Raw genomic sequence first — 72,089 nt, forward strand, 5'->3', positions numbered from 1 at the left:
TCCTCTCTCTTTGCTTCTTGGTGAACCTGGCTAGAGGTTCATCAATCTTGTTTTTTCTTTTCAAAGAACCAGCTCTTGGTTTTGTTGATCTTTTGTATTGTTTCTTTGGTCTCTATGTCGCTTATCTCCACTCTGATATTTATTATTTCCTTCCTTCTGCTTACACTGGGCTTTTCTTATTGCTCTTTTTCTAACGCTTTGAGTTGTAGGGTTACGTAATTTATTACCTTTGTTTCTTATTTTTTGCAGTAGGCTTGTAGAGCTATGAACTTCCCTCTCAAGCCTGCTTTCACTGTGTCCCATAGGTTTTGGATTGTTGTGTTTTCATTGTCATTTGTTGCCATGATGTTTTTTATTTCTTCCTTGATCTCTCTGGTGACCCAGTCATTGTTTAATAGCATGCTGTTTAGTCTCCATGTGTTTGATTTCTTTGGATTGTTTTTATTGTAGTTGATTTCCAGTTTTATGCCACTGTGATCTGAGAAGATGCTTGATATGATTTCTATCTTCTTGAATTTGAAGAGACTTTGCCTATGTCCCAGCATATGGTCTATCTTTGAAAATGGCCCATATGCACTTGAGAAGAATGTATATTCTGTGGCTTTGGGGTGAAATGTTCTGAAGATGTCAATTAATTTCATCTGGTCTAGTGAGTCATTTAGGATTGATGTTTCTTTGCTGATTTTTTGTTTAGATTTGTCCAATGGTGATAGTGGGGTATTAAAGTCCCCTACTATGATTGTATTGCTGTCAATCTCTCCCTTGATATCCTCCAGGAGGTTTTTTTTACGTATTTGGGTGCTCCTGTATTGGTTTCGTATATGTTTACCAGAGTTATTCCTTCTTGTTGGATTGCTCCCTTTAGTATTATGAAGTGGCCTTCCTTATCTCTTGTTATGCCTTCACTTTGAGATCTAATTTGTCAGATATAAGTATTGCTACCCCAGCTTTTTTTTTTTTTTTTTCATTTCCATTTGCCTGGAAAACCTTTTTTCCATCCCTTCACCCTCAGTCTGTGTGCATCTTTTTTTCTGAGGTGGATTTCTTGTAGACAGCAGATATATGGGTCTTGTTTTCTTATCCAATCTGTTACCCTATGTCTTTTGATTGGGGCATTTAATCCATTTACATTTAAAGTTATTGTTGATAGGTACTTATTTTTCACCATTTTAATCTATACCCCTGCGTTCCTTCTTCGCTTCCTATTTCTTTTTTTTACAGCAGACCCTTTAGCATTTCTTGCATTGCTGGTTTGGTGGTGATAAATTTCCTTAGTCCTTTTTTGTCTGTGAAGCTCCTGATTTCACCTTCAATTTTGATTGATAGCCTTGCTGGGTACACTATTCTTGGATTCAGACCCTTCCTTTGCATGACTTTATATATTTCATTCCATTCCCTTCTGGCCTGATGAGTTTCTGTTGAGAAATCAGTCGCTAGTCTGATGGGGGTTCTTTTGTATGTAACTTTCTGTCTCTCTCTGGCCGCTTTTAAGATTCTTACTTTGTCGTTGGTGTTTGCCAATCCTATCTAATAATAGAGTAATATGCAAGTTAGGCATCACTCTGCGACAAAATGGCGGCCCCCATACCCACAAGATGGCAGCGCCCAGTCCTCTCAGCCCCGCTGCTGGAGTGTCTGGCCTGTCCCACCAGTAAACAGAGCACTGAGAGCAGGGCATGGTTGCTTCCTTAGTGCTGCTGCAGTGGGAAGCCACCAGGCCCTGCACATACGAAGCCGGCAGAGGAGCAGGGCCTGGAGTCTTCCCGTTGGTCACCATGGCAATCGGGAAGACGCCAGGCCCTGCGCACAGGGAGCCGGCAGAGGAGCAGGGCCTGTCGCCGTGGTGATGGGGAAGATGCCAGGCCCTGCACACAAGGAGCCCGTGGAGGAGCAGGGCCTGGAGTCTTCCCGATGGTCGTCGCCATGGCGATCGGGCCTGTCGCTGCGGCGCGCACACGGAGCCGGCAGAGGAGCGGGGCCTGGCGTCTTCCCGTTGGTCGCCACGGCGATCGGGAAGATGCCAGGCCCTGCGCACACGGAGCTGGTGAAGGGCAGGGCCTGGCGTCTTCCCGTTGGTCGCCACGGCGATCGGGAAGACGCCAGGCCCTGCGCACACGGAGCTGGCGGAGAAGCAGGTCATGGCGTCTTCCTGATGGTCGCTGAGGCAGGAAGACTCCAGTGCCAGCAGAGCAGGGCATGGCGGCTTCCTGATCTGGGCAGCCGGGAAGCCGCCAGGCCCTGCAAAGCCAGGCATGGCGGCTTCCTTAGTGGGGCAGTGGCAGAGAAGTCCCCAGACATGGCAGACAGAGCCGAGACAGCAGGGCTTGGGGGCTTCCTTAGTGGGCAGTGGCGGTGGGAACACCCCCAGGCCCTGCAGACAGAGCCTGGACAACAGGGCATGGGGGCTTCTTTAGTGTGTCCGTGTCTGGGAAGCCCCAGGCTGGGCAGACAGAGCACACTGCAGGGCATTGGGGCTTCCTTCACATGGCACATGGCAGCAGCAGGCAGAGAGCCACAGCAGGGCATGGGGGCTTCATCTCCATGGCTGCAGGGAAAACTCCAGGCCCCACAGAGAGCAGAGAACCATGGGGAGTGGGTCTAAGCCATCAGTAGGATATCCTCTGAGAGCTCCTGGATTGTAGAGGGTGCAGGTTGGGCTGAGGGACCCCCGTGCACGAATTTCGTGCACCGGGCCTCTAGTTTAATTATAATGTGCCTGGTGTCGGTCTTTTGGGGTTCATTTTGCTTGGGACTCTGTGATCTTCTTGGATTTGTGTGGGTTTTTTCTTCCCTATATCAGGAAAGTTTTCTGTCATTATTTCTTCAAACAGGTTTTCTATTCCTTGCTCAGTTTCCTTTCCTTCTGTAACCCCTATTATGCGGATGTTGTTTTGTTTCGTGTTGTCCCAAAGTTTCCTTAGGCTCTCCTCCTGCTTTTTAATATTTTTTTCTAGAAGCTGCTCTACTTGGGTATGTTTCCCCATCTTGTCTTCTAGCTCACTTATGCGGTCCTCTGTTTCTTCTAGTCTACTCTTGATGCTTTCTATTGAGTTCTTTACAGCAGCGATATCATTTTTCATTTCTTCTTGGTTCTTCTTCATTTCCTCTTGGTTCTTACTCATATTATCAATTTTGTCTTCCATTCTTTTCAGCCACCTTATGACCATTTTTCTGAATTCTTTCTCTGATAGGTTGCTTGCCTCTAATTTGTTTACTTCCTTTTCTGGTGATGCCTGCTTTTCTTTCATATGCGGGTTGTTTCTTTGTCTTCCCATGGTCTCTCTTCTCTGGATGACTGGTTATCTAGTTCTCTCTCTCCTGCATTGATTTAAAGGCACAAAATACAACACAACCAGGTACAACACACAAAGCACTGAACAGAAATGTATTCACGATATTAATAACCCCCAATAAAGGTGACCACCAGAGAAAGGCAAATTAGGGGATAGGAGAGAAAGAAGAAGAGGAAAAAGAAAGAATGAAAAAAAAAAAGGAGTGTCAAAATGAAATTGGGAAAAGGAAAAAAAAGTAAGAGAGACAAGAAGGAGACTAAGAGAGAAAAGGGGAACAAACTATATATATGGGGAGAAAACTCCAATAGAACAACCACTAATCCCAGCAAATGCCAGCAACAAGTACCTGGAGATTAATACAAACTACAACACCAACTAATATCAAATGAGGCAAGAGAAAACAGAAGTAAAAAACAAACAAAAACAAAGCAAACAAAACAAACAAACAAACAAACAAAAGAATAAGCAAAACAATCTCACAAGAAAGCATAAAAATTCGATATAATCAACATTCAAGCAAACAACAACAAAAGGACATAGAGAAAAACAATTTTTTTGATAGTTAAGACAGCAAAGAGAGAGGAGTGTATGGACTTGGAGTAGGGGATTGGAAATTAGATATATAAGTAGGGTGAAACTTTAGCAGGGGGTAAACAGAAAGAATAGGGAAAATCTAAAGCAGGAAAGGGTTAAGATAAACAGGACACCAAAAGGGGAAAGATTAGGAAGAGAGTGATGGCATAAAGGTAGAGTTGAGATAGGGTAAAATGATGCTAAAGGAAAGATGAAAGTAGAATGTAGAACACTAATCCCAAAGTAAAATAAAGAGAAAATAAAATGACACTTAAAAAAAAAAGAAAAGGTAAAATAGTAGTAGTAATAATCTGATTGAAAATAAAAATGTAATAATTAAAAAGGTAAAATCAAGAGAGGAAAAAAGAAAAAAATTAGTTTCTTAAGTAAGAGATGCAAAAAAATGAAAATAAAAAAATTAAAATTAAAAATAAAATGTGCAGTAGTGAAGGTCATTCACTTCCTCTATTGTTCTGTTTGGCACGCCTGTTTCCCAGTCCAGACAGTATTGCAGTTCCCTGCATTCCACTGCTCCTCAGTGTTGTAAGCCAATCCTGATTTTTAAGCAGGCAGTGTCTTAATTTCTCATATTCCTTTATTTTTTATTACACAAGAGTCAATTTGTGATTCAGCCCCTGGGTGGCAGCATTTCTGGATTGACTTCCAGTTCTCTATGGCCTCTCTAGCCTTCTTTCCCTGTGGCACTCAATACCGGTTTGTGGAGGTGGGCTGCCCCAGAGCTGGCTCTCCAATGGTCACTCCCCGCTCCGATCCCCAGGTTCCAGAAAAACAACTTCCCCCTACAGTCTCCCAGGGCGTCCCCAACTGGGTGATCCTTGCTTAGTAATCAGAAGCAAGGAAATGAAGAGGAAAAAGCCCAAGTGCGCGAGCAATGGGTCCACATGTAAGTCTAAGCAGCCTGCACACCTTTGAAACTCCTAGGCTATCCCTTCGCGCCAGATCAAAATGGGTTGCTTTTTAGAGATCCCTTCTGTTAGCAGCTCTGAGGACCCCCTTCCACATTCACAGATCACGCCAGCCCCAACAGCCACGGACTTTTCTAGGCACAGACTTCCCAGGTCCTCCAGCTCCCGCAGTGTGCGTGTTTCTCTCTCCTGCCGGGACCAGAGACCTCACCTTATCCTTAGCAAAATCTGATCTTTCCACGGTGGAGTGAAGAGCTCCTTTGAATCCGTGTGTTTGCGCCAATTGGGGGCCGGCGTTCTGGGGATCCCAGCTGTTCAGTGGTTGCTGCAGTTGTGGATTTTCAGGCTTCCGATAAGATCCACTTTCCCTTTCAAGATGGCAAGGTTTCCCCGTCCGAGCCCATAGCTCCGGGAGGGGACCCAGCCACAGCCTCAGTGGGGGCTGCCCAGTCAGGGGAACCCCGTCCAGGAGTCCCCCACCTTCTCCTGGGGTTTAGCTGTCCCTTAGCTTGCCAACAAACACTCCCCATGCGACCCTCAGCTGCTGCTTCTTTCTGCTCCGGGACAAGGCTCGGAACACATCTGTCTATTCTGCCGCCATTTTCTCCTCTAACCCAAAGGTTTAATACAAGTCATGACCCCCCACTCTCAACCTCCAGCTCTGCTGGCACCACAGGGTGGATGGGACTTGATTTCATGAAGGACGTAGCTTAGTCATTTCTTGCTATGGAGCAATATTCCCATGGGCCTAGTGACAGTACACATTCATGACTATCAGCTCTGCAGTAAGGAGCAGGGCATGGTGTAAGTGGTCCCTCTGATTCGGGACTCACGAGACCAGGGTTTTGGCTGAGACTGTGGTCTCCCCTGAGAGTCTAGGAGGAAAGGAGATGCTTCCAATCTCACCCGGTTGTGGGTAGAATTCAGTTTCCTGCAGGTGTGGGACTGAGGGGTGGGTTTCTTATGGCTGTGGCTGCAGGCGTCCTCAGCTCTGAGAGGCCACAGGGAGTTCCATGGTTGTCCCCAGCCCAGCCACTTGCTGCTGCACAGCCCACAGAGCAGAGGGCCAGGAACTCCAGCAGAACGGGCACTGCAGTCTGTGTGAGGGACCCGACAATGTGTCGGTGCCACCACAGTGGACATGCGCTCTCCTGCTGTCTTCAGATGTGTTCCTGGATGGGGCTGCATGGGAACAGGATAAGCAGAGTGGGTGCCAGGGTGTCTTACCAGGAACCACCATTTGGGATTGAGTGACAGTGTGTGTGTGAGGAGGGTGTGGGCACCAGGTGTCCGTGGACTTAGAAACTTGAGAGACATGCCGGCTGAATTATCATTTGAATGATCTGACTGGGTGTCTCTGTCCCACAGCATGATCATTCCCTGACCCAAGTCCCTGAAGGTCACTAAGTGGAGCAGGGTCCCAAGAGAGGAAGCACTTACTGGGCTTTTCCCCAAAGGCCTCGGCTGGGAGCCCAGCGTCACCGTACATGGAACCACCAGGGAGGAGGCACATTCTCCTGAGAGCTGGGGCTGCATCTGTGATTCTTGGGGCAGGAGTCCTGCAGCTGTAGATGTGGTATTTGCATTTCCTCCAGCTCCCACTCTAGCACCCAAACTAGCCGTCCCTGACCAGGCCCTTCATGGACATCCACCCTCTGCCCTGTGCACAGGTGCAGACCCAGGCTCATGCAGCCCAGCCCTGGGCCCTGGGGCAACTGCAGGGAAGTTCCATGCCCTTGGCTGCAATGGGTGAGAACCTGCTGCCCGAGCTCCAGCCCCAGGATGTCCAGGAAATATCCTTCCAGATGGTGTCAGTGTGACTCAGCTTCTGGGCAGCCCCAGGCCATCAGTTTCAATAAAAGTAATTGAGGTGAAATACACATCACACAAAACTGACCATCTGAGTCGTTCTTACATCTACAGTTCACTGGTATGACGTATATTCTAACTGCTGGGCAACATCCCCACCCCCACCTCCACAACTTTTTCATCTTGAAAAATGGTAGCACTAAGTCCCCCTCCCTCCCATCCTCTGGCAGCCACCCTTCCACTTCCCTTGTCTGTGAATGTGAGGAAACAGGAATGTCAGGAAAGTGAGATCGTCCATATTTGGCCTCCTGTGATGGGATCATTTCCTAAGCACAGTGCCCTCAAAATGCCTGCACTGGTCCCAGCAGGTGTCAGAATCCCCCCTTCTGAGGCTAACACTGTGGGAGCAGGTGGTGTTAGGTGGGGGGAGAGGGCTGGCAGCTCCCTGCCCACTGGCCCTGAAGGCTCCTTTCTTGGAGGCTGAGGTTGCCCTGCAGGACTGCAGGTTCCCAGCACCACATACCCATCCAGGTCTGGGAGGGAGGAACACACCTCCAACTGCTCCTGGGGGTGAGGTCCTCGTCCTGGCCCCACAGACAGCCCTGCAGCTTTCACCCAGCTGGTTTCAATACTGGGCACAAGTCTAATCTTATACAAAAGTTGAATTTCTAGCATCAAAAAGAGCCATTTATACACTGAGTGACCAGATTATTATGATGTCTGAATGCATAATAATCTGTCCACTCAGTGTATATCCTATATAGTAAAATGCTAATATGCAAATTGTCCCCTCGACCAGGAGTTCGACCAACAGGCAGGCTAGCCAACCGCCCATGTCCCCTCCACCTGGACAGGCTGGCCGAACCCCACCCATGCACGAATTCATGCACCAGGCCTCTAATATATTTATATATATATATAAAATGAGTGGCCAGATTATTATGCGTTCAGAGATCATAATAATCTGACCACTCTTTGTATATCTCAGCCCAGGGCCTTCTATGCGTCAGGAGCAGCCAGTGACATGGACCCTGAGAGTGTCCTCCTGGCCTCTGCCTGTTCCACCTGAGCCTCCTGGGCAGTATCTGCTCCCCTTCTTGGCTTCCAGGCCCAGGGCAGGAGCAGGTTCTGTCCTCAGCTCAGTGCTCCTGCCTTTCCCTGGAGAAGGCTTGGCTGAGCCTGACGGCCACTCCCACCCCCCCCCACCCAGGAGGTTCCATCTTTCTCCAGAAGTCCCCAGGACCCTGAGAAGTTCTGGCCTTGAACCATGAACAGACGCCCACCGATCTATGGTCCAAGCCACGTCTTCACAAGGTCAATGTGAGGCCAGGGCAGGAGGGCACATAGGCAAGGCCTTCTATAGTGGCACTCATTCTGCTATTCATCCTGTTATGGAGTGCTTCCTACTGTTGACCAGGCACTAGTCCTCACCCTCAGGCACTTACAGACACTGGAAGGAGGTGTTTAAGTGGATTTAGAACATGTAGACCCCTCCCTTGTGTTCCCTCTATTTTTAAATTAGTGTTAAAAAACATTAATTTTTTAATACTCTCCATAACCTCTGAGAGGATAGATTTTTTTATTATTGCTGTCTAATGGGGAAACTGAGGCACAAACAACACTGCTCTCAATCTGTGCACCTATTAAAGTAGAAATATTAACACCACACAAGTTCTGTGGAGCAGGCATCTGGATATGGTTTGTCTGGGTGCCTCTGCCTCCAGGTGTGGGTGAAGCAGGAGATGTGTTTCAACTGAGGCTCAACTGGGGACAGATTTCCTCCCAAGATCACTTGCCTGGTGTTTGTCAGGATGCAGTTTGGACTGAGAGCCTGACTTCCTACCTATTGGCCTGGGCACTCCGTCAGTTCTCTCTTATGGGGCCTCTACATTGGGCAGCTCAAAACATGAATGCTTGTTCCCCCCCGTTCCAGAGATATGACAGACAGACAGACAGACAGACAGAAAGTGAAATTGAGCAGGAAGGGACCCCAAGAATGAGACTAGGAGAGAATGACGGGGCCTGACATACCATCACCTGGGCTGTACTCTATGTTGTTCAGAAGCCAGTTACTGAGCACTCAGCGATACACAAGGATGTTCCTTCCAGGAGACTGGACTCACTGGAAGCCACTGTGAAAGCGCCCACCCCACAGACCCACATGAGGCACTTGCCCGAGGCTAAGTTTAACAAGAGACACTGGAAGGTTTTAGGCCAGTGAATGAGCACATCTGAATTTCCTGTCATTTCAAACCCTTAAAGGTGCAGACTTGAAAATGAGGCCAAATGAGCAGTGACTTCCCCTACTTCACATGCTGTATCCCACGCCCGTTTTCATTGGTGTTCCGTGCTGTGTCCCACCCATTCTTTTCACTCTTCCACCTCTATGTTTCTGTACTGGATTCATGGGACGCCAGCCCACTGTGTTAGGGGCCTTATCTCACCCACACCTGATCATTTCCTATGGAAATGGTGTCTAGCATCATCCTCATTGGGCAGGTTGGGAGGCTGGGGAGGTCCTGAGAGGCACAGGGGCTCCCCCAGGACACAGAACAGGTAAGAAAAAGGAGGTGTGAACACAGCTTTCTCCCCCAAGCTGGGAGCCTGGTACATGCCCAGAGAGCTGGGAGAGGTTGTGTTAGGTATTGGTGTACAGGTATGAAGATGACATGGACAAGGAGGGTGAGAGGTCACCAGCCCAGAGGGGGGTTTGGGTGCCTCTGATTGGAGGAAGGGCACAGGTCATAGAACCTTGAAGGGGTGACCTCAATTTCTTGGTGACAGATCCCCAACAGAAATTGGAACCGTGGTAACCAGGTACCCACATTCTAGAGACATCTGCCTTTCCAGCTCACTTGAGTGGAGAGGGTCAGGAGATGAGGATGTCTCTGTGTTGCTTCCCGTTCTTCCGAGGCTCTGGGCAGAAGAAAGCCCAGAGGGAGAGATTTTTTTGTTGCTGTACAAACTGGTGCAAGCGCCACCGCCGACACCCCTTGCCCTCTTTCAGGAGGACCCGTCAGGTAACCGCAGGCATCCCAGGGAAGGCCTATCCAAGCCAGGCCCCAACTGGGCTCCCACCTGGGAAGCCCCACACTTCTTACCCCTCATCCTGGGTATATGTTTGTTGGGGATGGTGACAAAAAGCATAGGATGAAGGACGCACATCCTGGGCAGAAGCAGGTTGGTAGGTGTCAGAAGCCTGGAGAGTCTGTCATGTTCATTGCCCAGGTCATGGCTCACAGGAAACGAAGCTGAGTGCTGGGGTTGGAGCTCTGCTACTGCTTGTTAATTGGGGGATGCTCTAGAGGTCAGTTCCTTCCCTCCCTGCCTGGAGGTCTTTGCAGATGCCCCTCTCTGCCTGATCTGGGGAGCAGAATGGGTGGAGGGCATCTTCCCCACTGGCAATGCCCAGGCAGGCCCCTGATGCCTCCTGGTCCTGTAGCAGGCTCTGTCTTTGCAGAGCTCCAACAAGGACATTGCAGAGGAGCTGGCTGACACGTTCACTTATGCCATCAATGGGTACAAAGGACAAGTGGGTCAGGCCAGGAAAGGCGTCCAGTGCCAAACCGAGGTAAGAGCTGGCCCACACCCAGGACCCTGAGGTGACTGGGGTGGGACCAGAATCCAGATTCAGATTTTGGGCCTCAAAGTTTTTACAGGCCCACTCCCAAAGGACTCTGTACCTCCAATCCTCCCAACCAGGTTCCTGGAAGGGTAAGAAAACTGTCACGTGTTTGTTGGGATCATAGAGAAAACATTTTTTGCTGTCTGTGTTTTGCTCATTAACTCCCTGCCCTCAGTATCCTGTGGACCAGTACTAGCTCAACTGTCCTTGCAAACCTTCTCAAAGCCTTATACATCATCACACTTGATAGTGCTGTGTATTTTTTAAAAAGGGGGGGGCGGGAGGGATTAAGGTCTTGGATACTTTTCTCTGCAACCTGTCATCTCACAGAGGACGGCCAACCATTGAAGTGTGCTGGTCAGGAGCTGTGGCCTTACCCACCTCCATATCATCCCATCGAGGACGTCATTTTCCTCAGTGATTCAGGCTTTCACTGTTGTTAAACCTTGATGTGAATCAGTTCTTGCTGGTTCAGCAGGGCTGCTGGGAACATCCCCACTGGGTCCTAATAGATTGTATGAGTGTGCCAGGTCTGCCATTACACAGGACCACAGATGTGGTGGAAGGTTCCTGACGCCTCCTGGCTCAGTACCCGCTGTCTTTGCAGACCTCTAAGGAGGACATCATGGAGGTGGTGGCCCATGGGCCTGGCTACACCACCTACTGGGTCAGGGTGCAGGTGAACCAGGCCAATGACACCATCCAGTGTCTGTCTGAAGTGAGAGCTGGCCCAGGGCTGTCTCCACCCCAGGACCCCAAGATGACAAGGGAGGGTGGAGAATCGAGACTTCAATCTGCAAACTCCCCCAGGGCCCTCCCAGGGCTTCCACACTAGGGTGTCCACAGTCCCATGACAAAGCAATCTGGACCTCCAATCCCCTCACCAACTACAGCAGAGAATGGAAAGACACTCCTCACATATTTGTGGGAATTTTAAAGGGAAAAATATGTTGTTTACCTCACAGTAGGCCAGGAACACATGTGTATTTGCTATTCTGTGGTTGTAACTACCTGCCCCAGGTAACCTGGGGAGCAGTCAGCTCCTCTGTCCTTGCAGACCTTCTCTAAGCCTCACTCACCATCACACTTGACTGGGTGGTCTCTCAAAAAGATGGGAGGAAGCAAAGTATTGGATACTTTTCTCTGCAACTTGTCATCTCACAGAGCAGGGCATACCACCCTAGTCCCCATGGTCAGGAGTTGTGGCCTACTCACCTCCAAATCATCCCATAAAGGACGCAGTCTTCCTCAGGAACACAGCCTTTCAGGGTTGGTGACCGTGACATGATCCACCTCTGCTGCCAGTACAGCAGGTCTGCTGGCACATCCTCACTGTGTCCTAATAGACTGTCTCAGTTTGCCAGGGCTGCGGTGGGGTAGAGCCACTGATTGGGGTGGAAGGTTCCTAAAGCCTACTGGCCTGGTACCGGGCCCTGTCTTTGTAGAGCTCCAACAAGGACATCATTGAAAAACTGGTTAATGGGTTCAACTACTCGACCTCTCTCGACCAGGAGAAGATGTATCAGGCTACAGACACCATCCAGGTCTGGACTCAGGTGAGAACTGACCTTGAGGTTCTCTATACCCACAACCCCAAGATGACCTGGCAGTGCCCAGAACCCAGATTCAAATCTGGGGACTTCCCCAGGATCCTCCCAGGGCTTTCCCTAGTGTCCCACAGCCCTATGACAAAGGAATCTGGACCTCTACTCTTTCCTTCAGTTACATGGGAGAGTAGAGAGACATGCTTCATATATTTGTAAAAATATTAAAGAGAAAACATATTGTTTGACTTAACAGCAGACCTTGAGCACATTTGCCTTTTGGTTTTTGTTGTTTAAACTACCCTTGCCAGGTATCCTGTGGAGTAGTCGGCTCCACTGTCCTTGCAGACCTAGTCCCATTGCCCCAGCAATGCAGCCCTTCAGTGCTGTTGGACATGGGCCCGATTCAGTTCGGCTGCCATATCAGCAGCGCTGCCTGGAACACTTCATGAAGTGTGTGGGAATGGACTGTGTTAGGTTGCTCGGGCTGCCGTAACATAGGACCACACTGGGTGGTGTCAGCAGCAGACATTCATTTTCTCACTATTCCGGAGGCTAGGAGTGAGTCAGGAGGCTGTCAGCCTGGCTGGTTTCTCCTGAGGGGTCTCTCCTCAGCTTGTAGATGGCCGTCTTCTCGCTCTGTGTCACATGGACTCCCCTCTGCACTGCCATGTATCCTCCCCTCCTCTTCCAAGGACACTGGTCAGACTAGATTAAGACCCACACCACTGAATGCAATTCACCTTATTACTTGCTAAAAGAGTAAAACTCAAATGCAGACACATTGTGAAGTTCTGGGGTCCCAAAGTCATGGAATTAGGGGATCACAATTGAGATCACGACATGTACCACACCCCTCTGGAGATGGACGCCCACTGCTGGTTGAAGGACGTGCACATGTAAAATGTAACGGCAGCAGGCAGATTCCAAACCCAAAGGGCTGTAGCAGTGATGGTGCCAACAGCAGTTTCTGATGGTGGCTGCTGCCTTGCTCTCAGCCTGGCCCGGGGATTTCTCTTCTCTTTGAAATTTTCACCTGAATGATGTCAGGTTGCTCAAGGCAATCAGTGTTCCTTCATTGGCAAATACCTCACAGGGACTTTGATTCACCTGTCACTTTATCATCTACCACATGGATTTGCTCCTTCCCAAGTCCTCTGCTCAGATTCCTGTCCAGTGATCGCCTTTCTCCAGCCTGCAGTCTCCAACCATTGCCCCTTTGTGGAATCTGATCTCTATAATGAGGGTCTTAAAATGCACTTGAATGTAAAAGGATGAAATAAAAACATTGAAGTCGAATGTTTTCATAGGTCATGTGTACCATGTACACTGTCCCCACACTGGAAAGGGACAAGGTTCACACACCCTTTTCATCCATGTTGGGAGCAGATAATTCTCAGGTAGCTGAGAGGGGAATGTCATGCAAGATAGTTGTTATGACCGGCGTGACCTTGAGCATACATTTGATGTCCCTAGCCTCTTAGTTCTCATCTCTATAATGGAAATGTTTCTTGAGGACTCAATGGGGACAATGCTCTTCATACAGACTATTAATACAAGGTTTGTTTCTCCTCAGCTTAAAAAAAAAATGCCTAGAATGTAACAATTTTATGAACATCCCCACCCACCAAACTAAAGTGAAACTTTGAAAACCTAGAAACTCCTTCAGCCTGGGCCCTCCAGTCCCTCCTCTTCTGCGTGTCCTTGAGGGACTGGGACTCCTGTGTGAGCTCCAGACCTCCATCCTCCTGGGATTCTTGGTGATGCCACTGACTGGATGTCCCTCCTTGTCCCACACAGTGTGCCGCTGTGTTAACTCTGAGACTACGTGAGGCCTGCAGGATGCGGGCCCTCCAGAAAGGCACCTTGGAGAAGGTGGTGGGGTCCCTGGTCCCAGCTTTCCCAGCTGGAAACATCCCCCACATCTGCACCCTGATGCCCACCCACCCGGCCTTCTCCAGAGCCCAAAGGTTCCTGGAAGAGCTATTAACTAGGTGAGCATGGGTCCCCTCTTTGGTGCAGTGGGGACTCTGCCCACTGCTAGCTGTGTGTCTTGACAATGTCATCACATCAGTCTGAGCCTCAGAATGCTCCTCTGGAAAGTGGGGTGGTACAGGATCAACATCATAGGGCTCTTGTAGGCACTGCTGTGGGGACAAGCCATGGCAGGGCTTACCTGCTGCCTGGCTCTGCAAAAAGGCCTGCTGAACCAGCTATGGTTGTTCCTGCCAATTATGTCTCTCTGTCCCATGGAAAGTCCCCTGACACCCCCTCCTCCTTCCCCCCATCAGCAGCCTGTGGCACCTGAGTTTGGAAAAGCACATGGAAAGCAACCTGTCGAGCACTTTTGAGATTTCACCTAGCGGACCTTGTCCTGGTCCTTGGTGTAGCACATTGGGGATCTCTGGGGATAAGAGGCTCCAGGCCCTTTCAGATGGCTCTGATGGTTCTGGTTGGAGCTCATTTACTCGACAATGTGTGTTAAGCTCCTACTACAAGCAGGCACTTTTGCAGACACTTAGCCTGACTCAAGGAATGAAGCAGACACAATCTCTGGCCTCAGTTCTAGTCAGTGAGTCAGACAGTCACACTGTACAATTCAAGCATGTTTAAATAATCGAGGTATGCGGCCCACCGGCTGCGAGTTTGACATGCTTGTTGTACATCATTCGCAGGTCCTGTTTACTATCCATGAGATGTGATGCCATCAAGGTGTTTTCTACATCTGGAGGCACACCTCCTTATCATGACCAGGGTGACACACCGCAGGGCCAAGTCATAAAGTGAGTGGTCTCTGGGTCCAGAAGGAGGACCCCCTGAGTCAGCAGAGTGGGGACTGTGAGTGGGGGAGTGCCTGGCAGAACCCTGATCTTACACATCTTCTGATTCTCAAAGGAGGCCTGAGCTCATTCCAGGAGGACATGAGTCAAAGAGGACAGTGATGGGGTCCCTGGCTTTATAGACCCAGAGGGGAGGCTGGGTTGAGTTGTCCCTCAGAGTCCCCTCCTCCCACCCCACAGACCCATCGCGCTCTACCTGCCCCTCTCCACATTCATCTCTCCTGACCCCCACAGGCAAGCTCAGAACAGGATGGTAGAGAGCAGGTTGCTCACAAGTCTATCTCAGTCCTCAGCCCAGATGCCCAGGGCCTGGAGGGCTGGGGTGGGCAGTGTACAGGACCTTCAGGAGAGCTGCCAGTAGAAGAAGAGTCTCACACAGACTCCGTGTTAAACCTGCTGGATCCCACACCTGCTACAACCAGGACAGCCACACAGGGGTTGGAAGTGGCATGGGGCTGTCCCCTGGATGGGCAAGGGGGCCTGCACAGAGGCTCAGTCCCAAGCAAGGGTGCCATGGGAGGGCAGAGAGAAGGAAAGATCAGAACTCAGACTCTGCTGCCCACCTGCCTCTCCCCAGGGCCATTGCCTCAATGGTGGAGACCAGGTCCAGGGTTTTGGCCAGCCCCTTCCTTTCGCCTTGTTCAAGGTGGAGCAGGCCTTGTTGCAGGTCAACTCCCCTGCCTCACACCGGGTGGGCCACGCCCAAATTCTTTGGGTTGAGCTGGAGCATCTTGAGCCCACCAAGGCAACTCAGGAAGGTGAGGGGGACTGATAACCTGGGCAGATAATCTGGGGAGGGCGGGCTCATGGGCGGGAGTTCCCTTAAAGGCGGTGGCATCTTTCCTGTCTGTGGAAAGTCACGAGAAAGCCAGGTGTGTGAGTAGATCTCTCTCTTTCTCCTGCTCCAGGTCCACACGCGGAGCTCCAGAGCTCTCCAGAGCCAGAGGAAGGGCCTGCTCAGGGGCCAGAGCCTGGTCCAGCGAGAGGCCCCGCCCTGGACTGGCCTGGCCTGAGGCAGTACCTGAAGCCATTATGGAGCCAGTTGCTGTCTGCCCTGGAAGCATTCTCTTTCTGTGTTCTAAGAGTTCTAGGCATTGCCTCAAATAACTAAGAGGAATACATCCCAACTATATACCGTATTTATAATAGCAAATAATGATCATTTCCAAAAATACCTAGCTGTATAAACTATAAGCCATTAAATACTCTGAAACAAATAGAATTAAAGTTTTTTATTTAAAATGTGTAGATGAGATCTACTGATGTACAGAGACATGTGATTGTGTATATACACTGATATGGAAGGATGCTCACTATACAATACCTTTTAAAAATTACTTCTGAAACATTTAATTTTTTCTGATAATTAAACAAGTATAAACTGATAAAATGATGAAATACAGTTTGGAAATGTATAAAATGTTAACACTAGTGAACTCTAGGAAGTGGGACTACTAGAAGTGACAGTTTCTTCTTCTTCTGCTTAGTAGAGTTTCTGGTTTTTACTAGGGGCCCAGTGCACGAATTTGTGCACCTTGAAAGGAACTGTGGGCTGCGAGGCTGTGGTGGGCACAGGGGTGGGTCTCGGCCCATCCTCCGCGCCCCCACCTGGCCCCATTTGCCACAGCTCCAGGTCCCATCTGCCAGCAGCCCCACTCTCACCACCATCACTCCCACCCACTGACAGCACAGAACAATTGGGGCTGGCGCCACAGCGGGTGCAAGCAGTGGCTGCTACCCTGATTGCCGCTTAGGAGCAGGGGCAGGTGTAGAAGCCCTCAGGGGCGATCCATGCCAGGAGCGGCCACTTACACCCACTGATGGCGCCAAGCAATTGGGACCAACACCAGGCGCCGGCAGAGAGTGCAAGTGGAGCCGGCGCAGGCAGCAGGTGCAAGCGCCAGGCGGGACCACAGCGCGGGAGCAAAGAATTTTCAGTAACCACCAGAGGCTCGCCCCAATGACAGCAACTGGCGCCCCACCTTGGTCTGGCAGCCCTGCTCACCTGCTCCAACATCCAGCTGTGGCCGACACCCGCCATGTTCCACGCACACCCCCTGGTGGTCAGCGCACATCAAAGCAACCAGTTGTTCCCTTGTTCTGCTGTTCAGTCTATTTGCATATTAGGGTTTTATATATATAGGTCATATCTATAATAATAAAAGGATAATATGCTAATTAGACCGGATGTCTTCTAGACATCATTCTGGATGTCCTTCCTGACCAAGCTGGGGCTGAAGGGAAGCCAGTGTGGGTCCCGGGTGCCTATGGGTAGTCCGAAGGAAGCCAGCCCGGGTCCTGGTGCCTGCTGGCAGACAGAGGAGGGAAGCCCAGGTCCCAGGTGCTAGAGGGAAGCCGGTGCCGGCAGCCTGGGTCCTGGAGGGAAGCCAGTGCCAGCAGCCAGGGGAAGGAAGGCTTACTCTTGCATGAATTTTCATGCATCAGGCCTCTAGTCTATATAATAAAAGCCTAAGTGACCATTACAATGGAATGACCAGAATGACCAGTCACTATGATGTGCACTGACCACCAGGGGGCAGACACTCAATGCAGGAGCTGCCCCCTGATGGTCAGTGCTCAGCCAGAAGCCAGGTTCACTGCTGGTGAGTGCAGCGGCAGTGGCTGGAGCCTCTCCACCTCCGCGGCAGCGCTAAGGAGCAGTGAGCCGAGTGGCAAAGAGCCTGCCACTAAGGAGCAGCGAGCTGAGTGGTAAGGAGTGAGCAGGCTGGCATTAAGGAGCAAGGGATCCTGGATTGCAAGAGGGATGTCTGACTGCTTCCTTAGGTTCGATCCCCAGGAGGATCAGACCTAAGCTGGCAGGCGGACATCCTCCAAGGGATCTCAGACTGCAAGAGGGCGCAGGCTGGGCTGAGTGACCCCTCCCTCAGTGCTTGGATTTTGTGCACTGGGCCTCTAGTATCCTACCTAATAATAGAGTAATATGCAAACTGACCATACCTTCGCTACACCCACAAGCCACGCCCACCAGGAAACCATCGCAGGGATGTTGGGGTGCGGCCGAGCTGAGGCCGTCGGAGACTTTCCCGGCCTTGGGCACCAGCGGGGAGCCTGCACGGATCGCAGGCAACCACTGGGGGTCAGCTCCTGCGATCTGTAGCAGGGACACTGGGTGCGGCCGAGCCCAAGGCCGGGAAAGCCTTGGGCGGAGGCTTTCCCAGCCTTGGGCACCAGCGGGGAACCTGCACGGATCGCAGGCAACCACCGGGGGTCGGCTCCTGCGATCGGTAGCAGGGAGGCTGGGGTGCAGCCGAGCCCAAGGCCACCACCCGGGACCAAGCCCCGACCCTGAAAGAAGGCAGAAGGCGGTGGCCACAGCCAAGGCCTGGGTCCCCGGTGCCAGCAGAAAACTGGTGCAGGCAGCCAGGTGAATGAAGGTCTATTGCACGAATCTTCGTGCAAACGGGCTGCTAGTATAATATAAAACTTCTTAAGACCATATACATATCCTACTTAATAATAGAGTAATATGCAAATTGACTGCACCTTCGCTACACCTAAGCCACGCCCACCAGCCAAGCCATGCCCACCAGCCAATCAGGAGCAAATATGCAAATAAACCCAACCAAGATGGCTACAGCCACCGAGAGCAGGAGGGAGGCTTGGGTTTCCACGGTAACAAAAGAAGCCATCCTGTTGCCGGCCTAAGCCTCCACTCAAGGCTACAAAGTTTCAATTACAGAAGGTGAATTAACTCCAACAGAAATCACTGCTGGCCTCGGAGCGAGCAGCAGGCTTGGCTTTGCTCCAAGCTACAAAGTTTCAATTGTAGAAGGTAAATAAATTCCAGATACCAGGGCCTCCTCTTGGGTCGCCAGGGGGCATGGCTGGCCTGCAAACCACTACAGGCCCCTCGCTCAGGCCGCCCCATGCCCCAAGGGAACCCCCACCCTTCAGGGCAAACCAGTCAGCCCCCACCCATGCACCAGGCCTCTATCCTATCTAATAAAAGAGTAATATGCAGATTGACCATCACTGCAACACACAATATAGCTGCCCCCATGTGGTCAAAGATCCTGTCCCCATGTGGACACAAGATGGCTAGCAGGGGAGGGCAGTTGGGAGGCACCATGCCTGCAAGGGAGGGCAGTTGGAGGCGATCAACCCTGCAGGGGAGGGCAGTTAGGGGTGACCAGGCCAGCAGAGGAGTGAAGTTGGGGGCAAACAGGCTGGCTGGGGAGCAGTTAGGCATCAATCAGGCTGGCAGGCAGAAGTGGTTAGGGGCAATCAGGAAGGCAGGCAGGTGATCAGTTGGGAGCCAACAGTCCTGGATTGTGAGAGGGATGTCCAACTGCCCGTCAGACATCCAACATCGGGCCTAAACAGGCAGTCAGACATCCCTCGGGGGGTCCCAGATTGGAGAGGGTGCAGACTGGGCTGAGGGACACGCCCCCCCTCCATGCACGAATTTCGTGCACCGGGCCTCTAGTACATATATATACACACACATATATATATGAGAGAAAGGAAGGGTCAGAGAAAGAAACATGGGTAAAATGTGGATCAGCTGCCTCCTGCCCAGGCCCCATCAAGGATCAATCTTAAAACCCAGGCATGTACCCTAACTGGGAAGTGATATGGCAACCTTTCAGTACAAGGGATGATGACCAAGCAACTGAGCCACATCAACCAGGGTAAGATTAAATATATATTTTAAAATATATCTTTATTGATTTCACAGAGTAATGGAGAGGGGGTGAGACATAAACATCAATGATGAGAATCATCAATGGCAGCCTCCTGGACATCTCCACTGGGACTGGGGAGACTGCCAGCAACTCAGGCATGTGCCCTGACTGTGAATTGAACTGTGACCTCCTGGTTCATAACTTGGTGTTCAACCACCTAGCCACATCACCGGGCTGGCTTTTATTTTTATAAATCCTTAATTTCTGGCACAATAAGATGCTTCACTTTTATTTTATACTAGGGGCCCAGTGCACAAATCCATGCACCTTGAAAGGAACTGGGGCCTCGAGGCTGCGGTAGGCACAGGGGTGGGTATTGGCCCATCCTCCGCACCCCTGCCTGGCTCCTACCGTCGCAGCCCCCAGTGCCCTGTCTGCCGGCAGCTCCACTCCCGCCACCGCCACTCCCATGTGCTGACAGCACTGGCCCCACTTGCACGAGCCATTGGGGCCGGCGTCAGCAGCGGGTGTGAGCGGGGCCGGCACTGTCAGCAGGTGCGAGCGGCAGCTGCTGCCCTGATAGCCCATCAGGAACAGGGGGAGGTGGAGAAGCCCTGAGGGGCGATCAGGGCCGGCAGCCGCTCACACCCGCTAATGGCACTGCGTGATTGGGACCAGTGCCGGGCACCAGCAGCGGGTGTGAGTGGCAGTTCCAGAGCCGGATGCGGGTATGAGCAGAGCTGGAGCTGGCAGTGGGTGTGAGTGGTGGTTCTGGTGCCAGCCGCGAGTGTGAGCACCAGGTGGGACCACGTGCACAGGAGCAAAGAATTTTCGGTAACCACCAGAGACTCACCCCGATGACAGTGACTGGTGCCCTGACTTGGTCTGGCGCCCCCGCTCACCTGCTCCACCATCCCACTGCCACCAACACCCACCATGTTCTACAAATGCCCCCTGGTGGTCAGCACACATCAAAGTGACCAGTTGTTCAGTTGTTATTTGGTCTGTTTGCATATTAGCCTTTTATTAGATAGGATATCACCTGTGTCTTAGGTTCAACCATTTCTTCAAGAAGCTTTTGTTCCTTTTATTGGAGAATGACATCAGAACCAAAACCAAGGTACAAGTGGTATCCTAGTTCCTGAGCATTATGTTCTTTCCCCCAGACCTATGGAGGTATAACTATATACCAAAATGCATACTTAATGTATACAATTTAGGAGTTGTATGTTGCTATCACCACAACCAAGGTATTAAATATTTCCATCACCTCTGCGTTCCTTGTGTCCCATTATTTATGGGTTTTTCTTTTTGTGCTAACACTTAACATGAGATCTACCATCTTAACATATTTTTAAGTGCACAATACATTATTTGTTAACTACAGGCATGATGTTGTGCCATAGATTCTTGGAGCTTTTTTTTTTCATCTATTGATATGACAGAGGAATTTTTAGCCTTTATTCTATTTATGTGGTGTATTACATTGATTGATTTGCATATGTTGACCCTTCCTGGCATCCCAGAAATAATTCCTACTTGGTCATGGTGTATGACCCTGTTAATGTTCTGTTGAAATCGGTTTGATAACATTTTGTTGAGGATTTTTACATCTGTAATTATCAAGGTCATTAACATGCAGTTTTCTTCCGTTGTGGTGTCTTTATCTGGACAGATTCAAAATGGTTATTTTTCTCTTCATCACAAGAATCTGGTGGGGTTCCAGAAGTAAAACCCACAAAAGAGTAGCAACCTCCCTAAGACCGCAGCCTCCTGCAGTTTCTCACTCTTAACCCCATCCACACTCAGCATTCCGCAATTTGTCACAATTACCATTTAATGTTCCTAAGAGCTCAAGGCTCCAGCAGCTCCTGCTCCCACAGAAATGAGAAGGCCCTGTGCTCTGGAGCCTCGGCAGGTATCAGGGTGATGAGTGCAGGAAAAGCTGTTGGTTTTCAAATTGTTCAGACTTTTTTCTTCATGAAGAGTAACTTCTAATGCTCTACATTTCAGCTGTTACCACAGTCCAAGTAGTTAATATTTTATAAAAGCTATGGTCCAATTTAGATTGAAAATTAAAGAGAACCACCAATCCCCTGGCCAGTAATGTCAGAAGTGCTGTTACAGGAGCATCAGAGGCTAACAGTAACCCACGATGCTGCTGGTGCCACGCCATCAGGAGGCGGGTGCAGTAGAGGGCATGTGGATCCCATGTGAACAGGCCCACATGCTCATCACAAATATGCTGGTGGGGACGTCCCTGTATCACTGTCCCCGGGGCCTGAATGAAACGGAACAAGGGCAGCACCTAGATCTCTCCCACACCCACTGATTCCTCCGTCTTGCTATGAGACTGCAACACAATGTACACAAATACTGAGTAAAATTTTTATTATTACACTCTGAGACTTCAGGCCATTGGACACAAAGAAAGCCTAAAATGAGGGTGAGAGAAACATCGATCAGCCGCCTCCCACATGCACCACGACCAGGAATCAAAGCCACAACCTTTTGGTGTACAGGATGACACTCCATCCTGAGCAACACCGGCCAGGTCTTATTTATTCCTCTTTCAAATCCAAGCTTAATGTTACTTCTGAGTTCTCACCATGGCATTTCCCAGCAGCCACCATCTCCTGTGCTGCCCATTCCCTTACCTAGGAAGGGAATGAGCTGTGAGCACTGCACCTTGGTGGCACCCCAGCCCACACCCACCTTAGTGCCCCTCCCTGTAGGGACCCTCCAGTCCTACCCTTAGGCAGGTCCAGGGTCAGCCGCAAAGGCCCAGGGCTGAGGACACAGGGCTCCTGGAGCGGGCATAGGCACAGGTTGAGACAGCTGCCCAGGTGACACCTGCCAGGTGAGGGAGGTGCCCGGCACAGGCAGTGTTTGTTTCCAGGAAGGACCCAGCAGTGTGAGGGTTGGCTCCAGGCTGCGTCTGCAAAGCTCCCTCCGGGCAGCAGTGAGGGGGAAACTGTCTGGGTGACAGGAGAACTGGCACCTCCTCCTGAGGTCCGGGGGGAGGAAGTAGGCTTTGGAGAGGGAAGGAAGTGAATGATTCTGGTGGAGGTGACTGCAGTGGGGCGCTGTGCGGAGTAGGAGCTACAGCGCAGAGGGGTGGTGGTGGGGAATGGACGTTTGGGACATACTGTGAAATGTCCAGATGTTCTGGTGGCCAACCCTACTTGTTTGCAAAATCTATTAGGAAAATGACCCAAATGCCAAAGAAAAGTGACCTAAACCTAAAAGCCAGAGGGTTGGGGACACATGGGGAAGCAGCTTTCCGACCTTTATTTCTGAGAAGAAAGGTATTTTTTAAAAATTAGTTCTAACTTTAAGGCCTTAGACTCAAATATATTATTCACACTGTTACATTTCAAATAGGAAAGAGGTAATCAATTGGCTGATTAGGTGTGAAATGATTTTCACAAGACTTTAAAAAAAAAAAAAAAGAGCTCATGTGACATCCCCTGCTTGTCAGCTGACGACGGGCCACCACACACAGACACCCCTTGGTCAGCGCTGGGGCCTGTCACACGTGGGCCTTCCCTTCTGTGGTCCTGCCACCAGCAGCCACTAGAGCAGTCCTGCAGGCCCCTCACTGGGGCCAGGCCGCGGGGACCGTGTGGGGCCACAGAGAGCCCCTCAAAGTGCAGCACGTGTTGGGTTTGGACAGTTTTTATTTATTACTTTCACATTTACAGACTCAGGCAGTCCCTTTGAGAAAGGGAAGGTGGACGCTGCCTGGAAGAAAAGCTGGGCTCATGGCACGTGGGACTTCTCACAGGGAAACGGTCCTCGGTGTCAGCAGGCACCTGACATGGTGGCCGCAGCTCGCTCCTCGGTGCCTGGAAGATGCATTCCTGAAGGCTGCCTCCGCCCAGGATTTTATTGCTGGTGAACCTCATCGTCCAACTTACAGCCCGGGATGACGGCACTAACAAAACAGGTCCCGAGGAGCAATTGGCTAAGATGAAACTGAACCATGTAAACTGCATGGACTGCAACGCTGCCCTGCTGGCCTTCAGCCCCAGCGGAGGGCCTGGGGAGACGGAAAGGGGAGCCCCGCTGCCCGTCCAGGTGGAACAAAGACAAGAGAGGGACAACCATCAGGACCGGCACGCCCACATCCACAGCAGCCTGAGCTCCAGAACCCACCAGCTCTTCCTTTTCCCAAAGGCATTCGCCTCTCAGGTGGAAGGAACACTCCACTCCCCTTTCCAAATATGTAGCTCTTGGGCTGAATGAGGTAACCACCTGGCAGACAGAGGATCGGAAATATGGACTAGCAGTACTTAGGCGTGTATTCTTAAAGGACGGATGCCAACAAGTGCCCTAGGGTCACCCCCGAATCCCACAGGAATGGGACAGTCATGGAAAGAATGGTTTACCTCTGCGATGACAGCAGCGCCAAGATGAGAGCCAGAGTTGACATTTTATTACGCAGACTTGGTCTCGTATTAGCTCCTGCCAGTTCTGCACACCATCAGCTTCTCAGGTCTCCTGAAAGCGCCGTCCCCCAGTGACAGGCAGGCCTTCCCCTCCTTGACAGCTGAGGGAAATGACCCCTAGTGCATGTAACTTTCCCTCCTGGTCTGTCTGACTGCAAATGTTTAGTCCTTTTACCTTTCCAGGAGACCAAAGGCCTCATGGCATTGGTAGGCGTGGGGGCGAAGGCCCTCAATGCACCTGATGTTCACACTAAGCCAGAACCGTCGGGTGCAGCTTCACTGGCTGAGGCGCCCATGGCCCGGGGGTGCCCGCAGGAGTCTTGAGGAGTGAGATGGAGGGAGTGTCAGCTCTGTGCTCAGATCTCCACTTGCTTAGCCTCTGGTCTAACAAAGGTATCTGAGTTCACAGATCTCTACACATTAGTTTAGCAAAAAATCTGGCTTCTGATACCCAAAGAGCTTAAAGTCCCCTTCAAAACGGGCATACAGGCGCCGGATGTCTCGTTTGCTGACACCCAGGAAGTAGTGCTCCACCTTGGTTTTGTTATACACGGTGATGCCCGGAGGGATGGTGGGGTATGACACCAGGTGGTCTATGCCCGCCTCTTTTAAGATGTATGGGGCGTCATCCTCCAGGGTCTCGTGGTGACCAATCACACTGTATGATATCTCGCAGGGCGCGCACAGCTCAACGTACGTCACCCAGTGAATGATGTGGTCCCCAAACTGGAGGTCCAGCCATCTGTGGTTTGGATCACCCAGGTAGCGCACAAAATCTTCAAATTGGATGCCCCGGGTCTCCGTCCGGTTCCGCCTGTACTTCCTGATGATGCCGGGGGCGATCTCATGCCTGTACCAGGGTTCAAAGCGGGGATTGTGGACGAACTTGTCCTTAAAAGCAGATATCAGTCTTTCAAAGGGATCTCTTACAATAAAAAACTTGAAGTAGGTTTTCAAGCTAAGGGAAAAATGTAGATAAACAAGAGGTGAAGCCGATGCTACTGGTGGTGACGGCTGTGAGAGTGGGAAGAGTGGAGAAACAGCTGGAGCAGCTGCAGCCGCCATGTTCTGAACCCTCACCCGGGCGAGCCCTGAGATGAGCACATCACACACATCTCGCTTAATCCATCCAAACACCACTGAGGGCAAACCTGCTCGTTAGCACCCATTTTACAGGTGAGGAAATGGAAGCTCAGAGACTGTAACTATCCAGGGGGCCACTGTGAAAACACCTATTTAACCTACGTTTTGTTTTACTTGAGAATTTCAAAATTTTAAGAACATTTAAAAGTTTTGTTCCTGGGCAGAAAATACTAAGGGCAGGAACTTTGAATGAGCTAGGAACAACTGAGACCAGGAAAGTTACTTTGTATCTTAAAAGACTCAATTCAAAATTGCCAGGGGCAGGAAAAATAAGGGCGGGGGTGGTAGGAGAAGATGGAGCGAGGCTCAGGCTCCAGCGGGAGGAGAGCTGGCCCGGGAGAGACAGCGGGAGTGGCAGTGGTGGCCCCAGGGCCCCAAGGAGACCATGAGGACAGTGAGGCCACTGCTGTCACTGCAGCGGCTTGCTCAGTGCTTTGCAGGCCTTAACCATTTCCTGCCAAAAGCCCAGGATGGTAACAGGGCAGCCCTGACCCAGCTCGGCTCTGGCACTGAACAGCTGCGTTCTGAAGGGTTTGGACATGTTGGAAAGCCTCCGGAACCAGGGCTGGAAGGAAGAGAGGTGCTGACGAGCGAGGCAGGGCCAAGTTCAGGTGGGTCCTGACATTCTTATTCCTGTTGAACTTTGCTCTGGCGGGCCATTTCATAGCTAGTAAAGAGAACTTTCCAATTTATAGCTAAGTTTTAAGTGCCAGTGCCCTCCCTGCTGTGATTGGTGGGTCTGTCTGCCGGGCTGTGCTAGGTCCAGTCCACACCACCAATCCCAGGGCAGTGGCGGGGAAGCAGGCACAAGGCCTTTGGGGAAAATGAAAACTAAGTGGGGTTTCCCTGCAACCTAAATCCCTTTCTTATGAAGTAATAATCATATTCAGTAAGAAGTCCAAAAAACGAAACACAACCAACGCAGAACAAAAAATGACCACTCACTTCTATTGGGAAAATGACCTTCCTTCATTCCTATGGACTGCATGAAGGTGAGGGTGGAGAGCCATTCCGAAATTCCCATCAAGATTTCTGAGATTAAATGCACTGAACTCTGGGCACGTGCAAAGCTGCCTCTCCCCAACGCAAACCAACAGCCCCCTGGAGTCCCTGGTGCAGTTTGGGACACAGGGCAAGTACAGAACCGAGCCTGGTATGTATCAAAATGCCCCTCCCTGCAGGAACCTGTTCCTACCGCTTCTGAATTTCTGCATCGCTGAAGGCAGAGAGACGAGGGAGGCCATTCTTTTCATGGTCGTGAACCACATTCTCAGGGATGTCTTCGATGGAAGGAAAGGCACCTAGGAAGTAAACAAGGGAGAAGTGGTGTGGCCCCCTCAATGCTACCTTTAAAGAAGATGCCCGTCTCTTAACTTAGGCCCATGTTCCCCGCAAGTCACCCCCAATATCCATGGTGATATTGAATTCCAACTAAGACAAGTGATACGTGGCAAAATGAGAGTGCAGACAAGCTTCTGGTCACCTGTAAGCCAAAAGGAGGAAACAGAGGAGTTAGGAGGAGGAGGGCAAGGGAGCGAGTAAGGGGTGGAAAGAAGGATGATACCCACCCCTGGTAGCGCACTGGAATCGGGCTAAAATCCTCCAACAGACACATTGCGGCATGCAAACAGAATGCCCAAGACTCCCACACTCACTCTGCTGTAAAACTGGGCACAGGAGAACAACCTGCTCACCCCACACACTCACAGGCCTGTCACTCCCGACAGGCAAGGACCACATCCCTGGGCCTAAGGTGGGTTCCTAAGTAACCTCAGGGCATCCCAGAGATGTGGCAAGTGGCAGAGACGTTTGGTGCTGGACCAATCCAGCTAATGTCGTGGGATAGATATATCTGAAGCAAGGGTCAAGGATGAGACGGAGTGACTAAGAAGAAAATGGCAAGGAAGAGAGCCACAGTGCTCAGAAGCAGGCTGATGAATGTAACCTGGGGAGGGGCATCCTTGGGTTGGTGGGTTGGGCAGGTTTTTCATTCTTTTCCAAACTTGGACAAATGGAAATAAATTGTCATTACCTGAGCTTTTAGCCAAGCCTCTGCAAACCTTTACATCCATCTTTGTGTTATTCCTGTCTTGTTACACGTGGAGTCTGGTGGGGAAAAAATCTCTCTTGGGCCATCTAAGCAGTGGCCACAGCCTGTCTATTTTATTTATTCTTCCCCCAAATGTTTAAGTGCCAGTCTAGACCTCTACACTAACTGCTGTGGATGGCTCTACATGGGCAAGACTGTAAAATGAACCAACCTGTGGATTTGCACATGGACCTGCTCAGGTATCTGTGCCCATCCAGGCTCATGTAGGGCCGGCAGAAGGCAGCCACAAGGACCACCTGTTTTTCTATTACAGGCATACCTTGTTTCATTGTGTTCTGCTTTATCACGCTTCGCAGATGCTGTTTTTTTACAAACTGAATTTTTACAATTGAAGGCAAGAACCTCCACCAGCAAGAGGATTACGGTTGGCTCCGCTGCCATGCCCCCTTTACCGCAGTGGTCTGGGAGGGCCGCAGTGCCTCTCCGGTGAGCCTACGTATGACCTGGCAACCTGCTCCTGTTTGTGTCCTGCCCTCGACTGATGCTTCATACAGAGGTGGCAGATTTGTAAAAACTGTATATTCATTGTTTCAAATTTGATTTGTAACCTCGTTCCATGACATCAAAAATCCAACATGCAGTCAGATTACTCAAGCATATTCATTATATACCAGAAATTGAGGCGAGTGTCTCTCTTCTTCCCCAGCCAACCTGGGAAAAGGCCAATGACAACAAACTCTGACCCCTGACTGAGGGCAGAGGACAGAGACCCGGGCCACCACCCTCAGGGCTCCCAGGTCGCATTCTTCATCCAGGGTCACACCGCTGTGAGCTACAGCTGTGCTTCTTTTACAGCTGAATTTAAGACACAGAACCCATAAGTATCTTGTCAGCTCAGGGTACGTAGAGTTTAAACTAATAAACATGGTGTTTGGAAGAGCAACGAATAATAAAAAAAAAAAAAAAAACTAGCGTATGAGGTCACTTGTCAGTGATCTCATTTGTTCTCAAGAAAATACCAGATTTCCTGAGGCAAGTCAGTTAAATCCTCTGAATATGATGCTTGGTGTAAAATGAGGACTGTTTCTTTCTGCCCACGTGGCACTGAATCCTTTGTCTGTGAGTAGAGGCTCCCCTCCCAGGGCCTGGGGAAGGGGCCCTCCTCACTACAGGAAGGGCAGTTGTGGGGGCAGCTTCCTGGCACTCAGTGAGCATGGGGCCTTGGATTGCAAGGACAGAGCCAGTGTCTAGTAAGAATTAATGCTGTGAATCTGAAGAGAAGAAACGGGACCCACCAGGTGATCAGGCTGCCTGAGATGGGGACTCTGCTGTGGAAAGTGAGGAGACCGTGGCCTTAGTGGTGGCCCTTTGAAAACAATCAGCATCTATCTAAGTGAACCCCACTAACTTTTAAAGCACAACACTCATAGGAAAAACACAACACAGAACTGTCTGACAGGTTACCAGCTCCTCTTAAGAGATGTCCCTTCCTGTGGCTCCTTCCTGCTTCCCCCCACCCCCAGGTCACAGTGGCCCTCTCAGGGCAAACCCCAAAGTCACCGAGGGAGGACACACCACGGGCACGGCACGTACCGTTTAACACGATCAGCACTTTCTTCCACTGTGTGTTGCCCACTTTGGGAGTCTGGCAGAAGAGGATCTTGTGCTTGTCACAGACGAATATTCGGTCCAGGACAAACTTGGACACCGCCGTGTGTGAGAGGTTCTTCAGGGCCTCATCCCTGCAGACGTTTCGGATGAGCTCCAGACGCTCCATATAGACCAAGGGCTGAACAAGCTGGCCGTCTGAGAGCATCTTCCCAGTTGGCTGCAGGGACAGGGAGGCGAAAGGGCATGAGGGCCTCCTTAGCAGAAGACAGGCTGCCGCTGGGGAGCCCTGCGCTCTCGCCTCAAGCTGGGCAGGCAGAGAAGCTGCATCCAACATACGCAGGGCCCTGTGGACCGGATTCACCTCCAGGGGCCCGGGACTCAAGTCCATGTTCAAAGAGAAGCGAACCCTCTTGTTCCTCATCCTCAGCCTGGACAAAATGAGGGGTGATGGGTGGGGTGTCTGCTAGTCACTTTGCTGATGAAATTGTGAGCCATAATTTTCTGGAAACTGCAGGACACTTTTCATTCAGGGCTTCAGGGAAGGCCAGTTCCCTCTCTCCCCCCACCCACACCCCCATTCTCCATAGCATTTCCCTCCCTGTGATTCTACGTGTGCCTGTATGGCCTGTACCGAAGGACCAGCTGTCTACATGGTGACTATTTGGGAGATATTCTGGTTTATTAATTTAAAAAACACCTTAGGTCACTTAGTATGTTTTGAAAATGTAGCAGCCATGGCTCCATTTCCTCAGTGATAAGTGTAGCAGGAGAGTTAGAAGCTAGGAAAATCCCCGGGTAAGTGGAATGGGGAAACTGGGACAAGAAAATGAAACAAGGCCAGACAGTTGGGCAGCTTGCAGCAGCTTGTGAATCGAAAGACCTTATCTTCCCCAGCAAAGGACACTTGAGAACAGTGGTTTATACCCTCCTCCCTAACCAGAGAATAGACATCTTAAATCACCCTGGCTTGGGAGAACAAAGGCCCAATCAAGCCATCTGTGCCAGCCAGACCCAAGGACAGATGAAGCTGGGGGACAAATAACAAAAACCCCATTAGTGCTCAACACACCTAAGATATAAGACGCAATCAGCGGAGCAGTGGGCAGCGACCACTCAACTTGGGCTCACCGCCTGATCCTGTCTCCAAAACCCCTTATTCTCTGACTTCGCAGTGAGCTCAAGCAGCCCGCCCAGGCTCACCTCTGTCCTTTAACATTCCTAAAGAGCCAAAGTAGAGCCCTGCCTAGGCTGCCCCCGATGTTTCTTTACCCAAATCCTTCCTTCGTTTCACTGTCCCCAGCTTTAATACACATCCATTCAAACCCATTTGGACTCATGTTGCAAAATCTTTCCTACACAAAGTCAAGAACCCACACCTAGAGGCCGGCCTGAGGCAGACCTGCCCGAGGCAGCCCCTGTCCGGTAGCAATAAGCACACAGCGGCGATTCCTGTGATGCGGGTTAAGGAGGGAGGGTTTTGCCTGGTGGCTGCACAGGCGTTGAGCCACTGTGAGCACATGAGGGATGGAGCACGCCAGCACTTGCTTGTTCTCTAAGGCGTTACCAACCACAGGAGAAAATCCATGACTGTGGGATGAAGGCTCTGATGCCAGAAACCCATGCCCACCAGGAAAGTGGGCCCGAGACCAAGCAGAGGCGGGTGTGCTGGCAGACCCCGTGAGCCCGAGGCCACAGGGGCAGGAGCACAGCCTCCTGTTGGGTTTCTGAGCTTGGGGTCCAGCCACACTGGGGAAGGGCTGCAATTCTTTTCTGTGATGTCACCACTTTTGAGTGTTGGTTCTGACCATCTCTGCTATCTGGAATAGGTCTTCAATAGCTTTTCCCCTCAAAAACATAGTATATAGGAGATATAGCTTCTAGCCCGTGTGTACCTGAGACGGGCCCTCTGCTGCCTCCACACAGAGCATAGTCTAAATGAAAACGGGGTCACGGTTCTAGCTGTTTTGGCTCAGTGGATAGAGTGTCAGCCTGCGAATGAAGGGTTCTGGGTTCAACTCCAGTCAGGGGCACATGCCTGGGTTGTGGGCTTGATCCCCACTGTGGAGCGTACAGGAGGCAGCCGATCAATGAATCAATGATTCACTCTCATCACTGATGTTTCTCTCTCTCTCTCTCTCTCTCTCTCTCTCTCTCTCTCTCTCTCTCTCTCTCTCTCTGAAATCAATTTAAAAAATTCCCGAGCTGAGGCTTCACTGCATGCTGGCATCGAACACTGCAGGGAGCCCACCCCACCCCACCTGACTGTCATTTCTTTGTGTGCACCCCATTTAAAAAAAGCTTTTATTATTATTTATTTTTTGAGAGAGAGAGAGAGAGAGAAACATCGATTTGTTGTTCGACTTCTTTATGCAATCATTGGTTGCTTCTTGTATGTGCCCTGATGGGAGATTGAACCCACAACCTTGGCATATCAAGACAATACTCTAACCAACTGGGCTACCAGGGAAGAAGTCAACCTTTCTCCTCCCCTCTCCTCCCCTCTCTTCTCTTTCTTTCTCCTTCCTCCCTCCCCTCCCTCCCTCCCACCCTCCCCTTCCTTCCTTCCTTCCTTCCTTCCTTTCTTCCTTCTTTCCTTCCTTCCCTCCTTCCTTTCTTTCTTGTTTAATCCTCACCTGAGAATATGTTTCTATTGATTTTGAGAGAGAGAGAGAGAGAGAGAGAGAGAGAGAGAGACAACGATTGTTGCCGCCCATACATGCTCCAACCAGGGATGGAACCCACAACCTAGGTACATGCCCTTGGCCTGAAATCAAATCCACGACCTTTCGGTGCTCAGGGGACGCTCTAAACACTGATCCACCTGGCCATGGCTAACCACCCATTTTAATACCTGGGTGGCTTATAGCCTTTTCTCCTCTTATGATTCTAGCACTTTCAACACTTTGCCAGGAAGTGTCAGATCGGGTCTCTTCACTGATTTGCCTGGAATACAGTGAGCCTTTCTGCCTGTATCTTCAGCTCAGGAATCGGAGACAGGGAAAGGTCATGTTAAGTTAGGAGGTGCTCCAGCATTCACCCACAGCAGCTAAACTTCCAAACCCTGCCCTTCTCCTCAACCCACGTTACAGAGAAACATACTGTGTGCTTATCCTGGGGCAACGGAGTCACAGACCATACATATAACACCTACATGGTTTTTAAAAAGGAAATATACAAAAGTTGAGCTTTTTTCTTTCAATTTTGGGTATTTCTTTAAAATACACAAGTATGTATTACTTTTTAGTAAAAAACTTGATTTAAAAATATTGGCTATGGCATCGTGGCCACCCACATGCCATTCAGCCTGAGGAAGACCCGGAAACATCAGGGCCACGTGAGCCATGGCCATAGCCGCATCGGCAAGCACAGGAAGCACCCGGAAGGCCAAGGTCCTGCTGGTGGCTCACATCAGCACAGGATCAACTTGGACAAATGCCACCCATTTGGGGAAGTTGGTGTGAGGCATGACCACGTCACAGGGAACCTGAGCTTCTGCCCAACTGTCAACCTCGGTAAATGTGGGCCTTGGTTAGAAGGCAGACCCAGGTAAGTGAGCCAAACACAAGACTGGAGTGGCTCCCATCAGTGACGTGGTGCGATAGGGCTACGGCCAAGCTCTGGGCAAGGGAGAGCCCCCAAAGCAGGCACCACTGTGAAGGCCAAGTTCTTCAGCAAAGAGCTGAGAAGATTAGGGGTGTTGGCAGGGCCTGGGTCTTGGAGCTCAAAGCCACATGGAGGGAAATTCGTTAAAGGCTCACAAATGCAACAACAGCAAATATTGGCTAGAGGGTGTGGGCACCTATAGAGACTTCTGAGAAGTTCTAGAAAACTCTCCGAAGTCCTCTGCAGATTAATTCTATCCGAAGGCAGCTGGGAAAAGACAGCACAGCATTCTTCCCTCTTCCTTCAGCTCCATCTTCCACAGCCTCCACCAAGCACCTGGGTTTCCTTGCAGGGCTGGCCTGTCCCTTTTTCCCACCCACAGGCCCTCCTCTTCTTCCCTCCCCAACCCCTCACTTTTACAGTGACAACCACTCTTCCCAGCCACTTCCTGATGCCTTCCTCAGGGCCTTCCGCTGCCCAGTGAATCACGGGGATGGTCATACAGCTGGCAAGGAGAGCGGATGCATGATAGGCTCATCTGATTTTCCTTAAAAGAAGGCTGATGAAAAAAGCCAAAACAGAGAAAAAAGTTCAAGTTTCAAAGTATAGCACATACCCCTTGGCATGGCTTTAGCACTTAGAATATCTGTAGTAAATGAACACACATGGCACTGCGTGTGTGTGTGTGTGTGTGTGTGTGTGTGCGTGTGTGCGCGCGTGCGTGCATGTTGGGGGTAGAAGGTGGGGGAAGGCAATGCTGACCAGGAGCCTTTTTCTGCAGGCCCACTCCTTTGGCCACTTCTAGGTATGGCCCTGTTCTGTAGCTCGAAATGTTTCTGCTGCTACGTCTACTTATTCCCTTAAAGTTACAAACAACTTCCAAGATTTCAAAGCAGATGGTTCCTCTAAATTAACTATTAAATGGACCAAAATGCCCTTATTGTATCTGTTAAAATGTTGTAGACTCCCCAAGCAATCCACTTATGGGGCAGCTGTAACAAACTGTCCTTCTTGAACAACTAGGTCAGTAACAAAATGGGAGGACATAGCCCTGGAGAACAAGGACACTGGAAATTTCGGGTCAATACAGGTTTCACCCCACCACCCGGCTCCCTGCTCCTCCTTCACGGATCTACTCCAACCAACCCCCTGCCTCACATCGCCTTTTTCAGGAAACTCTTGCTCTCTCCTGTGTTTGATCAAGTTTCCTGGGTTTCCCTGGGGGAGGGAAGAATGTCTTGGGGATTCCTACCTCTGCTCCCCAAGGTGAAGACACTGAGGAAGGGAGAGAGAGCACCTGCAGAGGGCCCCCTCTGCTCCTCTGAAAAGCGACCTCTATTCCTCCCTTTGGGTCCTTATTCATCCAAGTCACTAAACATCAATTTCCTTAACTTTTTCTATGAAAGCCACCCTCCTATTTCTTACAGGTTTGCTTCTTGTCCACCCACACCTTCCTTGCCCTGGAATACCCCAAAATGAAAGCAACACCTGACAAGAGGTCTGCAGACCTGATCCTTACTGCATCCATTCTTGTGAACAGTTAACTCCAACACATCATCACTCTGAGCAGGTGCTGGCTTTCTAGACTCTGGGTTCTAATTCCTCATCCTTACACTGTAAGGCACAGGCAGAAACTGTCCCTTCTCTGGTTTAATTCTGGGCTGATACACATCTTTAGAGCTTGCACTACCCATTTCATTCTTTCCAGCGTAATTGCAACCTAAACCTTCCAGACCCAGAATGGGGGTCAGCAAGTGAGAGGGCGTCCCTCACTGTGGCTGAGGCATGACTAGGAATTTATGTGTGAAAGGAGCCTGAGAAGAAAGACTTAGGTCAGAATGCCCATGTGATTCTGGATAGTCAGCCTTTTTTCCTAAACACAGCTCTCATCCACACCACTCCCACACTGGATGACCTGCTCTTCTGTCCAAGACCCTGTTAACTCTAAACTTCCATGATTCTGGGTCAGAGACCTTTTCCCACAGCCCTGGTTTTCTCCTGACCTTGCCCAACATCCTCCACCCCCTGGCAAGGTTCGCTGTCAGCTGGTCAGGAATTCAGCACAATGGGCATTTCCAGAGCACCCATGATGTACAAAGCACTGTGAGGAACAGAAATAAGTGACTGTGCCTCCCCAAAGAGAAGCTAAAAGGTGAGCAGAAATGTGCAGAAGGGACAGAAGCAGTGACTACACAGCAGAACATGATGGTAAGTGGAAACAGCTGATGAGCTCTGGGAGCGGGCAGGCTAGTGCCCACGCAGTGGTGGGGCAACCTGTTGGTGCAGGAGGGAGGGAGCAGAGAGACTGAGACACCACAGGGAAGAATGGGAAGAGGCAGCCCTGCTCCTCTGCCGACCAGGCCGGAAGGGACAAGGCCCTCTACCTGGCTGTGCCTACCTTCAGTTCCTCAGGAAACTGATGCTCTCCCTGTAACTTCCCAGAATCCGGCATGGCTGTCAGGAACAGGAACTCCTGTTTGGCGCTGTAGGCTAAGAGACAGAGAGGTGAGAATTCTTCTCATGGAGGAGCAGAAAAGAGGCCTAGAAATGGACCTACACGGACACGCCCAACCAGTATTTGACAGGTGCAAAAGCAATTGGGTAGAGGGGGAAGTCTTTTCAACAACTGGTACTCGAGCAATTGAATATCTATCTATCTATCTATCTATCTATCTATCTATCTTTCTATCTATCTATCTAAAAGCCTAAGCAACTGTTCAACCAGAAGCTATGACGTGCACTACTACCAGGGGGCAGATGCTCAATGTACAGGCATGAAAACATGGAACAGACTGATGAATCTCAGAAGGAAAGGGGGAGGGCGGGAAGAGATTAACCAAAGATCTTATATGCATACTACAGGTCTGGTGCACGGATTCGTGCACTGGTGGGGTCCCTCAGCCTGGCCTGCGGGAATCGGACCGAAACTGGCTCTCTAACATCCCCCGAGGGGTCCCAGATTATGGAAGGGCACAGGCCAGAATCCGTGCATCGGGCCTCTAGTAGACACATAAAACTGTAAAAATAAAAATAAAAAGACATAGGAGAAAATTTTTGGAAAATTTGATAAAATAAACCTCCTCAAAATAAAAACTGTGCTCTTCACAGATCATGGAAAGGCAAACTGCAGCCTGGGAGAAAAAAATTTGCAAAGGAGTTATACCTAGAATACATGAGAACTCTCAAAATTCAACAGTAAAAAAATAATCCAATTAGAAAGAGGGTAAGACATGAACAGACATTTCACCAAAGAGGATAAACAGGTAGCACAGTGATGGGCAACCTGTTGAGCTTGGTGTGTCAGACTTCGCCAAAAAACTGAGCATAACTCGGGTAGTGTGTCACTTTGAGGAAAAAACATTATTTCGCAAATGTTTCATCCTCAGGAGCAGCAAATGTTTTATCCTCGGCATGCGGCCGCCTTAGCGGCCGCGTGTCATCAGAAATGGCTACGCATGTCAGTGCTGACACGCGTGTCATAGGCTCGCCATCACTGAGGTAGCAGATAAACACATGAAAGGATGTTCAACATCATGAGCCATCAGGTAAATGCAAATTAAAACCACAGTGAATTGTTACAGGGTGGGGCAAAAGTAGGTTTACAGGTGTTGGCATGGAAAATAATACAATAATTAATAAACAATAATATAAGAATAAATTGTGTTTCATGTACTCACAACTATAAACCTACTTTTGCTCCACCCTGCAGTTAGAGAATAGTCACAAGGATGTAAAGTACAATATAGGGAATATATTCAATAACATTGTAGTAACTGAGTATGATGTCAGAGGGCTACTAGATTTATCAGGGTGATCAATTTGTAAGTTATATAAATGTTTAATCATGGGGTTGTACACCTGAAACTAATATAATATTGTATGTTAATTTTAATTTAAAAAAAAAGAAACAACTCAAAGCAACACACAGTGAGATACCACTACACACCTAGCAAAATAGCTAAAATACAAAATAGTGAAAATACAAAATGCTACTGAGGATGCAGAGAAACTGAATCATTCATACATTGCTGGTAGGAATGTAAAATGGTACATCCTTGGAAAACAGCTTGGTCATTTCTTTAAAAACTAAGGTGCAGCTACCATGCAACCCAGCAATTGTTCCTAGGCATTTATCCCAGAGAAATGAGAACTATGTTCATGCAAAACCCTGCATGCAAATGTTTGGAGCCACTCCATTTGTAATAGCCCCCAAAATGGACACAATCCAGACATACTCCAACAGGTTCAACAAACGGGGACGTCCACCTTGGAATACAGAAATAAAAAGCAACAAATTACTGATACACACAAATTGGATGAATCCCCAGGGATTTTTTTATGCTGAGAAATAAAAGTCAATCCCAAAAGGTCACATACTGAATATAATATTCTTTTTTTTTCCAGTTAATTTTTAAAAAGTGAAAAAAAATTTCAATTACAGCTGACATTCAATACTAGTTTTAGGTGTGTAGCATACTGTTTACACATTTAAATACCTTATGTAGTGATCCTCCTGATAAGTCTAGTACCCATCTGGCACCATACATAATAATTACAATATTGACTATATTCTCTATGCTGTCCTTTACATTCCCATGACTATTTGTAACTGCCAATTTGTACTTCTTAATCCCTTCACTTTTTTTACCTTGCCCCCTAAACCCCCTCCCATTATATTCCTGAAATGACAAAATGATGGAGAAGAGATTAGTGATAACCGGGGGCGGGAAGGGGGGTGTGCAGGATGGGGAGGAGGTGAGTGTGGCTATAAAAGGGCAACAGGAAGGATTCCCGTGGTGAAGAAGGTGTTCAGCACCTTGACTGTATAACATCAGCATTCTGCTCATGTGTTAACATCAGCATAGCTCTGCAAGATGTTACCACTTGGGGAAACTGAGTCAAGGGACATAGAACTCAATCTGTTATTTGTTGCAACTGCATGTGACTCTATAATGATCCCCCAAATAAGAAATTTAATTTTTTAAAAAGCCAGGTTAGAAATCAAGTTAGTGCTTACACATTAATTTAAAAATTCATGGGAACTGCCCTGGCCAGTTTGGTTCAGTGTAACAGCATTGGCCTGGGGACTGAAAGGTCCCGGGTTCGATTCCGGTCAGGACACATGCCGGGATTGCAGGCTCGATCCCCAGTAGGGGGTGTGCCAGAGGCAGCCGATCAGTGATTCTCTCACATCATTGATGTTTCTATCTCTCCCTCTCCCTTCCTCTCTGAAATCAATAAAAATATATTTTTTTAAAAAAACTCATGGGAACTGAGATGAGACTAGAGAAATCTTACAAAATGCTAGTCCAGAATAATAATTTATAGCCAACTGATTTTTAGAACACCTTTGGAGCAAAATTTGAAGGTAACTTTCAGACCTTTATAATCAAACATTTATTTCCAAAACTTTGCAAACACTAATACATAGCTAGAAAAAATAGAGCAGATAAAATTATAATTATCAGCAAAAGGAAGCATGGACAAAGGCACAGTTCACTTAAAAAAAAAAAATCAAAATCTCTCTCCTTAGGTCATTAATACCAACACTACGCACACTCTCCTGCAGCCCCTACCTGCCCAGTCCTCGCGTCCCCCTCCCCGTCCAGCACTGCCAGGAGAGAGCACAGGAAGAACTCCTTACCGACCCCTGACAATAGTAACCCCATCTCCCACAGCTTCCTTTTCTGACTCCAATAGAAATCTCTCTGCTGTGCACCTTTATGAATCCCACTAAAGTATTTTTCCCCATTTTCTAGGTTTGGGTTAAAAGGCAACTAACCAAAGCTGTGCACAGCAGCTGTTCTGGACCTGCAACAGGGACAAGTGTTGTTTATGGTACAAAACTAGACAAAGGCACCAGTGCCATCAGCCCAAAGCTGCCGGATACACTCAGGCTCTGAGACCAACATCTGTCTATCCTCCTCCTGCGCAATCTTACCACCTTTGGAGCACTAAGGTGCTAATAAAAAGGTCGCATTCCCTCCTGTCTGGTCACTTCCTGTTCCCAATGTCTTCTACTATTAGCACTACAATGCTTAGCTAGTTCAACACTTAGTTCAACAGATTTTTGCAGAAATCTAAGCTTCTTAATAACATTTAATAGGACAATGTATTGTGAATTTTAAACAACTGACCTATCAATCAGTTTTTGAAGAACAGCCCATTTCATGTACTCAGAAGCAAAATAAATAGCCTTTGTCAGCTGTGGGACATCTCACATACTGTCCAGTCATCTACCAATTTTTAACATTTTTATGATTTTAAACTTCCTGGTGTTTTCTCCCCAGTTCCCCTTGGCCCTGCTTTGAAGAGATTGAAATAAAACTGACAGTATAATTTATGATTGGTTTGCTTTTTCCATTGCTTTGTCGATGACCATTTATTTTCAGCAGATACCATTATGCCCACTATGACCAAACAGTGGTTCCCTTCCCCACTCTGGCCCTCAGGAACAAGACTCCAGCTGCAAGACCAAGGATTCTGATCCTCCAGTTATGGCCAGGTGCCTTCATAACGTATCAGCTCACTTTTGTTACAGGCCTCATTCTATTCACAATGCATTTAAATTTACCAAGTGATGCACTGCTTTGTTTTTCTAGAAGGCATCACATCCACTCATCTCCCTGACCACGCTATGTCCAGTCACCCCGTGTCTCCCCCTTCACACACCAGGCAGGAGGCATGCAAAGACTCTGAAGTCATTGGCTCTACCCTTAGCGGCTTACAACCAAGTTGAGGAGCTAAATGGAGCAAAAGATTGGGAGAGGAAATCAAACAGAAGTGAGCCTAAAATCAGTGCCTACAGTTATGCACCAGATGCACAATTCTCAACGTCCCTGCCATGAAATTCCCATTGCTGGATGGGATCTATTTCCCTATAAAGCTAGTCACAACACCCGATCCTAGTTCAACATGACACTGGAATTTGTCAACCAAAGATAAGTCATTGCCACAAATATCACTGTGGCTTCAATGCTGAGCTGAAGAGAGACCATAACACTATTAAAAAAAAAAATACAAGGTAAGCATTGCTATAAACAGCAGTTCAGGACATATCTGCTCTTCCTATCAGCTTAACTAGTAAGGGAATCATTAGGAACAGGCAGGTGAGAAGAAAGCACGCACATCCACTGAGGGAGTCTAGAACAGAGCCTCCCCACAGACAGAGTTACAACCGGCCCTTCGGTGCTGGGACCAAGGATTTGCTACCTACGTTTCAGGAAATGGACCTTCATCATGCATGATCCTGCTGTGCTGCCAATTATTTCCTTATGATAAAAACAAGGCTTTTGGTTCAAACTGAAAATACTGTGAACACCAGAGAAACAAAGCCTAACACATGAGAAAAATCTCTTGCAGACACAAGTTTACAAAACTCTGTTTCCTGTTCAGCTCTAAGATCCACCAGGGGGTTAAGTGCCCCCTCCCTCCGAGACAGAGGCTAAGTAACCATTCCCACTAAACCGTCGGGCTCAGGGACAGGAGATGCCTGAACCACCCACCCATGGTCTTCTCTGATGGCCTTCAGGGGGTTAACTTCAAGGAGCTCAATCACCTACACTGGTAGACCCTGTGTGTGAGCTCACCGCCTTTATTCATAACTCAGCTAACAGACACCCATCTCCGGGATTCTAGCCAGGCACTTAGGGACAAGTCCCCCGCAGTCAAAGATGGCTGCGCTATGTTGTGGGCCCAGCAACTAAGAGTTCTCACTGACTTCAGTGCACACCATGGGGCTGACACCGGCCTCACTGGTGCCCCGCCCTCATCGGGACCCTCTCCATGCTTCACTGAGCGGGAAAGAGGGAGTGGGGCCCAGTGTGCGCTGGCTCCAAAGTTCCCACCTGGAGTGGTCACAGCCATCACACGGCCACACGGGACATCAAAGGGCACAAGGAATCACCTCTCACCTTAAAGGGCTGGAGATACTTGGTGAGCAGCACAGAGGACTACCACCGATCCTTTCTCAGGTCTTAAATCCCAAAGCATCCAATAGATTAAACAACAAATTTCTAAAATAATAAATAAAATTCCAAAGCTTTTCATCCTTCTCTGTAGGTTTTTTTCTTCTTTCCCTGTAATTTTTTAATCCCCATTACAAAACCTCTAAGCTTTAACACTTTTCTGAAAACATTCAGCATAAAATCTGCCATATCAAAGCAGAATGACACCTCGTTTATCAGTTACCACTGAGGAAAGAGGTTTTCTCTAGAGGAACACCAGAGAATAATATAACTCGAAACATACATCTAATTTAATTATTTTTTATGTAAGTCTCATAAATATATTACCTATTCTATTTTTTTAAACAAAGTAAATCATAAACACTTTAACCTCGTGACCTGCCCTGTAGGTGCCTTCCTTACCAGGAGGTGACTTTTAAAGAACTCACAAGTAAAGTGTATGGTTTCATGGTTTCAGCAGCTCTGATTCTCGTTCAGCTTCCCAGCTCTGTTCATACTTGGGGTTCTCCACCGGGCCCCACTCCTAGATTCAAATTCACTTAGTCTCTGGTTGGCCTCAAGCAGCAAAGGTTTTCAAAGCCCCCCAGTGATTCTGAAACGCCAGGGGGAGGAGAACCACTGCTCTACCTCTCAGCAAGGGGCCTCCATTCTTGGTAACCACACTGGAGCAGTGGAGCCATGCCCAAACTGCCAGGCTGAGCTCACTGCCTCAAAGTCCAACAAGGCTCCGAGACAGAGCCCGTGTGTCTGACAGAGGCCCCAGTGCCCAGGGTGAGCCACAATTATCTGTGATGATCCTGGCCACCTGGATACCTGCATGAATGATACTACCTCCCGAGTCTGAGAAGCCTCAGGTTCTCATGAGGGCCATGGATGATGAGGGGTGACTTGTGATGATAGCCTGTTGGGGCCTCAAGTACTGAGGTCCTGGTAACTGATAACTGTTGTAAGTGGAAACTATGGAGCTAAGGACCCCCTCCTTGGGGCTGATTTCAGGACTATCCTCTTCTGCCTGCAGATCTGCCTTCCAACCATGTTGTTACTGAACAGACAAGGAGATACAGAGAGACGGGAGCAGGAGATGGGGGGCCAGGCAGCCCTCAGTGCTGCAGGGACACACCCAGGAGCTCTAGGCATAGCAGGGCCTGCAGGAGAAAATCGGGAAAGTGCTCATGTGATATTTTTCTAATCTCCTTTGCTAAGGGCCACCATCTGCAGGATGTACAAAGAGTCGTGCAAAATAAGGATGAGCACACCCACGGTCACAAACATCTTCCATTGGGCAGACCTCGTCAGGCCAACCTAAAACTGCTCCTAAGCCTCTGACATCTCCCCTGTGTTTCGCCTCACTCTGCCGCTGAAAGGAGTCACTTTGGGGTTCAAGATGACCACCACTGCACCTCCTTGTGCATGCCCAGCACTTCACCGGTCACTCAGAGAGCCTCGCCCTGCTCAGGTGAGTCTTAGAGGCTAAGACCCAGGTAAGCGAAGGACGAGAGCAAGACCTAGAAGCAGCTCTGCTGAAGCTGGGCTTGGTGCTCTCTGTGTTCTCACCTGACCGTCCACATCATGTCAAGGGAGTTAAAAACCCTCAAACACAACCTGACATGCACATATTTAATTATGTATGCTTCCAAAATAGGAACCCTTCTTTCTGATGCCCTGAGGTGACCTTCAAACATGTGGCCACCCGTGCACAGCACCACCTGGCACTCAGGCATGCTGATCAACCACAGTCTTGTCTCACAATGACACTAAGCAGAACACATTCCCAGATTCTGAGCCTGTGGGATGCCATGGAGGAGGCGCCAAGGAACCCACCAAGAAAGCATGTTCTGTCCAACCCAAAAGGCGGAGCTGGTGAGAACGTCCCCTGCCTTTTCACCCCGCACCTCTATATGGTTAAGGATGTGGATGCCATGACCTCCCCGGTATCTTCTAGAACGAAAGTCCTTGGATTCTGTGACAGAGGTCATTTGTGCATGTACTCAGAAACAATATCACAGCAATGTCTGGATTAGCCAAAATTCATTCCACAAGGCAGCATACCTACCGTCAGGGTCTTTAAAGGTCAAGGTGATGAATTTGCTGGCCACCATGAACATGAAAATCACCCAAAAGCATGCAGCCAACAGAAGCCACTGGTGGTGCATGTTGTCAAACGTCAGCCATTCAGTGATTCTTCCTGGAAAACAAGCGGAGTGCTCCTGCTGCTTACAAATACATCAATTTAACAGGTGATCAGAAAAACAATAGGGGTTCCAGTTAATAGCAACAGTACAGATATTTTTTAAAAACCTTTTATTGATACCATCAATATTTTGACTCAGTCTTTAACTTAACATTTTATTTTTAATTAATAACTTTTTGATTCGATAATTAAGTTAAAGGTAAAACACCTAGATGGAAAGGAGCCACTTCTCTCTGCTTTGGAACTTGTGATAAAATTTTACTTTTGCAGATTTGCCTCTTGATTGCTTTCTGGATCAGACTAACATCAACATGTTTCTAATCTCCTTTGCTGAGGATCGCCATCTGCAGGAGGCTGTGCGTAGTGTCATGCAGAATAAGGATGCTGAGCACACCCACGGTCACAATCATCTTCCGTGAGGCAGACCTTGTCAGGCCAACCTAAAACTGCTCCCACATCCCCAACATCTTCCCTGTGTCTTACCTCACTCTGCCTCTGAAGAGTCGATCTGGGGTTCAAGATGACCACCACTGCACCTCTTTGCAGGTACCTAGCACTTCATGCATCAAAATGTTTCTCTTACCCAGCGCCCACCAGGGCCTGGAAGCAGGTGGGCAAGAGGAGTCCTGCCAAGGACTAGACCTTCGAAGAGGGCAGAAGCCATACTGGGCAATCTCAAGCAAGCTGCTTAGAACCCTGACTTGCTGACGAGAGGTAGCCACACCTACAGAATCTGTACACAGAATCTGTACACAGGAGAAATGAACATCAAAACTTCTCTGTCGCCATTCACTTGCCTGTAAGGGCCAGTGCAGAAACTGGGGGGTGGGTGTTTTTCATGCTTTCGTTGCCCAGGAGGGATGCAGGTCACACAAGTCCCACTCTGCTGCAGGAGACAGATAAAGAACCAGGAAGTCAATTCAGTTCTCAGCAAGAGAGACAAAAATGCATGTTTCATTTCACCTTTAACAAAGTGCTTCTTCAAGCCAAACCAAATCCTTTAAAGGGGCCCTGCTGGCTGGGCTGGTTTCTGCCAGATGGCTGAGGTCATCCATCACTTGCCAGTGGGGAGAACTGGTCCTCTCAGCATGTGTTGATGGCAAACAGCATCAGAGAGCTTCTAAACACTAGATGGGACAGAGCTCGGGGTGGACCCAGAGGACCATCTCTCCTCCTTGTCTCAAAAATGTTTATGTCATAGACTCTCACTGGAACCAGGCATCTGAAACCCAAATGTCCCCCACCATGTGGCTACCCAGCCTACACCTGAACACGCCCTGCAGCGGGGAATTCACCACCTAATGTGCAGCCTTTCTCAGGTGGCTTGTGCATCACCTTCTGTCATCCTCAGCTGCCCATACATTAGGCCCAGTGTGCTTCCTGAGGTCCCAAGCAGGGGACCAAATTAAACAGATCAAGCAAAAACACATGACACCCAGTTAAGTCTGAATTTCAGAGGAACAACAAATAAACTTTTTAGTATCAATGTGTCTCAAATAGTGCATGGGATATACTTACACCAAAATAAGCTCTTTGCTGTCTCTGAATTTCAAATTTAAACCAGGTGTCCTGTATTTTATTGGGCAACACTACCCAACAAAGGGAACGCCACTCCCTCTCCACCTGCTTAAAGCCAGCTGGCCTTTCCAAGCCAAGTCCCCTTTCTCCTCTGTCGTCATCTTTTGAGACAGCACTGCACAAGCCAGAGAGACCTGGCTGGGTCCACCACTCACTGGCTCTGCGACTTATCAAGTGACTTAGCCTCTCTGGCTTGGTTTTCCATCTCTGAGACCAGGCCTTCCTTCCAGGGTGGTCATGGGATTAAGTGTACCTACCTGGCTTGGAGCAGACCCCCTACAAACGTGAACTGGCCGACACACACCTCAGCACCCTGTGACTTTCTGATTTAATCAGTATACCCTTCTAAGGGTGGGGGTTAGAAACCATTGTGAAAGGGTGCTCTGCCCTAAGAAGAAAGGAAAAGAAAGGCCAGACTCAACCCAGGCGACTCAAGCTACTAGCCCTTCCTTCTAAAGACAAGTGAGGCATAGACTGTGCCCAGAGGTGCAGGATACCGCACTCCTGAGTCCACTAAACTTGTCCTTCCAAGACAGTGACACTCAGTAAAGTCCATCCCCATCGGTGGATGCCCCACTGAGAAACACCAGCTGTAGCCCTTTCTGACAGAGGCAAAGAGGATAGTGTGGATTGGGGAATGAGTACAAAGAAAGGAGATAGGAATTCAGCAGGTGGCATGCAACCTAAGCAGAGAGGCACTTGTTCTCAGGATGATTTAGAGGCGGAGGAAGAGGGTGAAGCTGAATGGCCTGGAGCTTACAATCCACGCTTTGCTAAGTGCTGTAGCCAGTGAACCCAGACGAGGGAACCCTTCACATATGCACACACACTTCCACTGCACAGCAGGGAACACAAAGACCTCTACACTGCCCACTCTCAGCTTCTTGCTCCGAGACACTGAGTACCTCCTGGGTCTCAGGCCCTAGCACCAACCCAGCATCAGGCCCACCCCCAGGAGGTTTTCATGGTTTAACTTTCCAATGGGAACTAGATTTTTGAAGGGATCTAACTGGAGTCCACCCAACAAGCTCACCTGTAGATGAAAGCAGGGAGATCATGAAAATGAAGAACTCATCTGCTCTCCGGGAAGCCCAGTGGCTTAGGGGTCACATTCTCCATCTGGCAAGTCGTGACGTGAGACTTGCATGGTCCTGAAGTCATGCCTGCCTTCCCAAGTCTTGGGTTTTCATTTAAAGTCAGGAGCACCTTGCTTCTTTCACCCAGGCCTGGGGCAGGGGCAGGGGCAGGATTTGGTCTACTCTCTTCTTCCCTGAGCTGGGTGGCTGGGGGTTAGTCAATGATTAGCTCTCTGGGCCCCATTTTCCTATCTATAAGGATAAAACAGCCACCTGCATACTTTCCAGTGTGCTGAGAGACCACTGTGAGACAGAATCTGCCAAGGTGCCTCCTCTAGAGTTGTATCACCCGCCCAGTCGGCATGGCTCAGTGGTTGAGCATTGACCCATGAACTAGGTCATGGTTCAAATCCCGGTCCGGGCACATGCCAGGTTGTGGGCTCGATCTCTAGGTAGGGGGCATGCAGGAGGCAGCCAAGCAATGACTCTCTCTCATCATTGATGTTTCTATCTCTCTTCCTCTCTCAAAAATCAATTTAAAGAAAAACATATTTAAAGCAAAGGCTATAGTAAGAGACAAAGAAGGACACCACATAATGATAAAGGGAGCAATCCAACAAGAGGATATAATCCTTGTAATTATGTATGCTCCCAAAATAGGAACACCTAAATTTTAAAAGCAAATTTTAATGGATGTAAAGGGACAGACTGACAGTAATACAATCATAGTAAGGGACTTTTAGACCCTATTGACATCAATGGATAGATCTTCCAGACAGGAAATCAACAAGGAAAGTGTGGCCTTAAATGGCACACTAGACCAGATGGATTTAATTGACATCTTCAGAGCATTTCATCCCCAAGCAGGAGAATATACATTCTTTCCAAGAGCACATAGAATATTTGCTAGGATAGACCACATGTTAAGAGACAAAACGAGTGTCAATAAATTTAAGAATTCTGAAATTATATCAAGGAAATTTTCTGACCATAATAGTTTGAAACTAGAAATCAACCACAGGAAAAAAAAAAACTGAATAACACACAAAGACATGGAGGCTAAATAACATGTTACTAAACAATGAATGGGTTAATAATGAGATCAAAGAAGAAATCAAAAGATACCTTGAGCCCTGGCTGGCATGGCTCAGTGGTTAAAGCGTCAGCCTGCAGACCAAAGGTCATAGGTTTGATTTCCTGAGTTGCAGGTTTGATCCCCGGCCCTATACAAGGCATGTGCATGAGGCAAACAATTTATGTGTCTTACCTCTCTCTGTCTCTCTCCTTCTTTCTCTTTCTCTCTCTCTCTCTCTCTCTCTCTCTCTCTCTCTCTCTCTCTCTCAAAATATCCTCAGGTGAGGATTAGCAAATTACAACAAAAAATATACCTTGAAACAAATAAAAATGAGGACACAACAACCCCAAATCTATTAAGACACAACAAGAGCAATTCTAAGAATGAAATCCATAGCATTTTAGGCCTACTTCAAGAAACAAGAAAAATCTCTAATAAACAATCTAACTTATACTTAAAAGAACTGGAAAAAAAACAATAAAACCCAAAGTGAGTAGAAGAAAGGAAATAATAAAGATCAGAGCAAAAATAAACAAAATAGTCTTAAAAAAATAATACAAAAGATCAATAAAACCAAGAGCTAGTTCTCTGAAAAGATCAACAAGACTGACAAACCTTTAACCAGACTCACCAAGAAAAAAAGAGAAAGGACCCAAATAAATAAAATCAGAAATGAAAGAGGAGAATTAACTAATGACTCCAAAGAAATACAAAGGATTGTAAGAAAACACTATGACCATCTATACGTCAACAAATTGGACAATCTGGAAGAAATGGATATATTCCTAGGAAGAATCAGAGTATCTGGATAAATAAATTACAACTAGTGAAACTGATGCAGTAATAAAAAATAAATAGATTTTAAAAACCTCCCAATAAATAAAAGTCCTAGATTGGATGGCTTTACAGATAAATTTTACCAAATATTCAAAAAAGAACTAATACCTATCTTTCTCAAACTATTCTAAAAACGTCAAGAACAGGAAAGACTCCCAAGCTCATTTTACAAGCCAGTTTATCCTAACTCCAAAACTAGATAAAGATACTATAAAGAAAGAAAATTTTAGGCCAATATCCCTAATAAACATAGATGCTAAAATCCTCAACAAAATATTAGCAAACCAGATTCAGAAATATATTAAGAAGGTCATACACCATGATCAAGTGGGATTTATTCTGGGGATGAAAGGTTGGTACAATATCTATAAATCAATAAATATGGTACATCAGGCGTCCTCAAACTACGGCCCACGGGCCACATGCGGATGTTTTTGCCGTTTTGTTTTTTTACTTCAAAATAAGATATGTGCAGTGTGCATAGGAATTTGTTCATAGGTTTTTTTTTTAAACTATAGTCTGGCCCTCCAACGGTCTGAGAGACAGTGAACTGGCCCCCTGTTTAAAAAGTTTGAGGACCCCTGTGGTACATCATATAAACAAAAGAAAGATAAAAATCACATGATCATATCAACAGACACAGGAAAGCACTGGATAGAATCCAGCATCCACTTATGATCAAAACTCTCAGGAGAGTGGGAATAGAGGAAACACACCTCAACGTAATAAAGGCCATATATGACAAACCCACAGCAACATCATACTCAATGGGCAAAAACTAAGTGGTTTCCTTAGGATCTGGAACAAGACAGGGATGTTGGCTTCCATTACTCTTATTCAACATAGTACTGGAAGTCCCAGCAACAGCAATCAGACAAGAAATAAAAGACATTCAAATTGGAAAGGAAAAAGTAAAACTGTTATTATTTGCTGATAACATGATACTGTATGTAGAGAACCCTAAAGATTCAACCAAAAATCTACTAGAACTGACATATGAATTCAGTAAAGTAGCAGGATACAAAATAAATACCCAGAAATCAGTTGCATTTGTATACACCAATAATGAACTATCAGAAATGGAAACTAAGAAAATAAACCCATTTGCAATTGCCTCAAAAAGAAAAATTCCTAGGAATACATTTAACCAATTTAAAAGACCTGTTCTCAGAACATTATAAGACACTGAAGAAAGAAACTGAAGAAGATACAAATAAGTAGAAGCATATACCATGTTCATGGATAGGAAGAATTAACACCATTAAAATGTCCACACTACCCAAAGTAGTCTATAGATTCAATGCAATTATTATCAAGATACCAATAACATATTTCACAGAACTAGAACAAATACTCCAAAATTTTATATGAACCACAAATGACCCTGAATAGCCACAGCAATCTTGAGAAAGAAGAACAAAGTTGAAGGAATCACGCTATCTGATATCAAACTATAGTATAAGGCCATAGTAATCAAAACAGAACATGGGCATAAAAACAGACATATAAATCTACTGAACAGAACAGAGAACCCAGAAATAAACTAACACCTTTAGAGTCGATATTTACAAAGGAGGCAAAAACATACAATGGGGTAGAGATGGACTATTCAATAAAGTGTTGGAAAAATTGGACAGATATTTGCAAAAGAAAAGAAAAAAAACTAGACCACCTCCTTACACATACACAAGAATAAACTCAAAATGGATTAGAGATTTAAATGTTGGACCCAAAACCATAATAATCCTAGAAGAAAACATAAGCAGTAAAATCTTAGACATTTCTCATAGCAATATTTTTCTGATATATTGCCTCAGGCAAAGGAAACAAAAGAAAAAATAAACAAATGGGACTACATCAAACTAAAAAGTTTTTGCACAGCAAAGGAAACCATCAACAAAATGAAAAGACAACCCACTGAATGGGAGAACACATTCACAGACATAATTACATATTAATAAGGGTTTGATATTCAAAATTTATAAGGAAGTTATAAAATTCAACATCAAAATAACAAATAATCCAATTAAGAAATGAGCAAAGGACCTGAATAGACATTTCTCCAAAGAGGACATACAGATGGCCAATACACATGAAAGGATGCTTAAAGTCACTAATCATTAGAGAAATGCAAATTAAAACCACAATGAGATATCACCTCACACATGTCAGAATGGCTATTATCAATGAATCAACAAACAAGTATTGGCAAGGATGTGGGAAAAAAGGGAACTCTAATGCATTGTTGGTGGGAATGCAGATTGGTGCAACCACTGTCAAAAGGAGTATGGAGTTATCTCAAAAAATTAAAAATAGAACTATCTTATGACCCAGCAATTCCTCTACTGGGAATATATCCAAAGAAACCCAAAACACTAATTCGAAAGAATAGATGCACCCATATGTTTATTGCAGCATTATTTACAACTAGAGGCCCAGTGCATGAAATTCATGTTATTCAGCTCGGCCTGTGCCCTCTCGCAGTCCGGGACCCCTCTCTCCTTACTGCCTGCCTGCTTGCTGCTCCTTAGCGCTGCTATGGAGGCGGGAGAGGCTCCTGCCACCGCAGCTGCGCTTGCCAGCCATGAGACAGGCTTCTGGCTGAGCATGCTCCCCCTGTGGGAATGCCCTGACCACCAGGGGGCAGCTCCTGCATTGGGCATCTGCCCCCTAGTGGTCAGTGAGCATCATAGCGACTGGTCGTTCTGATCGTTCTGCCATAATGGTCGTTAAGGCTTTTATTATATAGATAGCCAAGATTTGGAAGCAGCCCAAGTGCCCATCAGTAGATGAGTAGATTAAAAAGCTGAAGTACATTTACACAACTGAATACTATTCAGCCATTAAAATCTTATTTCTTGCAACAGCATGGAAGGACCTGGATATTATTATGCTAAGTGAAATAAGCCAGTCAGAGAAAGACAAGTGCCATATGATTTAATTGCTATGTGAAATCTAATGAACAAAATAAACTAACAAGCAAAGTGGAGACAGACTCATAGATATAGAGAACAGACTGACAGCTGTCAGGGAATGGAAGTTGGGCGGGGGGAAGGGTGGCCTGGGATTAAGCAAAAAAAAAAGTGAAGGAATTAAGCAAAACAACCAACCAAACAAAAAACCTCATAGCCTCAGAATGAAAGGAGGATGAGGGGGAGTAGAAGAGGGCAAAGTTGGGATAAATGGTGCTGGAAGGAGACTTGACTTGGAGTGGCCCACACAGAATACAATACACAGATGAGGTAATGTAGAATCGTATGCCTGAAACCTATATAATTTTATTAACCAATGTCACCCCAATAAATTCAATTTAAAAAGATAGTAAAACATTTTTGGAAAAAAATGAGAGCTGTTAGGAAAACTTAGGAGAGTTGAATGACACTTTAGCAGACACCTTGCTCAACTTTCTACCTAAGACTTTCCAAACTAAAGTATTTTAATATGAGGCCCCCTTTCAACTTCAAAATATTGCTTCAGTCTCCACATGAGAACAGTTATATATCTACTATCCATTAACTGAGACTAGAAAACAAGCTACTAGGGCTTCAGTATTACTTGAAAATAAAATTACAGTTTATAAGTCATGGAACTTACATGCACTTTAATAGACATGGAACTTAGAACATACAGAATGGAAGATTAATAAATCCTGCAGAAGTCCAAAAAATGTTTTTGAACTATAAATAAAACTCTATGCCAAAAGGTGCGCCAATGACAGGCCCAAAGTGTCAAGATATATCAGTAAAAAAAAAAAAAAAAAGAAAATATTGCAGAACTGAATGCATGATCCTATTTGCTAAAACCTGTTTATATGCGAATGTGATTATATACACATGCAAATACACACATACTGTATATATAATGCACAGAATAAATTATTGAGGGTGAGTGCAATCATTATTTGCTTTGTACAATTTTGTATTTTAAAAACATTTTTGTGCCCTAACCGGTTTGGCTCAGTGGATAGAGCATTGGCCTGCAGACTGGAGGGTCCCAGGTTCGATTCCGGTCAAGGGCATGTACCTTGGTTGCGGGCACATCCCCAGTGGGGAGTGTGCAGGAGGCAGCTGATGGATGTTTCTCTCTCATCGATGTTTCTAACTCTCCATCACTCTCCCTTCCTCTCTGTAAAAAATCAATAAAATATATTTAAAAAAAAATAAAAATAAAAACATTTTTGCAATAAGCACATATCCATTTTATATAAAAACAATAAAATATAGAAAATGCCAACTATATACATGTACCCTGTTGTCTTTATTTCTGTCTTTAATTTTTTTGTCTCATTTCTAACAAATGCAGTTTACCTACCACTTTGTAAGGTGTGGGAAAGGACGGTAAATACTTTCCTTTCTGGGAAAAACTCATATGAAGTGACAAGGTCAGTATGTATCTGAATATTTAGTAAATACACTTCTGTCATCATTGTTTTTAGTTTTTAAAATATGTAATACTTAAAACATAAAGTACAAAGGATAACCTAACAAATACCTGTTTATAGACACTCAGCTCTAATAGTTTTGTTATACTTATTTGAGTTTAAGAGGAAATCAAGTATACAAATAAGGTTGGCACCTCTCTATGGTCCTGCCTAGTCCTAATCCCTTCCCTCTCCAGAGCCACCCCTCAACCTGGGTGATTATACTCTTACATGAGAAATTGCTCCTTTGATAGACACAGCAGCAGGGGCCTAGGAAGGTGGTCTTTCCTGCCCAGATAAAGGAGGGCGGACTGGGGAAGGTGGGTTTACTTGGGACCTGCAGGGAGATACTGCTCTACATAAGGATGCTTTCATTGTGATAAGGACACAAGCCAGAGGAAAAGCCTGGCACGGGGAGATGCACAATTATCAAGCACTTACTTTTTTATCTTTCTCCTGGTATTACAAGAAAATTCATAAATTGTACACAGACGCAAGTGCAAAAGCTGTCAAGGTAAACTGGTTAAAAATTTAGATAAACTGAGATTTGTTAGAGAGAAAGAGAGACAGAAACATCGATGTGAGAAAACATTGATGTGAGAAACATTGACTGCTTGCCTTCCATAAGTGCCCTGACTTGAGATCAAACCTGAAACCCAGGCATGTGCCCAGACTTGGAATTGAATCAACAACCTTTCAGTGCACAGGACAATGCTCAAACAACTGAGCCACTCCAGATGGGCAACTGCATATACTTGTTTAAAAATTTCATTAGTCCATGTGACTTTTTAAAAAATATGTTTTTATTGATTTTAGAGATCGGAAGGGAGAGGGGGAGAAGGATAGAAATATCAGTGATGAGAGAGAATCATTGATTGGCTACCTCCTGCACACCCCCTACTAAGGATCAAGCCTGCAACCCAGGCATGTGCCCTGACTAGATATTGAACCGTGACCTCCTGGTTCATAAGCACTGAGCACACTGGCTGGACTGCATAAACTCTTAAAGGACGCAACCTAAAAATAATTATATTTACCAATATCGTTATATAAGGTGTACCCACCCATCCAACAGAACAGGTGTAGGGATACTACACTGAGTCTCAAAACAAAACACACACATGGTTAATGTCCTTATGGAGCCTGCAGTCTACTGGAAAGACCCAAATGCAAAAAAGAATCTATCCAAGAAGTGGCATGAGGCAGAGAGACCTGGTGCTGTGATAGGACAATACAAGGGGACACGACCTGGATAGAGAGATTGGGACAACACAATTACCTACAGAGGTGAAGAGGTAGAGTTCCAGAACAGGGGAACAGCATGAAACTAGGTCCAGAAGTAGAAGGGTGCAAGCTGGGGGGCCCTGAGGAACTGAAGGAAGGCCATGTGGCTGGAGTTCCTGGAGCTTGGTTATCAATGAACCTAGGAAGATAATGGTCAGATCATGCTGCACCTTAGAGAGCTGTTACAGAATTTGGTTTCTACCTTGTGAGCAATGGAAAGCCACTGGAAGGAGTAATACATGAGAAGAAGGAGGGTAGTTTTGTGATACGCCTTAAATTTTGAAACCTTTTCTCTGGCAGCACAAAGATGTAAAGTGCAACTGTCCACTTGGCCTCCCTCCAGTCTCAAGGCATTTCCAACAATGGAGCAGGAATATTCTACCAGGCCCAAGCAAGCCCAGCTAAGTGTTCCACATCACATGTCATTCTCTAGATGCCTAAAACCAGAGAATGAACCAGTAAGATCCACAATATACAACAGGTTAGGTCTTTATAACTTCTAAAGAATGGTATGTCCAGCTAGCCATGGCATGTTTTTGTATTGTGACTGCATGCATTCTGAATCTAGATGGTTACCTAATAGTGTCTGACTTTACGTTTAGGGCAGTGGTTCCCAGCCCTGGCTGTATATTAGAATCGCCTGGGCTTTAAAAATATATAGCAGTGCCCTTGGGCCCCAAGATCACCTGAGCCAAGACAAGACAAATCTCTGGAGATGGATCCTGGGCAGGTTTCAAAAGCTCTGCCCAGGATTCCAATGAGCAGCCAGGACTGAGACATGCTGGTTCAGGCCCTCAGCCTCTCTCAACTTTTGATGACCAAAGGAATCCACTGGGGAATCTTGTTAACCTGCAGATTCTAGTCATTCTAACATAACAGATATTTTCCTAACACCTCTTTCCATTATAAGGAAAATTGGTAGCAAAAGAGTATCTGCCAACTAGAGTCTACTGATGATCTGAATTATGTCAGAGCTCTGTAAAAACAGCTTAAAATTAATTAGAATCAAAGACCTCCACCACTGTTTTTCAGCCCTCCCATCTATAGGTAACGGACTGTGTAGAATTAGGGTTTGGTCTGACCTTGGAACAATCATAATTTGACCCAACTTTTTAGACAAAAAGAAAGGCATTCCAAATTCCCTTCACCCAGCTCCTCTGAGCCTGTGCCAGAGTCTGCATTGTTTCCTTGAATACACGTTCTCCATGGAGTTTACCTCCTGTCCAGGATGACACCCACAAGGCTCACTATTTCTGTCTGCAGAGAGACTGGGCCTGACATCAGTAGTCCTTCTCATGGCTCTGCCAAGGGCCGAGGCTCTCCTTGCAGCCTGGTGACAAATAGCCTTTAAAAATCCTCACATTTTGTGTAATTAACTCTCCTTTGTTCAAGGAGACAAGACAACTCTGAGAGTGCCTCTTGCAGCTAACAGTGGCAAACCTGAGTCCCCTTTGGTCATGGTGTGCTGCTCTGAACAGAGCCCTCCAGACCCTGAGGACGTCAGAGCTTTCCTATTTCCAGTCATTAATTGAGATTTTCACGTGACAAGGTGGCAGGGTCTAAAACCAAGTCACAGAGCTGGGCTCTTTAAAACCCCTAAGGCGGAACCTAAGACCTTACTGGGAAAGCAGGGGCAGGAAACCAAGAACGTGTCTGAACATACAAGAAATCCTACTCTCTGTGTGTGTGTCTCTCTGTAAACTAATGGAAAGCACACATTTTACATGTTGGTAATTACTAACAATTACTAGTACAGGCACACCTCGGAGATATTGTGGGTTCAGTTCCAGACCACCTCAATAAAGTGAGTACTGCAACAAAGCAAGTCATAATCTCTTTGTGGGTGGAGGGTCTTGCCTTCAAATTATAAAAAACACAACATCTGTGAAGTGCGAAAAGCAAAGCACAATAAAATAAGGTATGCCTGCATTACCATCTTTGGGTGTAAATTCTCCCTTCCCTACATTTTCAAAATGATCCTTGTAAACCCGTTTTGCTCAGCTGCCAATCACATTCCTGCCAACGGCTTTTTCCCCTCAGTGTTTGAGTTGTCACCCAAAAGCACAAAGCCTTTCTGAATTTGTGCTGAAGAGCTTGACTCCCACCTGCCATGCTCTACTTCTGCCATGCACATTTGCTTATTAAAGGTTCTTAAAAGTCCTGTGGTAAATAAGCCCATCTAACTGTTTAAAACAGCTTTTTCCCAAATGTCATTCATTCAGCGATATTTACAAAGTGCCTACTCTAGACCAGGAGTTTTTCTAGGTCCTGGGAATATGTAAGGCAATACACACTCCCTGCTCGCATGGTGCTTGGTGCTAACAGAGGAAGACAAGACATAAACAAGCAGCCATTAATGTATAGGCTCACACCTACGTATAGGGCACACGATGCCACTGATAGTAACAAAGAAGAATAAAGGACAAAGGGAAGGCTTCTAGTAGGGGATGATGCTGAGAAGAGGCAGAGCGGAGTGAGGAAACAAATAATACAGCCACCTGGATGAAGAACTTGGCTGGATCCCAGAATCCCAAGAGCAGCAAGGAGACCCATGTCCCTCGTGGACTGAACACCAATGAAGAATCCTGTCAACGGCCCTTTACTAAGATGGAAGCCCCTGGTCCCCACCCCCATCACACACGAACCCCAGGGGAAGGACCATGTGTCTAGGGTTCAGTTTTTAAAACATCCTCCCAAAACATATCTAGACACTAAAGTAAACTGTACAAAAATAATCCAGTTATGCACAAGAAGCTGATAGCCTGGGAGGACTCACAGGAAGAAGGGAAACTAGACAGCTGAGGGCTAGAGCCATGGGGGACATTCTACAAACAAGTCAACCTTTTCAGACCTTTGAGTTTGAACTAAAATGTATTACCTAATCAATAAAATTACTAAACTACAACTTAATAAAACATTGCATGTGGTCATAACATATATAAAGTTCTATTATGGTAACTGATTTTTAGATTCATAGCTAGGGTTTCTCTCAGTCTAAGTTCAGAAATTTCCTGTGTCTACTTGGCCATCGTTACAATTTACCATCTCAGAATGACTGCTCATCTAGTCACATCTGTCCTAACTCAGGACAGATGTGAGGTTAAGACAGATTCTCATGAACAATAATAAAGAACAAATCATTAGCAAATACCTGTGTGGGGCTCACTGCATGTCAGGCACTCCTCTTAGCAAGTACTAAACTCAACTAATCTCCAGGTCAGGCTTGCTCCTATTATATTTAAGAAAACATTTCTTCAAAATAAATGTACATACTCCTATTGAAGAGTTTTAATGTTTTTAAAATCTCCACATGAGCAAGAAAGGAGGTAGTAAGAGTACAAAATGATGCAAATCTCAACTAACTAGTGAGCTCATGTCCTCCTTCACGTACCTTCTGAGGCCTGGGGTCCACATTTCCCAGCAGTATTTACTTTGCCCGAGATTCTTGCTTCCTCCTGTCAATGTATAGGATAAATTTTAAAACCAATAAGCACCATTAAAAGTGACAAGATCAACTTACTTAACACAACTTGGTTTATACAAAGTGGTTAACCACTTTGATTATTCAAGTACATTTTGCACAACATGTTTCTTATGGAGGTGGGTAGCACGTGGATTTCTTGGTAAGTGAACAAGCATTCTAAATGTACCAACAATGCCAACTATTTAAAAGACTGACCTGCAATGTAGTATGAAAAAAGAAATATGTTTTGTAGCAAAAATAATCAAATCCTGTCATACCTGCTTTATACATTTGATATTGGATAAAGAATTCCTGTGTAAGATGATCAAAACTTCCAATGCAAGGTGTCCCTGGGTTTTGCATTTCTCCATGCTTTAACACCCTAGCAAATTCTAGTCAAATGTCATATCATGAATGAATAACTAGAAATAAGTAACACTCATGGAATTAGGGAGATTACAGATTTGACAATATTTAACAGAATTACATGGCAAAATAAACAATTCATGTGACACACAATACAGCCCAAGCTGCCTGGGAGGCATGTGGCGCAGTCCGGCTGTGCTTCCCTCAACTCTTAAAAACTCAATGTGGACATTAAAAGCAGTTTCATGTTATGTATATAAAAAGATTAAGCTTTCTGTACTCAATCCAGATTCTTCCAGACCAGTATCAGGAGAAAACAGACTCTCTTGGCTGCTGCAATCTCTAAGGCCCTGCATTCACCTCTCTCCCTCATTTCCATTTCTGGCTCTCTCCCACCTTTTTATTGTATAACATCAAGCATCTGAAAAATGACTTGCCTATAAATGCAGATGGCCTGCGATGTGTACTAATTCTTCCCTTTCTTTGTTCAGTTTTGTAAGCACTTCAGTTTTCACTCCAGGTAAGGAGAGAATTTTTCTGTCAGGTATTTCTTTGAGATTCTTTTCTTCAGGGTCAAGAGCAAAGATGGAATGATTTTTCTTTTCCTCTTAACTCAAGATGGACTATGCCCTCATTTTAAGGGGAAAGGGGAGAAGACCACTTCTCTCTTTGTGTCTTTCCTCTTTCACCCAGTCACTGAAAAGGGTAAATGTAGGTGTTGGAGATCAGCAAGCAGGAGCTAAACTCAGCTGCCTAATTTAAGAAATGTCTGAGACATTTCTCACCCTGGCAGTTAAAACTGACCAGTTCCCAACCTTTCATGGCTCAAAGCCCCAGACTTCGGATTTTTCAGACAAAAACTCCTTTATGACAGTGCTCCCGCTCAGCTAACCAGAACCTGGCCGCGCTGTTTTCTATTCAAGGTGGGCCCCTTCAGCCTTTGGCAGACTTGGAAAACAAAAACGACAGCTTTGGAAAACCTGGTTCATCTTCCCAGCCAGAAGTGCAGAAATGTATGCCTCAACCTCAACTTCTGACAGGCCTCTGGATTGTCCAAAGCAGAGGGAGAGCACCCTGGAGTCTGGCTGGAAGGAAACTGCATTTGCAACCTTCCCTTTCAGCTCACCCACCAAAATTGGGCACTTAGGAAAGGCTGCACACAGCCCCTCATCCCTGCATGTTCCCTGCACCCAAGCGGAACATTTTCTTCCTCTTTCCGCCCGCAGTTACTAATGCAAAATCTCAGCCAAGGATGAAAGGAGTAAATGACAGATCACCGAGTGTCCACAATTCCGGTGAGCCCAGCATGAAGGATTGGGGAGGATGCCGCCTCATCACTATAATGAACGCGAGGAAGGTTCTTCCCATGAAACCCGCCAACGAGGAAGGTCCTCACGCCGCCAAACACTGGGATGCAGCTCGCAGAGAAAAGGCGGTTCACCCCGATCTGTCCACCGGGGTGGTGTGGGGGTCGGGTGTGGACATCTGTGGAACCAGCCCCCGGCCGGGCCCCGAGCTCACCCTCCGTTGAGTCGGAGCGTTTCCGCGGCCCTTCCACGTCGCTCAGCGCGGCCTCCGGGTCTGGGGGCGAAGGGCGCGGGTCCCGGCGTCCGGAGCGGGAAGCCCGCCCGCCCGCAGGTCCCGCGCCGCCGCCTGGCCCGGGAAGAGCCGGCCGGGGCGCCGGAAAGAGAAAGCCCCACGCGCCAGGCCCGCTCGGGGGGCGAGGCTACCACCGCCCCCCGCAGCTCCCGCGGCTCCCGCGGTCCCCGCGCGTCTGTACGTGTCTGTACGTGCCACCCGCGGGCTGTGCGCGTTCACACCGCCAACCCGACGTGCGCGCGCCGCCTGCTCCTCCGTGCGCGAACCCGCCGCCGTCCCACCGGGCGCGCGCCTCCGGGCCGGTCAGGCGCGGACAGAGGCCGGAGGTGGCGCGGCGGCAGGACTTTGCCCAGCCTCCGCGGCAGCCAGTCTGGGATTTAACTTTGTTGTCAAGGTAGAGTTGATTAATAAACAACTGAGAAAGGCCAGAACGGTGCACAGTCCTGTGGAGTTCTAACTACAAACTTTAAATTTTGTTTTCAATTACAGTGGATATAAAATAATATATTCGTTTCAGGTGTACAAGGTGAAGGGATTAAAAAGTACAAGTTGCTAGTTGTAACTTAACCTGCAGAAGTGCATGAGACAGCAGGATTTTAGAACCTGTATGGAAGTCACTCCCAAAAGTGTGAGAGGTTTCATTGCCCTGGAAAAGGTAAAGTAGTTCTGTTTTGATATAACCTACATGTTTGTTAACTACCTAACTATTGTATATCTATTTAGCAAACGGGGTAATATAGATATGTGCACACAAACACACAAATTTTTGTCAAGCATTCAAGAAAACAGCTTTTTTGTTTTGTTTTTTTCTACCCTCTTGGTTCCCGCCTCAGTTAGATAAATATATCAATGGGGCACAGTCGTTCAAGATTTCACTTTTAATGTGAAATTTAAGCCAGCATAGCTTAAAATGGCAAGACGTTTTACTCAGCCTAAATATCAAGATATTCAGCCCTTTGGGCACTATAGTCAACACGAGACATTTCCTTTCTCTTGAGGATTTGAATGGGCCCACATAGATGGAAGAAGCACAGTAAGTAAAATTGGAGCTTAGGTGTGACATGGAATATTATGCAGGATTTAAGGGCCCAGGCTCTGGGAATTAGACTTCTTGAGTTCAAACCCACATCTGTCTTGTGATCCTGTCTTCTTTTACCTTTCTCTGTCCAGTTTCCTCATCTAGAAAATGAGATTATATAGCATTTACCTCAGAATTTGCAGAAGAGTAATGGAGACACTGCATTTGAAGTACATAGCACAGTTCTTCCCCAGTAGTGAACCTTACAACAAACATAAGCTACTTTCATTATTATTATTTATTGCATTCCCAGGATGCTGTTCAAATATTAAAAGATAATAGTTCTTTCCAGGGGCTTGCACTTTGATGACTAAGATAACTGAGTATTTTTCTTGGGGTTTTCCCAAATTATTTCAGTTCCATTTTTTGTTTCTATAAATGAACTTCAGGAAAGTATTAGCAGTTAATCTTTATAATGGGAGGATAGCTTCTAAAATAGTGGTTCTCAAAGTATGATCTGTGGACCCCTTGAGGTTGCGATGTCAAAACTACTTTCACAGGACCTACAGCAGGCCAAGAGACAGATGGAAACATGCTCAAAGTCACTAATCATCTGAGAGATGCAAATCAAAACAATATGAGGTACCATCTCACACCTGTCAGAATAGCTGTCATCGACAAATCAACATAAGAGTGCTGGCGAAGATGCAGAGAAAAAGGAACCCTTGTGCACTGCTGATGGGAATGCAGACTGGTGCAGCCACTGTGGAAAACAGTATGGAGTTTCCTCAAAAAATTAAAAATGGAACTGCTATTTGACCCAGTAATCCCACTTCTAGGAATATATCCCAAGAAATCAGAAATACCAATCAGAAAGGATATGTACACCTCTATGTTCATAGCAGCACAATTTATAATAGCTAAGACTTGGAAACAGCCTAAGTGCCCATCAGCAGATGAGTGGATTAAAAAACAGTGGTACATCTACACAATGGAATACTACGCTGCTGTAAAAAAGAAGGAACTCTTACCATTTGCAACAGCATGGATGGACCTGGAGAGCATTATGCTAAGTGAAATAAGCCAGTTGGAGACAGATAAATATCACATGATCTCAGTCATTTGTGGAATATAATGAACAACATAAACTGATGAACCAAAATAGAGCCAGAGGAAATAAATATATTTTAGAATATAATAGAAGTAATCCTGTTATTTGCAGATTTTAATATTTTCTACAACCTTTCTGATATTATACTATGTTAGTACTAGAGGCCCGGTGCATGAAACACATGCACTGGAGGGAGTCCCTCAGCCTGGCCTGCCCCTTCTCTTTCACAATAATACTAGAATGTTAGTTGTCTTTACTATACAGGTATTTGCTCTGATGGTGCAAAAGTCATGGTGGGTAAAACTGATGACACTTAGCATGAATCCAAGCAGCGAAACAAAATTGACTTGGGAGTCACCACCATACACTTAAAGTAAAAACAAACATACCAAAGTGTCACAGAAGGATGTTCCCTTCATAATGGAAGGGAAGTGCACAGAGCACTCCTGCATACCCAGGTGTGGTGGTTGTCAGGAGGCAAAGCCCTTGGGCAATGGTTTGCAAGGCAAAACAGCTAGCTGCTTTTTTTAATGAAACATCACCAATTTTACTCGAAAGAACTGACAAACTGATTCCGCAAACTTGGGTATTTGGCAATCATTTTCTCCCAAATGAATGAAATGAGCCTATCACTTCAAGGAAAACAACTGATAGCGTTTGTCGCCAATGGTAAAATTCAGACTTTCAAGTGAAAATTCAAATTTTTTAAAAACCTGCATCTGCCACTATGAGTTTGACAACATCCCTATATTTAAAGATTTTTCTGATGAAATCAGTGGTCATGCTAACAATCTTTTTTTTAATATGTGGTATACTGATAGACTGATTGTGGCAAAATAAGAAATATATATCGGGCCTTTTCTCCAGTTCATAACTGAGACTTCTAAAACCTTTGTAAAGTCCCAAATGATAGGGGTGATAGGGTCATCCCTTGTTCTAATATTTGGTCTTTGTTCCTGGTTCTTGACAAAACTCCTACTCTTTGGGTTTCTTGATAATTTTTAAAATATATTTTTATTGATTTCAAAGAGGAAGGGAGAGGGATAGAAACATCAATGATGAGAGAGAATCATTAATTGGCCACCTCCTGCATGACCAACACTGGGGGTTGAGCCCAGAACTTGGGCATGTGCCCTGACCGGGAATTGAACCCATGACCTCCTGATTTATAGGTCAATGTTCAACCACTGAACCACACTGGCCAGGCTGCGTTTCTCGATAATTTTTAAGAACTGTGCATGGGTTTGAAAACTGCTATTCTACAATAACTGCTATTCTTTTACCAAATTTTTAATGGTAAAAGAAAAATATACCAGATTCTTTTACCCTCCATAACTGCCAAGTGTGTATCTTTAAAGTCAAGGCTAAAGGTGCCTGAGCTGGAGGTGGCACTGGGGAATGACAGAAGTTAACCACTAACCAAAAACTATTGCTATCTGTCTGAACCAAACCTGCGCATTAATCAAATTGATACCTTTAGAAAAACCCAGATGCCTCTTATAGGGAGCACGAGTTATATGGAGAACCATCATCCTACAAGAGTAGGAATTTGCCATTTCATCTGAACATTCTGTGGTATTAAGATTTTATAGAGAATTTGTTTATGTTGCTCTCATACGTAGCAGCTGCTTTCTCTAGCTCAGCCTCCAAGATGGGGAAATCCTTCGCCAATTTCATGTGCAAGGAGGACTTTCATCTCGCCTCCAAATCCAATTTCAAGAAAGTATGGGTGGCAGGACAAAAAAATATCATATGATAAGAAGAAACAAGAATTAATGCAACAATATCTTAAAGAACAAGAATTATATGATAATAGATTGCTTATGGGAGATGAATTATAAAGAATGGCCTTAATTTCATGTATGAGGCCCCACCAGGAGCTAAAAAAGAAAATAAAGAGAAAGAAGAAACAGGAGAGACTGAATACAAATTTGAATGGCAGAAAAGAGAGCCACGAGAAAAATATGCCAAAGATGACATGAACATCTGAGATCAGCCCTTTGGTATTCAGATTCGAAATGTGAGATGCATTAAATATCACAAATGGAGTCATGTCAACACAAATCAGGAATGTCCTTTGTTTGGTCTTTCTGGAATCAATGCAAGTTCAGTTCTCACCCATGGCTCAGGACCATCAATGCATCCCTCGGAGCTAATAGCGGAGATGAGAAACAGTGGGTTTGCACTGAAACAAAATGTACTCAGGAGAAATTTGAATGCAAATGATTCATCAAAGGAATGTGTTGCAAGTGAGGGTAAAGAAGATCCAGAGTTGAATTTTTAAAGTTACTATCAACCAAACAAAAACAGAAACTTCTCAGGAAATAGGATTGACTTGAGAAGAAAAACAAGAAAAAGAAAAAAGATAGAAAAAAGAAAAAGCTTCAGAAGAGTAGAAATAAACACAAAAAAACATGAACACAAATCTTTCTCCCCCTCCTTCTCCTCTTCTTCCTTCTCCTCCTCCTTCTCCTCCTCTCCTCCCCCTCTTCCTTCTCCTCTTCCTTTTCCTCCCCCTCTTCCTTTTCCTCCAGTGAGACTTCAGAAAGCAGCAGTGAGAGTGACAACAATGAAAAAAATACAAAAGAAGAAAAGAAATAAAAACAAATGTACAAGAAAGAAAAACAGTGATATAGGAGAAAAGGACAAGTCTATGAAGAGAAAACTTTATGAAGAACTTTTTCCTTATTACTACTGTAATAAGGAAAAAGTCAAGGATGAGCCTAGATTTTTAAAACAAGTGAGTTCTAGGGAGACTAGCAAATGGAATTATTCTGATTTTGACAAAAAATCTAGGAGCCATAACCACAGTCCAGAGAATAGAGGATCTGAAAGAAATGAGAGGAGCAGGAGAGGCTGGAGCAGAGATGAGAGAAGCAGGAGAAGCCGAAGCAGAAGTCATAGTAGTTACAAGCAAAGAAAAGTAAGAAAATGGTCTTATCAGAGTCCCAGTGAAGAGTGGAATACAAGAAATGATACCAGAAGCCACAGAACAGATATATACAGAGGAGGAAAAATGCACAGAGAAAACTCAGGAGATAAGCATACTAGAGTGACACGGAGAGAATGAAGAAGTAAAGAGAATAGAGACTGCTTGTAACAATTAGCTGGGAATAAAAATATATCTACTTTCTTATCAAATACGTCTAGCAAAGGCTAATATGTACTATTGTCTTTCTAATAAAAAAGCTCTGTTTTAGTTTTCAATCTCTGTAAACTGTCATATCAAGGAAAAACTACATAAGAATAAACTTTGCATTACTTGTAAGTAATCTGTTTTGGAGCTGTAAAAATATTTTCTGTTGATAAGTATTTTTTGTGCCCTCTATACCAGATATAAAAAACACACACACCATAAACTCTGGAAAAAAAAGATTTTATAAGTTTCTCTCTAGTTCTTTATTTTGAGTCAAGCATGTATGGATTTGGAGTCCTTTGGTGTCAGTGCTATAAATGGACTTTTTTTTCTTCTTGCCTCTTCCCCAATCCCTTGCTATGCCATAGAAAGGCTCCTGCATTCTCCATGTCAGCTGGGGCAGGAGACAGTTCCCACAATGCCCTTGTTTCTGATTCCATCTCAATGGACACCAGCCACTCATAGGCTTCCTTGGGGTTTATTTGAAAGAAGTGGGTGGAAATTATTTCTCAGCCACCCTGGTTTTTAAAGCTAATGGTAAATTACTCACCGAGAGAGCATATCCCATTTCCTTTTTCTGATCCCACTAAAAAATTGCACTTTGCTCCCTTGATGGGCATATGAGGAGATGCTTACCAGAGTTGAAATGAGATTTTGTCCAGGTTAAGGCTTTAGGAAAGCTGTGGTGGCCATAACCAGGCATCTGTATGTAGTTCTAGATCTATGAAATGTTTGCTTAATTAGAGGGCTTTTCTCAGTAGACATGTTGTTAGAGCAGGGGTTACACAAACCCACACAAGTTGATTTCCCTTTGCAATTTATAGATGGCTGTGCAAGTAAGTCAAAGGTTGTTTTTGTTTTTCGTTTTTGTTATTTTTTACCAGTAGATAGCTGACAGAAACAGGATGGAGTCCATGCTCTGGTCCTCAGAATATCTCTAGTGAGTTTATTATGGCCTTTATATTTTTTTCACTATATTTTTATTTTTTTAAATATTACTTTGTATTAGTTTCAGGTGTACATCATAGTGGTTAGAGAATCATATACTTTACAAAGTGTTTCCCCTGATATTTTCAGTACCCACCTGGCACCATACATAGTTATTATAATATTATTGACTATATTCTCTATGCTGTACTTTACATCCCTGTGACTATTTTGTAACTACCAATTTGTACTTCTTAATCCCTTCACTATTTTCACCAAGCCTCCCACCCACCTCCCCTCTGGCAATTATCAGTCTGTTCTCTGTTTCTATGAGTCTGTTTCAATTTTGTTTGTTCATTTATTTTGTTCTTTAGATTCACATATAAGTGAAATCATATGGTATTTATCTTTCTTTGACTGACTTATTTTCACTTAGCATAATACCTTCTAGGTCCATTCATGCTGTCACAGATGGTAGTGCTGCATTCTTTTTTATGGCCAAGTAATATTCCATTGTATATGTGTATCACCATTTTTGATGGGCACTTGGTTTGCTTCCTTAGCTTGGCTATTATAAGTAATGCTGTAGAGAACATAGGGGTGCATATATTTTTTTGGAATTAGTGTTTTGGGTTTCTTTGGATATATATTCAGAAGTGGAATCACTAGGTCATAAAACAGTGCCACTTTTAATTTGAGTAATCTCCATACTGTTTTCCATAATTGCTGCACCAATCTGCATTCCCACCAGCAGTGCATCAGGGTTTCCTTTCTCTACATTGTTGCCAACACTTGTTTATTGATTTATTGATAACTAGAGGCATGGTGCACATGAAATTAGTGCACATGTAGGTCCCTAGCCCTGGCCAGTGATCAGGGCCGATCGGGGGCCTTCCAGCTGCCCGCCGGGGCCTCCCTTCGTTCTGCACCACCCCCTGGTGGTCAGCACACATAATAGCGAGCGATCAAACTCCTGGTCTCCTGGTCGAACTCCCGAGGGGACAATTAGAATATTAGGCTATATAGATAGCCATTCTGACAGGTATGAGGTGATGTCTCATTGTGGTTTTAATTTGAATTTCTCTGATAATTAGTGACGTTGAACATCTTTTCATATGTTTCTTGGCCATCTGTATGTCCTCTTTGGAGAAGTGTCTATTCAGGTCCTCTGTTCTTTTTTTTTTTTTATAAATATATTTTTATTGATTTTTTACAGAGAGGAAGGGAGAGAGATAGAGAGTTAGAAACATCGATGAGAGAGAAACATCGATCAGCTGCCTTCTGCACACCCCCTACTGGAGATGTGCCCGCAACAAGGTACATGCCCTTGACCGGAATCGAACCCAGGACCCCTCAGTCCGCAGGCCGACGCTCTATCCACTGAGCCAAGCCGGTTTCGGCCTCTGTTCTTTTTTTAATTGGACTTATTTTTGTTTCTTTTTTTTGTTTTAAGTTCTTTATAAATTTTGGATATTAATTATGGACAGATGTTTTCTCTAATACATTAATAATGTGTCCTAAATTTGCTAAAATATGATAGGGCTTCACATTTGTGAAAATTCATCAAAATAATTTAAGTCAGAGGCATTTTTAATACCTATATTTTGAATTGTTGAAAATATATTTTAAATATTCCTAAAATGAAATCCAAAAAGGTGTGAATTCTTGAGATGGAAAGAGACCACAGACATGCCCCAGGTTAGACTACATTTCAAATATACTTGGCTAAGGATAGAAAATTATATTTGGAAGAAAAGTGACCACACAGCATATGTTTGGCCTATGTGACTGGGCCAATGAGATGTACACAGAAATCATCTAAGCCAGTGGATGCCAACCAGTGGTCTGCAGACCACTGGTGGTCCATGAGGTCTGAAAGGTTGGTGACCACTGGTTTAAGGAAACCTTTGGAGCAGCGGTTGCCAACCGGTGTTCTGCAGACAACTGGTGGTCCATGAGGTCCGAAAGGTTGACGACCACTGATCTAAGCCATCTATAGGACTCACCCTTAAGAACATGCCATATGTTCCAGAGTGGAAGCAGTTGTGATCCTTGAGTCACCATTTGGAGGAAAGTTGCAGTTCCTGCACAGAATAAGATGAGCAAGAAATCAGTATTCACTGTGCTAAGCCAAGGATGGTTCAGGGTATATGCCTTATACAGCACAGCCTATCCTAATACAATATCCTAGTTTAGTGATAAGAACACTGGTTTCATAGTCAGGAGACTTACGTTCTGTGAGGTTGAACTATAAGAAATTGCTCATAATTAGTAGTTTTTTAATATTCAAGGATGGCAATTTCACATAATTCATACTAATAGTTCCTCCTCTGTGACCAGCTAGATATGTAACATTGAATAATCCACAAATCCCATTTTGATCTCATTTTCCTCATGTATTAAAATCAGACCTAATAGACCTCTTAAAACACCCCACCCAATAACAGCAGAATACACATTCTTCTCAAGGGTACATAGAACATTCTTTAAGATATACGTATATGCTATATGCTAAGCTGTAAAACAAACCTCGATAAATTTTAAAGGATTGAGATTATACGAAGTATGGTCTCTAACTACAATGGTTTTAAATTAGAAATCAATAACAGCAGGAAATTTGAAAAATACACAAAATTGAATTAAATATACTCTTCAATAATAAGAAGAAATCACAAGAAATTAGAAAATACTTTCAAATGAATGAAAAAGGAAAGCGTCAAACATATGGAATACACTGAAAGCATGCTCAGAACTTTATAGCTACAGATGGGAACATTATAAAGAAAAATATCCAAATTCAACCTAACCTTTCATCTTTTGTTGTTGTTTGTTGTTAATCCTCACCCAAGGATGTTTTTTTCCATTGATTTTTAAAGAGTGGAAGGGAGGGGAAAAGACAGAAAGAGAGAAACATCAATGTGAGAGAGACACATGAATTGGTGGCCTCCTGCATGTGCTCCAACTGGGAATTGAACCTGCATCCCCAGGTAAACCCAGGACCCTTCAGTCCATGGGCCAATGCCCTAACCACTGAGAAAACTGGCTAGGGCTAACCTATCATCTTAAAAAACAAACAAAAAAAGAACAGCAAAATAAACCCAAAGCAAGACAAAACAAAAAAATAATAAATATGAGAGTGAAAATAAGAAAAACTAGAAAAACATTAGAGAAATAACAAAACAAAAAATTGATTCTTTGAAAATATCAGCAAAGTTGATGCATCTTTTTCTAGACTGACCAAGAAAAAAAGAGAAAGGAATCAAATTACTAAAATCAGTAATCAAAGGGGGAGCATTACTACCAAACCTATAGAAACAAAAAGGATTATAAGCAAATACTATGAACAATTGTATGCGAACTAATTAGATAACCTAATGGAATAGACAAATTTCTAGAGAGACATAGACTACCTAAAATTGACTCACTAAGTAACAGAAAATATAAATAGATATATAACAAGTGAGAGATTGAATTAGTAATTTTAAAATTTCCTACAAAGAAAAGACCAAGCCCAGATGACAGTTGAATTCTACATTTAAAGAAGAATCCATACCAATCCTTAACAAATTTTTTAAAAAAAAACAGAAGAGGATAGTGGAATATATATCAATGCATTCTATGAGGCCAGTATTACCCTAATCCCAAAACTAGACATAGACAGCATAAGAAAAATACAGACCAATATCTCTTATGACTATAGACACAAGAAAAAAACCCTCAAAAAATTCAAGCAAGTTGAATCCAGCAATATATATAAAGAATTATATACCATGACCAAGTGGGATGTATCCCAGGAATGTAAGGTCATTTTAATATCTGAAGAATAATGTAATATATCAATAGAATAAAAGACAAATCATAGAATAAATAGGAGCAGGAAAAACATTTGACAAATTTCAATTCTCCTTCATGATAAGCACATACAACAAAAATATGAACTTTCTCATCCTGATAAATGGCATCTATAAAACCTCACTAAAGTATCATACTTAATTATGAAAGACTGAAACCCCTTCTCACCCCCAATCAGTAACAAAACAAGGATTTTTCTTTCATCACTTCTATTTAAAATGTTACTATAGATTCTAGGTAGGACATTTAGGCAAGAAAAAAAATAGAAGTATTGTCAAAATTTATGACAGAGACCTTAACCTAGACAGGAATCTGGAGGGCCAGTGGAAGGAGCTCTCACACCCTGTGTCAGTCACAAAATCCCTACAGGAAGATCTCTAGGTTTACAACAAAGCTCTACAGTAATAACAGCCCCTCCCTTAACATCTTCTTCCCCTCTTTAAAAAGGGTCTTCCAGCTTCCTCTTACTCTCTTTTAGTACATGGCTCCCCATGGCTGCATGTACTGAGTTGCAATCCTTTCTTGCAACCCAAATAAATTGTTTTGGTGCGGGAATACGTATTTGACCTTTGTTTACAGCTGACAATATTCATATTGGAAAGGAAGAAGTAAAACTATCTCTATTTTCAGATAACATGATCTTTAATATCAAAATTCCTAAGGACTTCACAAAAAAAAAAAAAACCTGTTAAAACTAAAAATGAGTTGAACAAAATTATAGGATGTATGCCCATTATAAAAATCAATTGTATTTTTATAGACTAGCAATGAACAATCCAAAAATGAAATTAAGAAAACAATTCTAGAGGAGAACCAAGATGTTGATGTAGGAAAATGCTTCTCACAATCACATCAAAATTACAACTAAAATACAGAACAACCATCTTTTAGAACCACCTGAAAGCTGGCTGAATGGAGGTCCTACAACTATGGAAGTAAAGAAGAAAGTACATTGAGAAGGTAGGAGGGGCGGAGGTGCCAAACAGGCTGTTCCAACACCCGTGTGTGGCATTTTTTTAATCAGGAGAGATATTTCTGCTGTGGTGGCCTCCCATGAGAAGCAAGGGATCCCAGCCACACACCAGAACCCCAGTCCAGAGTTCCAGAGCTGGGAAGAGAAGTCCCCATAACTTAGAGCTGTAAAAACCAGCGGGGATTGCAGCTGAGTGACACAGAGGCTGCCAGAGTCCCAGGCAATTCCTCTTAAAGGGTTGGCACATGAACTTACATGGCCCCACTTCCTCTAAGCTCCAGCAATGGGTGGCTTTGGAGAATCTAGGGACATATGGGGAGGAACTGGATTGTCTGGCACCAGGGCAGGAACTCACGGTTGGCTTTTTTTCAGACGTGGATGTTTGCATGGGCCATTGTTCCTGTGCTGGGACCTCCCCCATCACAGAGCTGACTGGCAGCCATATCTGAGTTTCCATCAGCATGGCCCATACTGCTCCACCCTGGTGATTCCCTGAGACTCCTCCCCATCCAATTTGCAGCCCCACCCACGCTTTTTGCAGCAGCTTTTCCATATGAATGGCCTGTCCTTCAGACTTTGCTAAAATCTCTCAAACAAGCAGCAGCTGGCATCAGCATGCCCCAAACCTATTAATGAGAGGCCCAAGACCTGGCACTAGCTCCAGCTTGCCTTACTTCACATCTGGGCCTTGTCTGGGCACTTCCAAGCCCAATATATGTAGCAACCATCTACAGACCTCTCTGTAACTCCTTCCAGGTGGCTCCAGGTAGTGGCTGATTTTTCACATCCCAGGAGGCCCCAAAGCCAATGTACCAGGTGGACAACTTCAGTCCATACCAGATTATAAGCAACATGCTCAAGGGGTAGACTCAGTGACCACCAAAGCCCCACTGAAGCCAGCCTTGCTCCACAAGGATGTCTCCTGCACAGCAGCTGTTCAACTGTAGTCACAGCTGGTCCTCACAGCCAATTGGCCTTGAGTTCAATTCCTTCCAGTGACACCAACAGGAATCAAGGTTCAATTACAACAAGACTGTGCACACAGCCCACATGGGTACACCTAGAGTGTCCAGCTCAGGTGACTGGGAAGGCTAAGCCACTGGGCCCTATAGGACACATACTACACAAGGCCATTCTAATCTCAGGAGACAGAGACATTGCAGCTCTACCTAATACATAGAAACACACAGAGAAACAGCCAAAATGTGGAGACAGAGAAACATGGGTTACAAATGAAAGAAATGGGAGCAAGCAAACTACTGGATACAGAGTTCAAAACAATGGTTATAAGATAGCTCAATGATCTTAATGAGAGCTTCAAGGGATTTAATGAGAGCTTCAAGGGACTTAGACTTTCAAGGATCTTAGTGAGAATTTCAAAATATGAAAAAGAACCAATCAGAAAGTAAACATACACTAGCTGAAATAAAGAATAATTAGAGATTCAACAGTAGAGTAGAGGATTCCAATAATCAAATCAACGATTTGGAATATGAGGAAGCAAAAAAACACCCAATCAGAAGAGCGAAAAGAAAAAAGAATTAAAAAATATGAAGATAATATAAGGAGCCTATGGGACAAGTGAACCAACATTCACATTATGAGGGTGCCAGAAGGAGAAGAGAGAGAGCGCAAGATATTGAAAACCTATTTGAAGAAATAATCACAGAAAACTTTCCCTACTCAGAGAAAGAAATAGACTTACAAGTCCAGGAAATAGGAGGAACCCAAAGAGGCCCACACCAAGATACATCATAATTAAAATGCCAAGGGTTAAAGACATAGAGAGAATTTTAAAAGCAGCAAGAGAAAAGCAGTTAGTTACCTACAAGGGAGTGACCATAAGACTGTCAGCTGATTTCTCAACAGAAACTTTTCAGGCCAGAGGGAGTGGCAAGAAATATTTAAAGTGATGAATAGCAAGGATCTGCAACCAAGATTACTCTACCCAGCAAAGCTGTCATTTAGAATTGAAGATCAGATAAAGAGCTTCATAGACAAGAAAAAACTGAAGGAGTTCATCACTACCAAACCAGTATTACATGAAATATTGAAGGATATTCTTTAAGAAGATGAGGAGGGGAGGAAGAGGGGGAGGGGAAATGGGAAGAGGAAGGGAAAAGGAGAAAAAAGAAGAGAAAAAATATTAATGATAAAATGGCAATAAATACATATCGATCAACAATTAAATATAATAATCAAAATAAACCAACAAGAAATCTAATGACCATATAAACTGATGAATAAAATAGAAAACAATTCTATATAATAGCGTCTAAAAGAATAAAATCCTTGGGGGATAAACTTGATAAAGGAGGTGAAACATACTTTGAAAACTATCAACATTTTTAAACTACAAACATTTTTTAAAGAAATTAAAGAGCACCTAAATAAATGTAGAGACATCCCATGTTAATGTATCAGAAGACTTAACATTGTTAAGATGGCAATACTCTCCAAATTGATATACAGATTTTTTGTAATCTTCATCAAACTTCCTGCTGGCTTTTTGGCAGAAATTGCCAGTGTTATCATAAAATTCACATGGAAATTGAAGAAACTTAATAGCTAAAACAATCTTGAAAAATAATATCCAAGTCAGAGGGATAACACTTTCCAATCTTAAAACTTACTACAAAGCTACAATAATCAAGAATGTGGAACCCTGCATAAGAATACTGTATACATTAGATCACTGGAATACAATTGAGAGTCCAGAAATAAACCTTCACATTTATGGTAAATTGATTTCAGATAAGGTTGCTAAGACAATTAAAATGGAATAATCTTCTCAACAAATGGTGTATGAGACAATCGGATATTCATATGCAAAATAATGAAGGTACCTCCCTCACACCAGATTTTAAAATTAACTCAAAGTGGATCTAGAGCTAAAACTAAAAAAACTAGCAAAAAAAAATTGGCATATATCTTTGTAACCTTGAAGTTAGAAAATGGTTTCTAAGATGTGACATCAAGCACACATGCAACCAAAGAAAAATAGATAAATTAGACTTCCATTAAAAATTTTTAAATGGCCCAGCCAGTGTGGCTCAGTGGTTGAGCATCAAACTATGAACCAGGAGGTCATGGTTCAATTTC

The 72,089-nt window shown here is 45.6% G+C and overlaps 1 protein-coding gene and 1 pseudogene across 5 annotated transcripts; one reads left to right on the forward strand and one right to left on the reverse strand.

Annotated features, from left to right (window-relative positions):
• Nucleotides 1-22,918: 22,918 nt before the first annotated feature.
• CHST10 (carbohydrate sulfotransferase 10) lies at nt 22,919-58,176 on the reverse strand. Of its 5 annotated transcripts, none has more exons than XM_054728066.1 (8): nt 57,893-58,176; nt 55,934-55,997; nt 43,070-43,158; nt 42,135-42,266; nt 34,513-34,604; nt 28,494-28,728; nt 26,046-26,151; nt 22,919-24,557 (listed from the first exon to the last, which is right to left on the reverse strand). In XM_054728066.1, the coding sequence occupies exons 3-8, from the start codon at nt 43,110-43,112 to the stop codon at nt 24,128-24,130; spliced, it is 1,038 nt and encodes a 345-aa protein (XP_054584041.1). In that variant the 5' UTR covers nt 43,113-43,158; nt 55,934-55,997; nt 57,893-58,176; the 3' UTR covers nt 22,919-24,127. The 5 variants fall into 5 exon arrangements, with proteins under 5 accessions (XP_054584041.1, XP_054584038.1, XP_054584039.1 ...); XM_054728063.1 differs by having other exon boundaries at nt 22,919-24,665; XM_054728064.1 differs by having other exon boundaries at nt 22,919-24,665; nt 57,649-58,176.
• A 3,566-nt stretch (nt 58,177-61,742) lies between these two features.
• On the forward strand, nt 61,743-63,169 carry LOC103303591 (corepressor interacting with RBPJ 1-like; annotated as a pseudogene).
• Nucleotides 63,170-72,089: the final 8,920 nt, after the last annotated feature.

The sequence above is a fragment of the Eptesicus fuscus genome, chromosome 16 (assembly GCF_027574615.1).
Source record: "Eptesicus fuscus isolate TK198812 chromosome 16, DD_ASM_mEF_20220401, whole genome shotgun sequence".
Lineage (NCBI taxonomy): Eukaryota > Metazoa > Chordata > Mammalia > Chiroptera > Vespertilionidae > Eptesicus > Eptesicus fuscus.

Excerpts from the sequence above, each read along its gene's own strand:
- CHST10 (XM_054728063.1), bottom strand. The coding sequence starts at position 43,112 with ATGAAAAACACCCACCCCCCAGTTTCTGCACTGGCCCTTACAG. Across the intron at positions 34,605-42,134 it reads GACCTTTAAAGACCCTGACG|CCTACAGCGCCAAACAGGAG; the intron begins GTAGGTATGCTG and ends TCTGTCTCTTAG. Across the intron at positions 24,666-26,045 it reads GATGCAGAAATTCAGAAGCG|CTTGAAAACCTACTTCAAGT; the intron begins GTAGGAACAGGT and ends TTTTTCCCTTAG.